Source organism: Netta rufina (assembly GCF_964035555.1).
Source record: "Netta rufina genome assembly, chromosome: 26".
Lineage (NCBI taxonomy): Eukaryota > Metazoa > Chordata > Aves > Anseriformes > Anatidae > Netta > Netta rufina.
This window is the reverse complement of record NC_140150.1, coordinates 2,198,917-2,260,311: the sequence shown is the minus strand read 5'-3', so window position 1 is coordinate 2,260,311 and position 61,395 is coordinate 2,198,917. Positions and strand designations below refer to the sequence as shown.

Genomic DNA, 61,395 nt, shown 5'->3' with positions numbered 1-61,395 from the left:
TGCACACTCAATGCTTATGTTTACAAAGAATGCTAAGGAGGACATTGTGCTACATGAAACGAAAAGAATTATGCTATTTAACAGAAACCAGCATTTTCTCTGTTTTGACAGATGTTTGCAAACAGTTATTATAAGCATCCTCATGAATCAAGAAAATAAAGCAATTTTGTTGTGTTCGTAAAAGGCAAAATTACAAAACATTGATTTATGTCAAATATAATTTTTATCTACATGATTTTATATTAGGTATAAAAATTTAAGAAAAAGACATCAATTGGAACAGCATCAGTGGCTCATTTGCTGCCCTACAATTGATAGAACCAACCCACCCATCTTCTTACTGAACCAGTAAGACATGGGTATTTCCTTATGTAAACATGCAACATGCTCTTGAGAAAATACCCATTTCGACAAAACCTTGACTTTCCTGTGACTGGAATACATATGAGAAGAATTGGATTGACTGGATACAGTAGATAACTTGGCACAAGAACAAGAAGTGAGTCATGATCACATTGGCAATATAGGCATTAAATAATTTTGTTCAGAAACTCACAATACTATCTGAGAAAGCTGTAGCAGTGCAACGTTGAGAGCAGCAGAACACCGCCTTCAAAAGGACAAGGGGACAGCAGCTTATGGAGGCATTTCATTTAAGCAATCCAAAAGGTCCTTCATGCAGCTTAGATAATTTAAGAATGAATCAAATACTTTCCACCCTCTAACCAGTTTCTGAAAAATACGACAACTTTGTGTAAAGAAACAATGCTTTTAAATGATCATTATTAGAAACTTGATTACATGTTCTAAAAAAAGTGTCAGTCAAACCCGTTTTTCAGCCACACCTGCTGTATTGGTGACTTTACATGCACTTGGTACCCTCCAAGGTCCAGGAGTTATTGGTGTTTTCTTGACTGGAGAACTATTTTCAGATTTGGAAATTCCATCATCTTTGGTTTCGTCAGGCAGCTCCATGTGTCGCTCTCCATGCTGTCTGTTCAGAATATCAGTCTCCTGTGCGTCGAGCCTTCTTTGTTTCTCCATGGAAAGCAGTGGAATATTGGAAAGGCTTGAAGTTTTGAATCTGCTGGAACTCAGTTCTCCAGAGTTTGACTTCCTCATTTTTTCCTCTTCAGATGTGTTTCTCTTAGAGTCACTGAATGGAAGGTTGCTCTCAAATGCTGCATATTTTATCTCTGGAGACCACCCTTCCTTCTTTCCGGAACTCTTCTGCTTCCCTTCTTTCCTTGTGACTCCTATTTTACCATTTCCACCTTTCAGTTGCTCAACAGTCATCTTATCACCACCAGTTAAGTCAGGATATTCTTGTAACTTGCAGAACACTTCTGTGTTTCCTTGCTTACTGAGATGCTTTTGAGGACTGGCACACCTGCCTTGATTTCCACTGGAACACTCTTTTTTGCTACTATTGTTCATCCCTATTTCTGTGAGTTTACTCTCACTCCTTCTGGAACTGTCAGGTTTATGTGAGAGATTGCCATAGCTTTTTTCAGGATCCCCCTTTCTAGGGCTGTGCAAACCTGTGTGATGGTGTCCCTCAGCTGCCCCTAACTTTTTTGGACTTGCAGATCTGTCTCTTCTGGTCCCTAATTCCAAACTACCTTTTGTGATTTCAAACCCAGGACTGGAGGGGAGATCCCATCTGTTATTTGTTCTCTGGGGAGAAGACAGAGGCTTCATCTCAAACTGGTTTTCAGTTAAAGTGCTTATCTTTTCAGGCACAGTGTTCTTTGCTTGTTCCAGTTTCTCAGACAGTTGAACTTTCATTAAAGCTTCTCCTGGTACTGGTAAATAACACACTTCAGATGGGGAAGCAGAATGTGAAGATGAAGATAATGGTGACTGTTCTTCATATATTACAGTTGATGAAGATGGATTATAACTATCCCAATCACCTGGAAGTAAACAGAGAGAGATTTGATTAATTTTTTTTAAGACTATTTTAGAAACGTGCGTGCTACGGAGGTATCAGGATGTTACGTGAAAGCTTCAATTTAAAAAAGATTCTGTAGTGGCATAATCTCAAAGTTTTATTTAGTCATTTTTCCATACTGCATTGTTCTACAACCTACAACAATTATAAGGAAGTGACTTTGGAAAAAGCTTCTGCTTATGCTGGCTGGATTTCTGTGGGACTGACATGGTCTTTTACAAGCATAATTTTAGAGGCTACGTAGCCAAATTGCAAAACAAATTCCTGGCCTACATTGGTTACAAGAAAATCAAATAAATGCTAAAATGTTTTTTTGCTAAAAGAAAATTGAAAATAATGAGAAGTTGAGGTTGTTCATAGCTTTTCACTTTACTAATAGGAAGAGATGAAACACAAGACATGCAGATTTACCAAGTCTTTAAGGAAAACCCAAGAAAAGCACTGAAAGCCCTTAATGTTGCTCAGGTTTCACGTAGGGACACAAACTGGAGGGAGCCAAACCTGAAGAAGGAAGAGAAAAAGCCCAGAACTACATACCAAAATCACAGAGTACAGCAAGCAAGAATTTAATCAGGAATGTATGATTAACAGCAAGACAAGAGGCAAAACCTTTCCCTTCTTTACAGTCACTGATCCAGTCCCAGTTGTTTAAGGTTATCTCAGGACCTGACTTTGGCAGAGGGCTGGACCAGATGGTCTCTAGAGTTCCTGCCTGACTTTCTATATCGTGTGTTTCTGCGTAAGATTTAGGAAATTTCCATGCACAAGAGGGCCGGCAGTGGTTCCAGATAGCTCTTGTGCTGTCCTCTTGGTGCACGATGAACATTATTTAGCATTGCTGAAATTATACCAAGCTTGAACAGCTGTTAGTAAGGAGAGAGAGAGAGGTGAACCTCACACTGGTTCCCTCTGTTCTAGCTTGTAAGTGCTGATTTAAGAGGACCTCAGCAGAAGTTCATCAGAACACAGAGGACTCTATTTAACTTTCACACTTAGTGACAAAGTAATTCAGTGTGAAACACAAACAAAGCCAGTCAGGAAGCCAGCAAGATGGCACAGAACAGATCTCTTGGGTCACAGATGGGCTGTTTCCATGCCATGCACTAATTCACTCTGATTTTACTGTGATGTGCAATTTGGAACAGTAAGATGTTCAGAACTATCTTCTAGCTCTCTGGAGGAAAGAAATGGAGAAACTTCTGAGCAGATTTTATCCCTTGAGCGGATGCCAGTTGCTGCCTGTAAATGACTGAACACAGCACACAATTTGGTAGTTCAAACTGCGTGTTTTAAAATTTTCAAGGGATAAACTCGTGGTTAGTTAACTATTACTGAAAAGCTCTTCATCAGAAAAAGTGACCTTATGATTTGTAAGATATTTACACAAAATGAAACCACACTTTAGATGACATACTGTGATCTGGTATCAAGCCAGTCCCTGGTCTCAGCAGCAGCAAAACTTTATTTCCTCCAGCCTGAATCAGCTCAATAGCTCGTGTGTGAGTGATTCCTTGGGTAGGTTCTCCATTGATTTCAACAATTTGGTCACCAACCTGGTAAGAAAATAACAACCAGTTCAGTTTTTATGAATCATGGCCACCATAAAATATTTTTTCATTTAGAAAGAAAAAACAGAGACAGATGCTTCTGTTTTAGCTCTTACATTAAATCCACATGAAATCAACAATAACAAAACCACTCTAGGACTGCTGATTACACAATACAACACAAAACAACACAACAAGGTGGCAGTTCAGAACTCTTCATGTCAGGTCTCCTGTTCAGCCAGCTCAATAGAAAGTCTCAGCTTACTTTAAACATCTTCCATTTATTTACAAGCAACGAGTCAGGTACAGCCATATTCCTGTGCCTATTTTCATTCTGGATCATCTTACAGAGGGATATTGACAAACCATGGAAAACCTGGCAACATGCGTCTGTATGTTTAATAAAAACCTGACTGTTACTACGGCAGAACAAGTTTCATATAAAGGAATGGATTCATTTTTCCAGGTAGGAAAGATCACCTTTATGCATTTATCAGCACTAAGGTCTTTGAGGCCAATTAGCAACTTGCATAGAAGTTGGGTGGATAATTACCTTTCACACCAACTTTGCAGGCTACCAGAACAGGCCTCAGTATCTGCACAGTGTCGTGAAACCTATTTTGCAATACACGGGTCAGCCAATGGATGTCACCAGTGTTTAAATTTAACAGTTTAAAGAAACTGGGCTTTGTTAAATAAAATGCCTCTGCCAAAGAAGGTCAGTAGCTGGTTACTCATCTGATAGGACAGGGCGCTCTGCACCATGCTACGTGCCTCACATCATGCTCAGCTGCCATTAACTGGGTGAGAAATTCCTCTCCACTGTTTTAGAGAACAGCCAGAAAAATGACAGCATTTTACAGCTGCGGGAGGGACAAAGCGAACGACACAAAACCCATGAACAATCTCACACTGGGTGAGCTCAGAGCTGCGGGGGGCACGCACCACAGCACTTCTGGCCCTGCTCCACCGCTCCCACTGCTGCCTGACCAGCTGTGGAGGGGTACAGACCGCACCCAGCATCAGCAAATACATTCACTGCTGAATAACAAAATCACTAATGTGCCTAAAACCGGTGTCCTGAGTGATGCAAGAAGTGGTGCAGACAGCAGCGTGATTTACTTACTTTCATATTGTACTAGCATTTTGCCTCCTCTTGCCACTGACACATCTGAATTAAGCAGCATTTTATTCACACAAATGCACCACCAGAAACGAATGAGGATGAAACACAAGCTAGGATTCTCCCATGCTGGTGGGACAAGCAGCTGACTCTGTTCTGAATCCACTTTTCAGATGCGATTGCACCACTGTTACACACAGCTTCAGCACAGGAATGGTGTGAGTCTGCAGATGAGCTCTGCCCTACTGTACAGTCCACTTGTCTACTAGTCAAAAGTAGGACCTCTGGGAAACAGTAAGATGCAACTTGAGCCTATTGTTCATGTAGGTTTGAATCTTGCTCTCAGCACCTTTGCCACCTATGATCACAAGGCACTCCTGTTTTACTGGCCAAAAGGTGATCAGAAACAAAAGGGTAACAAAAAAAGATGTGGATGTGGCTTTATGAGAAGAAGCATGAAACTCCAGATCCAGGTTTGTTTTTATTATTTAGATTTTTATCTGTCTGCTAGGACAGGACTCCTTTCTGGTAAGAGATGAGACTGGAAAACTCAGAAATAGGCAACAGGATGTACCTCACTGTACCAGGCTGGACTGAGGAGGAAGAAACTGTGAGCATTTGAGGAGCCTCCTATATACATACGTCCTTGGCACAGAAAGGTGCCTGGTGCCAAGAGGTAGAAGTGGGCTTTAAAAGACTGCTGAGGAAGCTCCCCATGGTCCCCCCCTCCCTTGGAATCTATTTTTGGGCTCCTTGAACGCAGCTATGTAGGCAGAGACCATCGGCTCCTGTCACACTTGTCTTCTCCCCTGGTCAAAGACAGCATGCACTAAATCTTTATCTCTGTCAGAAATTTAATTTCTGCAAAGAATTAGGGTAGTGGAAGTTAACAATACATAACATTTCAAATCCAAGTGAGAGTCAGAATAGCTCCAGCAAGTACTGAGTGTGAGCTCTCTCCTGGTAGACTACAGTCCAAAAGGAGGCAGAGACGTGTGTTAGCAGCCACGCACGGTGAACCACCAAGGGACTGCATTTCACGGTCACCCGACTCAGTTGTGTGCTCCAGACTGTGAAAGTTCAGCTCTGAACAGAAGTCACAGATCGTCATGTGCCATCAATTCTTTGCTATTGTACCTATACATTTTGTTTTTCCTATAATAATAGGGAGTGAATTTCTTACAAAAACCTAAGAATCAGCAGAGTAATTTTTGAAAAAAATATTAGACTTGTATCTTCAACTAATGCACAGAACAGCAATAGCACAACGTACACACAGAAATTCTTTACAAATTCACTGACTTGGACAGTGACTATACTTTCCGTTTTCTGTTCCACTGTGCAATTTCTTGTCTGGAGTATCCTGATTTACTGCTGCTAAGCCCAGGGACATTATTGTAACTCAGGCACATGGAGAGACAGTTCATTTTGGATGGCCAGAGTAACATTTTCTCCTTTAAAATTCTAGCACCACAGCATTTGCTATCGCTGCACAGTAGTAGCCGAAAGGACAGCTGTCCAGATGCTGTTCTGCCTGCTGGAATCCCGACCTCATGAACAAAGTTTGTTACCAGCATAGGCAAAGTAAGTATGTCAAAAGGCCGACTTCTATGCTGACAAACTGATTAGGAAAGACAAACTCACATGTACTCTCCCATCTTTGACAGCTGGTCCATCTTCAGCTAGTCGAAGGATAAATAAGCCCATGTTGTATTCCTTTCCTCCTCGAAGACTGAACCCAAACCCTCGAGGGCCTCTCTCCAATTCTACTGGGAAACAGCCAGAATTCTGTGCAGGAAGTGAGACCAGAGGGAAAAAAAAAAAGATGAGGACCTATAGGCAGACTTAAATCTTTGTTTCTCTGGAGAAATGCTTTACAAATTTCCACATTTTGAAAAGCATGCAATATACAATTTAAGATGAATTCATCCTAACTCATGTATGATTAAGTGCAATGGTTTCATTCTAAGTCTAAATATAAATAACATTTTTCTTTCTAAGTTTTTGATATGCATATAAGACTTCTTTAGAAAATGTTGCCAGAGGGTCTGTAGTAGCCTTGTTCCAAGGATTTTGTCTGAGTATTCAACTATGGCAAGTAAATAAATATAAATTATTAGCAAAGACATTATGTGAAATGCTTTAGTGCATTTTTATAAGCAAGGAAACATTTTCCTGTTCTCATTTTGAATACTCTGTGGCAATTTCACTGTAGTGGCTTGAGGAACTGGCATTTTGTGTGCCTCTGCATGGTTACCTGCACCTGCGAATGACGACTACCAATAACTGCAGCAACGCCGGCATCCGGTTGTGTCAAGTGCTTATGCTCAGGCCACGAAAGCCTGTAACTATTTGAAACTTCTTTTCCAGTTTCAACTTCTGTAGCTACCCTGCAGAAAAGTAGAAGGAAGCGGATGTCACCTTTGCATGTAAACGATCCCACCAGTCAAGCTTTTCTAGTTGCTTTCAGTTCCTTTTGCCAAATACAAAAGCTCTGTACCTGTCTGTGCTGGAAGGGTTCATCTGTGCTGATCCCAGAGGTCGGTGCTGCGGAGCTGGACTCTGTTTGGCAGAGTTTGTTCCTGATGGAGGACCACGATGTTCTAATAAATTCAAACAAAAACAAGTCAGAGATAATTTTCCAAATATAAAGCGAGGCACACGCAACGAGAGACCACAGTGACCAGCAGTGCTGTGTCTGCTGCTCTCAACTGCCTGGATCAAAATAGAAGGTTTGCATCTGAAATTTTGGGAAAAATGACCGCAGCTTTCAGAGGATGAGCTGAAAGGCAGGTCTGTGTAACAGCTGATGGGCTGCTCGTGGTGATGCTACTGCCAGAGTCCCTCAGGTTGAGCTGAGCTCACAACAGTTACCAGGTGAAGAGGATTTTCCCAGGTTTAGTGCTGTAAGCCAGGAACCGATGGCAGCTCATCAGTTCCACAGAATAAATTATGCAGAAATTTTATTCTTACTTACACTGCTTTTTCTCAGAAAAAAAATACACAATTTTAACCAAACCAACCATGAACAAAATGCTTTTAGACTGTCTGCAAGCTGATAAAGAGCAGAAGGTTAGAGCCAGTCAGATCCACAAAGCTGGTTCAGATACTCGATGCAGCAGTGATTTGTAAGGGACGAAGAACAATGCCCATTTGAGAACACATCACTTTTTAAAGGTAAGAGGAGAACGAGGATTTGCAGGGGCAATTAGGATTCACCGATGAAGGCCTGAACAACAGAGGCAAACTGTCAACTCTTTTAAGCTGCAACACAGTCTCCTGGAGGCCACCTGGAAACAAGGTTATGGAACAGTCCCAGAGCTACACTGGGGCAACCAGGTAACTGGCACGTACCAACCAGAATTGCAGTGTTCTGCTTTCTCCCAAAGGCTAAGTAAAAATTAAAGTATAACGACGCTTTAATAAAATCCTTTAAAATAATACAATTTTCTTTACCACGCAAAGTAGTGATTGTGCATTTTACAATAAAACCACTGCATTTATGAAACAAGATGTTTCAGAATACAAAATGTCTGTCACTTAAAAGAGTAATGAAGCATGGTCTATGCAAAAAGCTGCCTCTTAGCTAGAAACTTAAATGGCAAATTGTGGCCCAAGATGAACTTAGGTACTGAATTATAAACTAATAGATTTATTTTCCTTATACAGTTTAAAAAAAAATCCCAAACAGTCAAAGTGCAGTTGTTCAGTCCTCTGTTAGGTGCAACTCATTATTCATTTCTGAGTTAAAAAAAAAAAGCCCAAACCCTAGTAAAATATATAAAAGGCTCAAGCATCTTATGGAAAGGAAAACATAATGTCTATTATTAAACTGAATTCCTCTGTTATGCTAGACCTCAGAAGTCCTTCATAGGACTTGTTGGTGCTATTACTATGACGTGCCTTAAAGAGGTTTTTCTCTAGAGACAAAATGTCAACTTTTACTCCTGGTTTATACTCAGAATTTTAATTTAGAAGCACAGGCAAGAGAAATGCCATCTGTTTGTACAAATTTTCCAGTCCTCTTTCAGCCTTCTCTCTTGTGTTTCCAGCTAATACATGACAGAAGCTGACAGGCTCCTGCTTTTGTGAAAAATGTTAAAGAATGTCTTCTGGAGCATGAAGTGGAATTCGTTTATTCATATGAAAAGCAAAGACCACACATCTGTGAAAGCCAGGAGGGAGAGAGGAGTGCTACATGGTAGCATTCTCAGTGCCAGTCTCAGAGGATAGCACTGAAGATGATGCACTGGGGAACATTAAGCTCTAGGAGAGTTTATGTTTTGTGGTGCTGTACAGCTTTTGGCAAAAAAGGCATTTTCCTCTTTTGGAGCTGCGTGTTATATTCATCCTTGGTGTCATCCACCACCTTGTGAACAATCCCTGCAAAGCTCAGCTCTCTCCCTGGCACCCCAATAGGGGGAAAAGACTAAAGCCCTGACTAATTTACAACCACTCTGGCTTCTTAAGGGATTCTGCTGTATGGAGGGTTATGCTGTGAGATAAACACTGTTCTTCCAAGTAAATGAGTGAGAATTTTAAAACAATGATTTATTCCCATTTCTGTGGAACAGGTTCTGCTTCTCTCTTTCACTGTCACAAAATTCTTTCCATCTGAAATGTACAAACTTCAGCTGTTTTAAGTCCCCCACATTTTCTCATTGATTTCCTCAGTCTAGTTTTATCACTTTCCCCCCCCCCCCCCCTTAATTCTCCTCAGGCTCTTGATTTATCTCTACATTTTGGCTCCAAATATGTAATTGAGGAAAGGAGAAAAGCTAAGTTCTTATACACTGTCCAGGTAAGGTCATGCATAAATAAGGGGAAAAAAGATAATATTCAGAAAGTTTATTCTAAAGACAAAGAGCCCCTGAGAAACAGATCTAATGCAACAAACTCAAACTTCAATTGTGTTATAAACTGCCCTGGGCAACTGCTTTGAGGTATGTCCCCTCAAACTGCAATGAATTAGATTTGATAGAAATGAAAGTCTAATAGAAAAATAACAATTTGTAGAAATCTCTCTGCTTTAAACATTAACAAAAAGGGAAATTAAGTTTTTGAAATTCTGCATTACGGGCTGAGATAGCATGTTAAATATTTGCAATGAATGTGAAATTAGAGAATGATCTGTTGGCTGTATTCACATTCTGGCTTTACGTATTTATTATCTGAAAGGTGACAAAAGCCAACTTTCTGGCAAAATAATGATAGCAAGTTTAATTAAACCCACAAGCAGCAATCCAGAAAAATGCAGTGGTAAGCAGGGTTAGAAAACAGCTTTTCAGTTCAAATGATTGAATTTTACATATTTATAGTGAACTGTTTGCGTAGGAACAATACCATATTGAATGCAAAACTGCATGAGAGCTTTCATTAAAAATATCATCTCTGAAGCTGGGACTTAACAGTCACAAACATTCATTTTGCTGCTTAGATGATACAACAGTTGTGTGTGAAGAATTTGCTAGCAGCCTGGAAAACACCAGACAGGATTTCTGTGGTGGGATGGGACCATTTCTCAAGATGTATTTTTAGCAGGCAAGAACTACAGGGTGTTTCAATTGTATCCTAGGGATGCAGTACTAGTTCATTTGTGTATTTTAAGACAGCAAGAAGAAAAGACTCAGACTGCCTAAGTGAAGGGGATATAAAACGCACCCAGCTCCCGCCCTGTAGCTGGGTCCCTGCACAGCCCTTGCAGAGCTGCGCTGGATGCTCCTGACAGACCGTGTCTGGCACAAAGCTTCCTGACAACTACTGCAGCAGCAAGAGACACACGTACGGTCCCATGGGGTGAGGAGGTTTTCCTTCCCAGTGCAGTCCTTTACTCTGATGTAACTCCCCCAGAAGGGACAACTTCAATGGAAAAACACAAGCTGTGGACAGGTCGTATTTCCCTGTGAGCAGCAGGATCTCTCTCACACGAGAAACCATGAAGGAAATCCCTCGCCCCAGATCATGCTGTTATTACTTGCATCTTATGTTTCAATATAATCATCTCAGCAGCTATCTCTTTCTGCCCCACCTGTGCTGTTCTTCCAGAGCCAACAGATAAGCCTCATTCTCCTTCCTTTCATCCCCGAACACCTTCAAATGCTCCCTTGTAAGTGAATTGACTTCAGAAGTTACAAACATCAGATCTGGCTTGTGTGGTAGGCCACATTCACTCAACTCTGCTGGGCCGTGCATCCTCCTTACCTTCCTCAGCGACGACGGTCAGAGTCACCACGTGGCCCGCGTCTTTGATCAGCTGCACTATGCTGTCGTGTGAGAGCTCCACGATGGACTGCCCGTTCACGGCGGAGATGCGGTCTCCCACTTTCAGCTTCCCGCACTGATCAGCCGGGCTCCCGTCTATAACACGGCCGATCTTGTGAGGAATCACTAGGGGAGTCAAGAGCAGGCACATCAGCTTTTCCAGATCACAAATAATGCTTGCGCTGGGCAAGCATCGTACAGACCCAGAACTGCCACAGCCATCCCAGAGACTGTCCCTGCCCTACAGGCTGTCATCAAGGTGATGATTAAGAAAATAAAGAAGGATTTGCAGCAGATTCTCTGTCAAAAATGTTGTCTGTAGTAGACATATGTAATAATGCCAATTCTGTTTATAACATTTTTCTTAATATCTGACCGTCCAGAAAACACGCCCACAACCCATGGCAACTCTAACCCTGAACACAGGCATCTGTGCAGCATCCCGCACCAGAAGGTGACAGTTCACGTCTGCGCACTGCCACGGGGACCCGGCCCTACAGGGGGCATCTCCGCGCCCAAACTGCCCTCCACAGCACAGGCTGGCACCAGGCACTTCCAAAATGGGTGTTTTTAAAATTCTTGCAAAGGTAGCATCTGAGCCAAGACGGCATCACGCGCTAAATGTATGTTGGATGAATTCAGCACAATGTTAGTTAGAAACACTGTCTTCTGCCGTGTTCCTGCTGCTTTTTGTTGTACAGTAAAATGAAGTGGAAAGGCACAGGAAAGTGTCTGAGCCCCAGAAGAAGGATTCACTTTCAAGCCATCATTGTATCCATCTGCAACCACTTGAACAAGTTCCAGAGCAGCGATTTCCAATAAGGAACTAAAGGAATTGACTATGGATTTCAGGAGTTACACATTTTTCATGTCAGTTTGTGTGTAAACTCAGGGAGCTGGCTTGTATTTTGAGGGCTGACACAGACAACCCAAACGTGATGGACAAAAGGAGTGAATCTCAGGAAGAGCATCCTACTCACGATCTCATGCAAAAAATGTTCAAAATTTCTTCTTGGCACTGCTAGTGCTTAGCAGCTATGAGCACGTGGAATACAAATCACTTGATTACACAGAGCAAAACTGATCTTCTGCAGGTGGTCACTGACCTTACCATTAATCAATTTGGACTCAGAGCTTCCTAAAAGAAGCTTCCAGCTTCTCTCCCTCACTCCCGCTCACAACATGTATTTTCCTTCTAACCTTGGTTATTTTGCTGTTTATCTTTACAACTGTGCCTGAAGCTGTGTTCATATACCAGAATTGTAATACCACAGCATGCTACTTTTTCATTTTGATGTTCTAGACAAACACTATCTATTTCTAAATGTCTGACAGTAACAACTTCATTGCTTTCCTCCAAGTGCTGCAGTCTCTGCTTTCTCAGATTCCCAAAGTAATAAATTAGATAATATAAAACCAAGGTTGAAACTATACTTCCATTTAAATACCTATGAATCAATGCAATGTAGAGAATATACATCACAAACAACCCGTGTCCTGCAGACATGTCCTGGTATAAGGACCATGCTAAGACAGTCAGGCACCCGTAATGCCAGGCAGTGACAAAACCACCAGCTTATCACACTTACCACCAGGAGGAGGTTTGTTTTTTGAGGTGAGAATGACAAAGCCAAATCCTTCATTCTCCTTCCGTTGCAGACGGACATCATAGACCTCTGGGGTCTGCTGGTTTGCAAATTCTCCCCGATGTAGTCGGGGAGAACCATCCTGCGTCACGACAGGCTGTGATTCTTCCTCCTCTGGTTGCTTTTCTCCTTAGAAATAACAGATAAACAACAAATAAGGAAAAAAACAATACTGCTGCTTTATCAGGTAAAGACAACAAAGCTGTACATCTCAGTATCAGCGCTGGCAAGAGGAAGCACTGCCTGCCTTGGAAAGTATGGGACTGAGACTTGATCTTAAAAATGTGTTTTCCTTTTACTTGTATATACTCAGAATGAATGGTTGACGAACGCATTGGCAAAGCAGTACTGGTTACTAATCAGAACAGGGGACCGTATCAGGATTCCTGAGCCCTATTCCAGCTGTCGTTTACATGATCAAGCACTATTAACTCGAGGTTAAATACCCTTCCATACACTGCAGACCTGGACACTGATCTAAAACTGCAGCATTACAAGATGCTGCACTGAATCATCTCTGGTTTGAATGCACTTATCCTTGCTGCACACAGATGCCAACAGACTTCAGAATATAGCATGTAGTCCAGAAGACAGGTTGTGCTATTACTCCATTTGCATAGCATTAATGGCTGTTCTAACTACTATCTGCAAAACAGTTTGAAGAAAACAGCATTGCCATCTTAATTTTCAGTCTTATCTGTGTGAGCAGTGCCAGCCAGCGAGTGCCAAAGCATCAGCTTACTAAATCCTGCTTTTCTCCACTTACTCAGAATTGTAGCTGACACTCCTGAACCTCAGGTTGCTCAATTCTAGTGCAGTAACTGATATGTCTCAGAGCAGCTTTAGTTGTTTTGATTGCACCAAAGAAAGTGTTCCTTTAGTCACATCTACTTCGTGTGGTACACTCAGACAGACAGACAGACAAACAGACACATACCACCAAAGAAGACCTTCCTCCGGACTGTGAGCAGCACCTGACCGTTCCGTGCAGCACTGGTCATTAAGTCCAAAACTTGTTTGTGTGACTTCCCTTTAACAGGGACTCCATCGATACACATCAGTTCATCAGCAGCTCGAAGCCTGCCATCTTTTTCTGCTGCTCCCAATGGGATTATGGCTCCAATATAGATCTATCAACAGAGCACAGTCACTGGGTTTGAATGGCAGAACATCAACTCATCAGAACACGTAATGTTTGGAAACGAGGTGAATCCCGACAGAAAAGGTCTTTTGGGAATACATTTTAAAAGATTATTTGACTGTCCAATTCTAGCAAAAATACAGCCAGTGGGTGTACTTTGCACTTTTGACATAAGCATAGATTCTGTACTTATTACATATATACGACATACAGACATTATTGAAATAAAAGTCTGTTGTTCATTCCACTTTTTAGAACTTTTACTTACTTATTTAACTAAGACAAGCCCAGAGTGCCTAGGGAAGAAGCAAAAGCATTCAAAAGAACTTGAATTTATTTCTGAAAAGCTGCTCGGTCAGTTCCATGCTTCAAGTTCTTTCAGTGCACAGCTTTTGGTGATTAGATCATGAATTCAGACAGCTGCACTCCCCTTATCAATTCAGTCTAGCCTCACCTCTTAAAGTGCTACTAAATATAACCCAGATAAGAAAAACACACTATTTCATATGCTCGAATCACACGCAGGTTAAATGAAAGGTTAAGAATAATCACGGCCGGTCTGAGGTTAAGCAATGGAGAGCAGCTTGCCTGTACGCAGCGGTCATGGCATCAGCTCGGCACCAACAGCTATGGTCGTTATGGAAACAAAACACAAAAAATGCTACGAAGTGCAACAGAAGTAAAACTCTTTGGTTTTGCTCAAGAGAGGCACTGCTCTTCCCTTTCTTTAAATGCATGTTAAAAAAAAAAAAAAAAGGCTTGCACTGGATCATAGCTGTGAACAGAAAAATAAGATCTCTCTCTTCAACTATAATCAGAAAGCAATCTATGATTATCTACTCCAAAAGTTTTTTTTTCTCTTGACAGATGAAGCAACAGCCCCTGACATATGTTATTAGTCTTACTACTTCTTTGCAGAGAAGAATGTTTGCCTTTTAGGAAATTGAGGGGAGTCTCCTAAAGCCTGCCATAATGGGGTACCAGAAGGGCATTTGCCAGCCTGCCTCCAACTTTCCCATTCCTCAACAATTCCCACTCACATCCATGTGAAACTGTGCAACAGCTCTGTAGGCTGAAGCCAGGAAAACTATTACACTGATGACTTCAAACAGTAATTGAACCCTAATCACTGACCAGGTTAAAGCAACCCAGGCTCTAATGAGTATGCTTCCTCTGGAGCAAACATTAGAGCTACATTTTGATGCCACTTATGAAGCCAAACAATACGTACATCCATTTGCAGGAAGAAGCCAATTTTAATAGCTTCTGCTTCAAGGCTTTTATGCAAATTCTAAAGCACCACATTCTGTATTTTCTGAGATGAGAGGAAAAAACACAAGGCAAATATTAGCCTGAAAGAGTGCGCTGGAAAGGCCATGCTTGTATCCTCAAAATGAATTCACCAGAAACGACACAGGCTGACAAAACAAGATTTTTTTTTTTTTTTTTTTTGAAAATTTGGTGGGACTGGGGGGTGAAAACCTCATGAAAACCTCCATCCACCCTGCAGCTCTTCAGCTGTGGGCTTCTCACAGACACCCAACTGATCAGAGCCCAAGGCTACCTGCTGGAGTCCTCAGGCTGTGGTCAACGCCTTCATGGCCTCTGGGAACACACAGTGCTAGCACAAATTCCACCCAAGTGGACACTGACAAAGAAACACAAAACTGAATACACGCCACAGAGTTAGCTTGCTTTCCTAGAGCACTGTTCATGCCCTCTGGCTTTAACCAGGGCTGGATTACACCTTCCAGCTTTAACTAGATTACTGAAGAACATCTCAGTGACTGAAGATGGGACTATTCTCTTCTCTTAGGAACTGGAATTGAACTAGTTCTTAAACTCAGCATGAACCTGGTAATCTGAACGAAGTTTTGATCTTAAAAGGTAGTCACTGAACTGATGAATTTTTCCATCATTGAACTACTTAGAATGAGAGAGAAAAGTCGATGACAGAGTAGGAGTCATTCGAACAGTAACAAGGTAAGGTACCATGTAAGCAACCAGAAACAGTTTCACTTACAGGCTGGTCTGGTCCATCCCCTCCAAGCACCCGGAAACCAAAGCCCGATTCTTGCTTGCGCAGGAAAACGTCCAAATCTCTTGTGTTCGGAGCTGAGAGAAAACATTTCAAAACATGTAACGAGCTATCTTTGATTACTGAAAGATTATTCCTTTGTTGTGTATTCCAATGATTTTTATTGACAAAATGCAGTAACCAGAAGTACAGAAACCAATTTGAACAGCTAAACCTTCAGTGAAGTTCTATGTCCACAATGGAAAAAAAGGTATTCAAGAAAATGCCAAAAAAGGACAGGAAAAATTCTGTCACACTTGAGTATTTCCAAGTTGATGCTGAAATACTCACGTTTGTCCTCATATATAGTCTTGGACTTCAGGTAGACTTCTGAAGGGTCCAGTTTTGGAGAGCTCGATCTTACAGCAGTGGGTGGGAAAGGCATAGGCTGTGGAATGGGATCGTTGATAGCTTCCAAACTCCCTGAACTGTCCTGCTTATCCTTCTGAAACAGAGCCCCGCCCCCACAAAGCATGTATTAAACCAAAAGCCTGACGGAATCTGTGTGTGCAAAGACAATAACCATCACACTGAGGTGACATGCATGGCAAAACGTGGCAGTAAGGGAACAACACTGCAGGTGAGCTCAGCTTTCCCAGCACGTGAGCTCTGTACGCAGCTTGCATCTGACTAGGCTGCTCCAGGCTTCCAGATAGGTCACAGATTTCTGCCAACCACTGGGCTTAGAAACAGGGTTTGAAATGACTGATGCTCAGAAACGTGTAAACCTTGCAAGCCCCTGCCATTACCGACCCAGTGGCATGCTTGGCGGAGCAGCCAAGCCATTAGGGCAGCCCAGCAGCAGCACAAGGGCATTATAAAACCCCCAGCAGGAGGGAACACTTGAGTATCATGAGGCACAGATAAAACTGGGAATATAATTCAGTATTTACATTTTTCTCTTCTGCTGTGATAGCTGCAACACTACCATTTCCAGAGGAAAGGACACCAAGTATCCTTGTGGTTTCCCATCCTAATTTCCAGTGGATTATGCACTGAAGTAACTCTAAAAATCTATTCTGGGCTGAAACCCAGCCTAGAAAACTGGAACATGGTGGTCTGCGTGCGTCTGTGCACGTTAAACAAAAGCACGAGCAGAATAGGCTTAGATATGCCCTTTTAAGAAGAGTGGAAGAAAACCCCTTGAAGGAGTTTAGCAGTTTCACACTTCTTGTGTGTTTATCAACACAAGAACTTGCCCTTTTTAACTGAATTCATTTGCCATGTTGCTTAATGCCACTGAACATTGAGTGCTCCATGGGAAAGCTGCTCCTGCCTGTGTGCTGGAACACCATTCCCGGACTCCTCAGTATTTTTAGCATGCCTGCAGAGAGCGTGTGGACACAGGAGCCAGGCTGACAAGGCCTGCACCCTCAAGTTGCACAGATTTATGCAACGATTTACTGAATCTTCAGATCTTATTGAGTGCAACTTGTTTCAACCATAAACTTGCGTGCTCATGCTATCGCACTGCTGGGATGCGACTACGATATTTGAGCTGCACAACACAGAAAAATAAACTACGTCCACATTCTAACGGGGGTCTCCTAAACTGGAATCATTTGTTGTGTACAAGAAATATTTTTGAAGAAGCAGCTCTTTTCTTAGAGGTGTTCACTAATGGGCATTGACTAGGCTATTTCATAAGAGAAGCGCTCATGACAAAAATATGCATTATCATTCACATTACGAGGGTACTTAATTAATCCCAAGGATTCTTTACTGAACTAACGTATATTAAAGGTATTTCAATGGGTCAAACTTTACAAGAATAACAAACATCCAACTAGAAACGCAAAGCTACAGACAGACTTTCTGAAAATATGGATTCAAAGATAAGCAAGCAACTCAAGAAGGAAATACAAACCAGTTCATTTTATGTGGAGATCAAGAAATATCAAACTATCTTAAATTTCTTTTAGAAACCTTATTTCACTTTACTACAGGTAATTAGCAAGGCATAAAAAAAAAGTTTTAGATACAGTACTTTGTTTCCCCTTTAACACATACTCTGACAACATTTACCTATGGCAATGAATTTATTTTATATGTATTATCTTATTTATATGTATTTTCTTACAAGATCTTTGCTCTGTTCTTGATATTTCAGTAGTAAGAAAGAAGAAATCCATTGCATCTACCAAATAACCCCCAAAAAACTCAAAGGAGTCTGTGGAAGAACTTCTGTGCTAAGTAGATCGCATTAACAAGTTTTTTTTGCAACCAAAGAAACCTCAACATTCTTCATCAGAAAAATTTAAATACACCATTAATACTCACCACTTTTCCAGTTTTAGTAGGTGAGGGTGGACCTGAAGAAAATAAAATGTAGAAAGCAATTTCAATTCTAGGTCACCACAAGTTTAAACAGTATTAAGGCAATATAATCAGTTTCTCCTGAGCTGAAAATGATAACTGCTTATTACTCCTTTTAAACGGCAAAGTGAATGTTCAGTTGACCAAAGCCATTACTTAAGTCTCAAATTAGAACTGCCAGCTTTACAACAATGAAAAACATGTATTTCTCTTTTTGCTTGAAACTAGTAAACCAAAGCACACATCAGTTCATTGGATTATGCTAGAGACTGCATTTTTGCTTTAGCATTCCCCAGACACTTGGAAGAGCCAGCGTTTAAACATATTACCATAAATTTTTTGTTAAAAAAAAAATCCCTAGTAGCATCCTCTTACCCCAAATACTCAGGGATATAGATTAAACCTAGAACATAATGGCTTAGAGGCACAATAAACTGCTAGTTAACTTTCAACACTGGACAGGTTTTAAATATCACACTAAAAGTGGACTTTAAAAAAGCATGTAACCACATATAACTGTATATGACAACTGTAAATGTATGTATATACCTCCTCTTAAGATAAGCAGCGGCACCTCTGCTCCTACTGGAAACTGCTTCAGTACCTCCACCACCTGCAGATGTGTCAAGCTCTGCACGTTCTGATGGCAAATCTCCTTGATCACATCCCCTTTCTGAAGTCCTTGGCACCACTGGCTGTCTAAAATCATTTTTACCTTCTGCCCTGTAGGACTGTCTGCAATGGCAAACCCAAAGCCTTTAGGACCTTTGACTAGAGGAATGGTGACCAGCTCTGGCTGAGAGCCTCCTGAAGATGCAACAGAGATCCTCTGCTCGTTTGTATCCACGGGAGGGCCGTTCAGACGACCATTGACCAGCATAGGGCCCGTTTTCCCATTCTGGTCCAACACGACTGTTCCTGGCATCAAATCCTGGCTGGTCAGACAAATATCTCCTTTAGTCCCAGGCGGTCCGTTGATAATAGGTGTAGCTGTCACTATATCTACAACAGGGTCTTCATTGTCGTCAGGAAGAGGATAACCACGACACAAAGTCATGTTTACATATTGGTTGACAGGAACTAGCTGAAACATCTGGACAACATCTGCATGGGTATGGCCAAGGACACAATTTCCATTTATGTCTACAATGACATCACCTGTTAAAAAAGGAAGTTCAACAACATCAAAACCAAAGACAGAACCACCCACACCTTTCCAGTGTTCTGAGGCTCAGAAGAAAAGCCTAAGTGGACAAAATCTCAGTGCACTCTTCAAAAAATAATCGACGCTGGCTGTGCCATTACCTGTTGGCTATCTGGTGCCAAGAAGCATAAAGGATTTCCTCTTTGCATTTTTTTATGTCATCTCAGAACACAGTGTGCTAAATATATAAACTTTAATCTGCAGCAGATTAAAAAAAATGATACTGTACAGCCACAAGAAATGAAGCAATGTGCACACACATTACTGCAAGCAGATGTTCCTGCTTTAATTCATATTGTACAGCATCCTAATCTCAAACCAAAAATAAATCAGTTTTGAGGGAGTTCCTATGTTTATTTTAGGACTGGCTGAACTTAAGCTAGGATTGTGCCCACGTATATTTCATACTCTTACACTGTTGACAGGTGGGTAAGCGTGTATTTTCAAAATGAAGTGGAAGTGCATGTCAGATCCTGAAACTTTGTTTCATAATCTGCATCATGTTGATCACAAAACTTTGCATATGCAATACAATATTCCTCAGGAGTAAGCTCTCTTGCCACTTAAATGCCTGTGTTAGTAATATAGTAATTCTCCTATGCCACGAAGTGTAACAGGAATAGATATGCATCGAACATGTGTATGCACCGAAACACAGTGCTGTACTATTGTCTTAAATTTTTACTGAGGATGAAATTGAATTATGTATAAACAAAGGGAAACATCAGGGGAAAAAATAAAAAAATAAAAACAGAAAAAGGTTTTATTTCCTAAGTAAATAGTATTAAATCATTGAAAGCATAAACTCTTCTTACTTGAAGCATTTTGTCTTTTCTAGTATGCAAACCATATGCTACATTAAGCATATAAATAACTTAATTGAGCATGTAATAACAATGAAAGTGTCCAATTCTTTATGCATTGCAGGTTCTCTCATCCCTCATTCCCTCACTTGTCCACTTCTTACAGCTTTGCTTGTTCACTCCTACTGTATTTTTTTATTTTTTTTTCAATTTTTAATATCTGGTACTTTTTGGTAGTAACAAGAGACCAAGATTCAAATGCACTGTTTTTACTTTACATATGGAGAGAGAACAAAAACCATTCAGTAAATGGCTATGAAGCCCAAAGCTGACAAAACTACTGAAATCTTCAAAAGCGACCTCAAAATAGATTTGTCCCCAGAACACTGTTTTTTCACATTTCAGATACTGCTCTGCATGGATCTTTCAAAAATCTGACAACTAGTGAGGTATTCATATTCAGAGTCAGTGGACAGCACCATCCAACCTCCTGCACATCAGAAGCTGCACTCTCTAAAAGCACAAGAAACACAAGTTTAGAGAAATTGTAATTTACCTGGTGCAATTCTCCCATCTTGTGCAGCAGGTCCGTCTTTTAACACATTCTTCACCTGGAGAAACTCATCAGGCCTGTCCCCTCCGATGATTGTAAAACCAAAACCCATTGTACTTTTTTTTAGTGATGTCCGTATGAGGGCTCCTGTAAGCTGGGATGGATCTCTAGTGAAGAGAGACTTCTCTGGTCCTGTGCATGGTAAGATCCAACACAATTCACCATCAGCAATGCTGCTGTATGTTGGCATTAAATCCCCAAATGATGCTGACTACAGACATGTATAGGATGGCTAACCACAGAAAGAAGGAAGATGTTTTAATGGCTGAATACCAAACCTCTTTAAGTGATTTTTGAATTATGGAATAAAAAGACATGAAGGAAGAAGGATTAGTTTTGATAACTTCTTTTCTTTTTTTAAGGTGTCATAATGATTAATGCTTTGGTTAACTTTGGTTAATCTCCACAGCACCCTCACAGAGTAAAGCACACAAGATACTGTTGCACTCATTTCACAGCTGAGTTAAGCGAAGAGTTACAGTTTTTCAAGACTGTATTACAAATTAAAACAGAACAGAAACCAAAGCTCCTACCTGTCATTTCCAATTGTACTCTCTAACTCTTGAACGTCAAGCTCAAAGTAGACCAAAAGCATAAAAATTCAAGGAGTGGGTTACCCTGCACTTTCCAACTGGCTCTTCTAAGTCTCCATTTATTGAAAAACTGCTTACGACAACCAACTTTAGAATGATTAAAATTCTTTTAAAGCAGTGTCAGGGTCTCAGTTCGATTTTAACATCAAAAAAATCATTTCAAAAACCTTACAGATTCTGGAGGGCAAGACCACAATGGCCAGCAGAAAGACAAGGCTAATGCCTTTCTGAATTCCAAAACAGGTTGCATACAATGCTTACTTTTAGATAAAGATATTAGTGACAAAGAACATAATATTTAGTAATACCTGATTTTGAAGGGCCGACATCAGTCTGTCCTAGCTGTTTTTTTCTTTTGGCTTCTAATACCGGGTTTTCAAATTGAGTTTTCTGGTTAATATGACTGTAGACAAAAGGTAGGATCAGGAGTTCAGAAGAAAGCAGCTTGCCTATTTCACAGAAAAGACAACCACAAAAGACACCCTACAAATACTAATTTTTTTTTATATTATTTATCTCAGATTAATACCCGAGAGGAATGAATGCTGAACTATCATAATCAACATGAAAAGCATTTTTTTCTTTTCAACAACTTGATTTATTTAAAGCACAATGTAATTTTACTTCTTGCAACTATTAAATAGAGTACACATTCATTCCACTCTGCAAACTTCCAAAAGTTTGTACTAGATTAAATAGAGAAAACTTATTTCTTCTCTTGATCCCAGCTACGTGTTGCTTCCATCTACTCATAACATTTACAAAACTAGCCGTCATTGTTTTAATAGTAGATACTGGAGTAGTATAGCAGAATGGGGAAAAAAAATAAGTCTGAGCAGGACTTAAACCTCTGTGTTGCCTTTGCAAAGTCAAAAAGTGTTAGCTTGTTCTGTGAAGCTAATATTTTCAACTCTGCTAATTTTCCTATCCATGGTTAAAGAAATGGGTCATTTCCTCTGACCTGAATTAGAGCTTTTACAGCAGTTACTTACTTGTGAGGGGCCTTTGGAGACGGCAGTGAGATGTAAGTTACTCTTGCCCTTTTACATTTAACAGGTGCCACTCTTAAATCAAGTGACCCCATTTTTATTAGAGCTAAGAAAAATGACATGAGCTCATTCCCATTAATTAATTATTTTGGTTGCTACCTGCTTTCCTTCCCTGGAAGAAATACACTCCAATAAGTCAGTATGGTCACACTAAGGATCTTCAGCGCTTCAGAAATGTGCGCCATGGCCTGTTGAACTGTTTCTACTCAAGATAAACTATATATAGTGCTAAACGAGTGCTTCATTACTTTTTGCCCAATTTATGACTACATCAAATTATAACTAGCACTTACTCAACATAATATGTTCCATATTGTGGGTCTTCTATTTTTTCCCATCCATAAGGAAGTTCTACAATCAGAAAGAACAAAATTATTCATTACAGTGGAAAACTGTATCAGAGCTCTGCAAATATCAGAGCTTTTAATAAAGAGAGGACAGATTACAGGCTCATGAAAAACATTAATTATATAGAGGTAACTTTTTTCCCTTTATTTGTTTGAGGCTGGTCCTTCTGATGAAAAGATATTAGTCTCTTCCAGGGAATATGGAACCTTATACATCTCACTCTTTCTTCCACTGGATGAGGAAACTTGTATTTAACAAAATCACATCACTTTCAGCCTATAATAAACTTAAAGACAAGGTACAAATTAACTTATTTAGAGAAGAAGAAACTCCCTAAAAAAAGAAAGGGGAAGAAAAATACCTTATTTTAAAATAATGTAATTATCAATCATCAGTTTGATTTGATAGCTGTTGACTTTTCTAACTAGGCAATATAAATATGGTTGCACAGTCTCTACCCAGAAACACACAAGAAAGAACTATAAATGCCCCAGTGTCACATCTCAAGCTTGTAAAACAATGCACCTCCATTCCTCTTTAACGTTCAATTTAGGACCACCTTGCAGAAGAAATGCCATCTTTATTTATTCTATTAATGACATCAACATATTTCACTGCATTCTGACAACATTTCACTTTTGAGTCAACTCAAGTAACCTTCAGCCAGAAATGTAACAGGCATAAGTGAACCTGATTGTTCTGATGTTTACAATATAGCGCCGACACCCCCAAACCAGCCAGCGCTTGTTTAGGTCTGTCAGCATGAAATTCAGCACAGACTGCATGGCCTGCCAAGACAACGAGAGGCAGTTCTGTACTGCTGCACTTTGACTGCTGCTGCAGCTGGGGCAAACTAGCTGGTAGTGGCGAGTGCTGGGACTGCCTTAGACTTCCCTAAATTTGGGGTCTAAAATAAAAAAATACCTGTTTGGGAAAGGTACCAAAAGAAATGCGAAATAAAACTATATCTTGCAAAGATTTATTTTTTTAAAAAGCTATTATAGAGTTCAGAAAGCTCCTTTTTATGGCAAATACACAATCTGGTAAGATAGTGCCCAGCAACTGACCATTCCCGAAGAGAGGTGACAAGCAGTTAAAACAGGGGTCCCGTAATTCTGCCTTTATTGTTCTTGTTATTTTGACCATAGAAATTTAAATATTAGCATAACAGACAGAGTCAGGTAGCTAGACATTTTGAAGGATAAAATTGCTGTCTAATCTTGTTTGAGGCTGCCCTAAGTTTGAAGGTAAGAACAATTTTCCAAGCATATGACAGCGTGTTACCACTTATTAATATCAGCATCACTCCACAGGATTTGACAAAACACCCATTGGGACTATTCATTTAAATGTTGTTCACTTGGATATCCTGCATCTCTCTGTTTAAAGTGCTCTTTTTATCCTGCGGTGAGCTGCACGTATGTTTAATAAGCAGCAGTATGAGTCCATTGCTCCAGCTGGCTTGATTATGAATACATGATTGCTAGCCTGTGCAATTTAAGAAGACAGGCCATTCCGAGTCTGCCTCAGCTTTTGCAACATGTCAGGCATTTGCTGAAGACAGAGCTATTTGGTACTCTTGTTTAGTTGACTAAATTGCATGACTATGTAGGAAATGGTTGCAGGAATTGTCTGTAGGTCAATCATGAACCTGACCTGTCTTAAAGCAGCAGCATGAAGAGTTGTTCCCTTCGCTTACACATTCAAGTATTACACAACGCATGCCGTACATGTTCCTAGCAATAGGCACTATGCTGCATTTTCATTATTCATACATTCTAATACTTATGGACCTTTTCTTCCTGCCGTATTCCACTCACATAAAAGTTTCCAGTGAGATCATCAGCTTTCCAGCTTTCTCCTTAGCGATGATACTTATTGGAACAAAATATACCATTCTCTTCTCAGGAATGCAGATATATCCAGGATTCAGTCAGATCCCACTGCTCCAGGGAAAATACACTATCGTCTTTCCCAGCTTTACGTTAACTCTTATTGCCACCTCACTATGGACACTCAGTGCTATACTCTGTTTGCTCCAGAGAGTCAAGGGTCTCAGGAAGAAGCTTCTATCACAGCAGTAATGGATCTTATCCAGCTCTGATAAACTCAGACATTTATCAATCAGAGGTGACAAATGAATTCTGAATATCTCACCTCCATCTTCACAATCTTCAGGAGCTTTGGCTTTCTTACAGAGCCGAGGATCAAGCCATGTGGTTGTCTTGGTGTTGTGACTGTGGAGCAAAATGCAGCCCATTAAAAGAAGAGGATTTCCACGGACTGAAGAAATGTTGTTTTTCTTTAACTTTTAAATATTTACTACCTTGGGCAAACTATAGTCTTTAGACAATTTAGCCTTTATTTATGCCTCAGCCCCATCGTAAAATGCTAAACAGAAAAGACAACAATACTGCTCAGAGGTACTAGCACACTGGAGATCTCCAGGACAGATGTGAAACATTAGAGCTACGAACACCATCCCCTGCCCCTAAAAGCTCATTTGGGAACGTCAACTATTTCGACCTGCAAGGAGAAAACATTTTTAGCCTACTCTTATGCTTAATGCTCAGTTAGGGGTTTGTTTCTTTCGCCTCAGAATTCATAAATTTCACACGTGAACTATTTTCCTATCCAGATCTTTAATCTGTGCTGCTTATCTTTTTAAGCAGGCATTCCAAGCCAAGGAACAACACCAAAGAATAAACAAATCCACAGATTTCAGAGAAATTCGTCATATTAAAAGTTTGTACGGTGTTACATCTTACCTAGCAATACCCACCCAGCTCTGCACTTTGTGAGATGCATAGCTCATATTACAAACACACTGACTACGCATGTGGAATTGTAAGACTTTTCTGCGAGATGGCAATCATACCAAATATGTAGTGCAATATCAGTACGGAATAAAACAGCAGAAACATTCAAAATTCCATACAGAAATATAAGGAATAAGAATAGAAGAAGAGAGGTGTAAGAGCAGGAGGCAGCTTCCCAGACCAGCTCCTCAGCATGTCTCTCACAATGGCACAGTAACTTCTCGGCGCTGTCGGGCTACTCACTCGATGAAGTAGATCATGCCAGTGTCGGTGTAGGCCATCTCCCAGTTCTTGGGCAGAGGTTCCAGGGTCTCATCCCTTGACAAGTAATTTCTGAAGTCCATGGAGCTGCTTGTCTGGTTGTAACTGGGAACAGGTTTCATCCAGTCAGAGGAATCTGAATGTTTTTCTTTGTTTTCTGCAGTTGTTCAGGGAAAGTGTTACTATTTGTCAGATGCTTATGGTGTTTCTCACTAAGCACCACCCTCTTAATCTGGCTACGAGAGAATGTCAAATACATTCCTGGATGCGATGAGCATTTTTCCACTTTTTTTTAGCTATGAACTTTGAAAAGCTGACATGAAAACACTGAACTCCGTTCTGCCCCTGCCAAACAGAATTAACCTTGTATTATTCGTCTGAACCTAGGCTGAAAAACATCAACGCTGGCAGAAATCCAAGTTCACTACTTTGTTTCCCTTCCCACGGTGTTTGTAATGCCACTGAAAATAAATAAATAAAAATCCTACTAATATTCCTCAAAGCACCAAAACTGAAGTGCGGAAGAGACCCAAACTGCCAATAAAATAAACACAACCCTCCTGCAATCCACGAGAAGAAAAAGCTCCCCAAAATCCCTGTAGAAAACTCTTAACTGCAAGCCTCGGCCCTGCATTCAGAGGTTATGCTCGTTGTTCTCAGCTACACGACCGTGTCCATGAGTTTCACATAACCACCAGCCAGGCCAGCAGGCCTCTCTGTGCTGTGGTGCTGCCAGCCCTAAAGCTCGCAAGGCTCGGTCAGGTGCGCTCAGTGTAAGTCCTACACACACGCAAATGCAGCGCGACAGCTTCTCTCCACCATCACTTCTTCCCCCTCGAGATGAGTAACTGTGACAGCAGGAGGAAAAGGGTGTCCTGCCAGTCTCTGAAACATCCCACCGGACACTGGTCCAGCCTCAGCGTGCTTCGCTTTACTTCCCTCCACAAACACCCCCGTAGGCAGTTTCAGGTTGTGTGACAGTTCCCTTAACCAGAATAATACGAAAATTTTACAGTATGAGTTAGTGTTGCCCCTTAAACTAACTGCTTCACTAAAATCTCCTGCATGCAGTAAGATTACTGAAATGAAATGATCAAATTTACAGGGTATGGATTATATTCTGCAAAGGGATTCTGTCGTACGGATAAATTTTTCCTTCCCTGTTGTAACTGGCCACTACCCAGCACTACATGTTCTCTACTGAGCAGTGCATTTTATGATGCAATTGCACATCTGGCTGAGAGAACAGCTGTTTCTTTTTAAAATCTAATTTCAAAGGAGAGTAAAAACACCCGTCTGAGTAGAAAACCACCTTCAAACTTAACCAAAGCTAAGGAAGCACTTCAAGCAAGCATGAATGCTATCTGTGTACTTCTTATTCATTCATGAAACACTTCAGGGAATTTTTCCCTTTGTAACCAACCTATCCCTCCGCTGCCATTAACTGCTTCCTTTTCCTCCTCTTCCTCCTCTTCAGGGAGAGAACTGTCCATCCTTTGCATTTTGCTGACTGATGTGGTTCTTTTCCTCTGTGATTCAGTATCAAAGTCATTGTCAAAAAGAACTTGATCCACTGGATCGGGCTGAAAGGGGCTGGGCTCTGCTGGAGGCTTCGGAGTACCATAAAAATTACCTGACAATGAGACAGAAATCAGGATAATGAAGGCACTGATACTTGCTGAAAGTACTGGCAATTGTAGTGAACGTTTTATTGCCCATGTAATGTGTCTGGTGTCATGCCTTAACTGTAACTTCCTAAGGAAGACATCAGCATCATCAAAAACCAATCATTACTCAAAAACTACTTATTCCTACAATGTGGTTTTGCTCATGATTACATTGTACATCAGAGAACAAGATGTTTAATTCAAAATTTCTATCCCACCACAGGTTTTCAAAGTACATGAACGATTTGTTATTTTGCATGGAATTCACTAATGCTCCAGAAAGAGACTTGGGGAACAGTCTTAGAGAAGTAGAGCACTGAAGGTCAATTGCTCTTACTTTGTATACTGATTAAGTGACTAATAGAGTAGTGTACATTAATAGAAACATGCTGAAGTCAAAAAGCAAAACAGTATGTGCAGAAACATAAAATACAAATAATTGATTTTTAAACTACAGTTCTACATTTTTCTACAGACCATATACATGCTGTTAATACAGCTCCATCTAAAAATGATTTGTAGTTAAGAAAAATAAACTGATTTTTTTTCTTCAGTATTTTCTTTCGAAACACAAAGATTGAGAATCATCTGTAGTTTTCTGGAAAAGAATTTCAGCAACTGACCTCTCTCCTGACTGCTCATATGATTTTTATTAGGGAACTGAGCAAACAGCAAGAGAGCGGCCCAGAATTCCTGCTGGGTTAACATTTGGTGGCTGGATTTTGATTTGACTGTATTAAAAAAAAAAAAAAAAAAAAAAAGAAACCCAGATAAAGGGGAACTCAGGAAAAAAAAAAAAAAAGTACCAGTTTACCCTAAATTTGCTTAGAAGATTTCCCCAGACCAGGCAATGTTATTTGACAGCATGCAGCATGAGATACATAAAACGAGGAGGTACAGAGCCTTTCACACAGTTTTCTACTTCAGACATTTGTATTTTTTGTTTGTTGACACATCAATCAAATTAATTCAAGTGCTATTATAACCACCACCTACCAGAGAAGTCCTCTAGAAGCATGCTTACAGCTATTTGTATTGTATGTCAAAATCAGGCAGCTTTATAATTTGGTAAGCTCTGTTTAGCATCAATGAATGCTGCACACGCTCAGCATTTCTGAAAATTTAGTTGATTTCAAGTACAACTACATATCTGAAAAAACCTTAAGCCAGCTCGTATTTCAGGATTTATAAACTTACATTAAAAAAAAAAGCAATGCCGTTTCTTCTGTTTAAAGTGTCAAGAGGTAAATTGTTCCATAGTAAAAAGCAGCAGAACACAGGCAGTCGTTACTTGACACACATCTGCAACAGGGGAACGCTCTATAGCAGTGCAAGGCTTCCGAGCCAAACTTGTCCCTCCTCCCTCTTACTGTAAGCAAAGATGGGTTGTGGGGCCAGCACCCCCACCCCCACAATACAGCATTGTGAGGAACCTTAAAGTTATCTCTGGCTGCTATCTAACACTTTAAAACAAAACAAAGCAAAGCAAAAGCCCATCACATGATGGCAGTTCCAGAACTCTGGATAATTGCTTCCTGATGGTTCAGTCCCCATTACATTTAAACCAACTTTGCTACAGATTTGGACAACAGAGTCTAGTGCTGAACAGTTTTTCACTGCAAAATCCTTTCTTCCTGTGTATCAAGATTTCTCCTGCCTCCTGTCCTTTTGATGCATGCCTCTGAGAAGAATGTCTCTGCTGTCAAAGGTTAAAAAAATTTGTCTATGAATTCCTTTATGACAAAATTCTACTAAGTATAGGCAAATATTTTCAGAACACTTCCTCAAAAACGCAACATGGAAAATAATCCGATCACAGAAGACTGGTCAGCAGGACCAGTTGTGATGCAGTAGCAAAAACAACAAAGAGCCCAGAGAGAGTTTCAAAACAAGACCTAGAGTCCTCTCTCAGGTATTCCAATATTGCCTCTCTCCTGCTCTGAGAACCATCAAAGTGGGCAGGAAAAAGTGGCACCTCCTGTGTGTGGGGAGCTGTGCTTAGACCAAGATTTTGGATAAGAGCACTGGATATTTGTTCCTGTTCCAACAATCATCATCAACATACCATCATACGTTCCACTTTCTAGCAAGGCTCCACTTTCTTCAAGTGCTTTGAACTGCTCAACAGGAATAAAATTATAGTCTACCCCAGGGACCTCCCCATCTCTGGGAGCCCTTGTAGTGCCTGGAAGGACAGAGAAAACACACTTGTAAGATACGTAAAATCCTTCATGTTTACCAAATGCAGGAAAAAAAAAGCAGGATAAAGTGGCAATTACAATTTTGTCTTATGCTCAGTGAACTGAAAACTTATGCTGTAGATGCTGACAGTGACCCGGGCCAGGCAACAGCAGCCTGGGGTTGGAGGTAGCTGTTTCACACCTGTGGCATTTTAATGCAGTGTTAGGGGTGTTTCATCTTCCCACTGTCTCCTGACCACCTGTACCCATTCGGTAATTTTTGATGAGGTCAGTGTGACTAAGCATACTTGATTACTGGGCCACCAAATCCATAACTGGGCACAAGAACTATTTTTTAACCTTACAGTTGAGAGGACAATTCATCTGTATTCCAAACCCTGGCAACAGGTAAGTTTTTTCAAAATAATCAGTAAATTGTTGTATTAATGCAGAAGTTCTCAAAGTTTTTATGTCTATAATTAAGGGACACACATAGTTATAACAGCTTAATTAAAGCTCTCCTGGTAAGGAATTTAATTTCATCACAACTTTAAGATATGAAGCTATTCTATCTAGCAAGGTCTTTTAACAAAGTTCCTGTTGAAAGGTAAAACTACAAACCAGATTGAGAAAGAAGACATTTAAATCTCTCGAATTATGCGATGGTTAGCACAAACAGATCAAATGAGGCTGACCTTTACATACTTACAAGGGATGGTTCTCAAGTAGAGGTTGTCTCTGATCACTTGCTGGAGCTTATGGTCTATTGAGCCCTTCTGGAACTGAAGGCTCAAGTAGTGACGCAAGTCTTTGTTGATGACTTTTCCTTAAAATTTTAAAAAAGAAAAAATAAAATAATAATAATAACAACTTGTAACTATTAAGCCAAAATTGCCAACAACGACATTTCACTACCATAAATATGTCAAAAAAAAAAAAAAAAAAAGAAAAAACAACCCAAGGCTTGCTGCTGCTTCTAAATGCACCAACTTCAATGGAAAACATATTACTAAATAAGCCCGATTCTCAGCTGGCGTAAATCAGGCACAGTGATTTTAAGCATAGCTGAGTGACAACCACCCAAGCCCAGCATCTCCTAAACAAGACGGTGCCAATATTCTGGAAGTGTTTTGAAATAAAAAAAGTATTAAAATGCAAAATCTATTAGCAAAATTAAAACTCTCTACAGATAGAAAACTGCTCCAAAACATACACAGAGATAATACTTTCCATTCAATTTACTGCTATTGTTTAGACACCTGAACTCAATATTTTGTCACACGGGAGCCTACATTCTTGGTATTACAAAAAGAAAATATTTTCTTTTTAAAAGCACTGCATGACAGAAGATTTTTTTACAATTATTCCTTTGCAATACTTCTGTCAGGTATCATTAGCAAATCTGTCATATCGCTAGATAGCCATGGCCCCTTTAGCACACAAATAACTGAGCTCTTGTGTTACTGCTTCATCCTTCTGACAGAAGGGTACAAAACAATCTTTTGTACCCTGTCATCTTCCCAGAAAGCACATTAAATAGGGTTCAGTGACCCTGATAAATTTAAGTTACGTACTATAACAGAACACTCAGGGCTTCAGGGAAAAAGGCTTTTAGCTTTTGTCTTTAAGAACCGATATAGGAGATGGCCGGTAGCATGCCTATGCTGGTACATCTCAATGGGAACAAAAATTGGATTGGTCCATACTTATTTTAAGTCAGCAACAGGTGATGAAACTTAAGAAAACTGCCATATGAGTGATTCTAAAAGGGCCTCTGAAGTCTGCTGAGATCCAGCTGCTGAAGAAAACCACTTCAAAGTGCCAAAGAGAAGGGAATGGGGCATCAGACACACACCAGTCCTAACACAAAGCTCATCTGCACTTTAAAACCAAGGTTGTTGTCCTGATACTAAACGTCAATCTGATGTGTGCGCTGCACAAAAATCCCTTCCGCTACTACCAACCATATTTTTCCAAACCACGTCATCACTGCAGCGAGGTTCATTGCAGATTTTCATTTTGCAAGTCTGTACCTCCCTTCTCCATACGTAATAGATCAGTAACTCTATGCATCAGCTACTAGTACCAGCATTGTTGGGTTTGTTTGTTGCATTTAAAAATAGAAGCAACCCCCCAAAACTTAAGCAGTTTTAAGTCTTTAACAGCTTAACAACATAAGGTGGAGCGTGGAGAAGAGAATGTGGTGATCTGTCTAGAAGTACAAATGACACACCAAAGAATACAGTGGGTATGACAAAATTTATGGGGCTGAACTTCAAACAAAATGCTGAAAAATGTGATAAGAACAGATTATTCTTAACACAATCTTGTTCAGAATTTAAGATTTTTTAAAAAGCTAAAATTCATTCTGCAACATCATCAAGAACTAGTTAGAAAATATAGGTAACGTGGGGAAATCTAAAGTATTCACACATCCTGACATTTAAGGAAACACCTTGCCTGAAGTACTGAAAACCGATTTCCAAACAATCCTGTGTTGAAAACAACCTTCAGAAGGGAAACCATGCCAGATTTCCTACCAGCCTTCTCCTTGCAGAGGTCTGCCATAAAATGGCCCAAACCAGAAAGCAACCGAGAAACCCAAAGCCCCCAGAGGAATGAGCAGAAAGCCCACCGCACCCACACCTCCCGCAGCACACGGAGCCCTCAGCTCTAAGGTCTCTTTCTCACCCTCGTTTAATTCTGTCATTTATCTGAAAACTACATTCAGAAACACAAAAAGCATTCTACAGTATTAAGAAGACCCCACAGCATAATCCTCACAGCTTGCCAGGAGTAAAACAAATGATAAATAATTACCGCTAATGGGGACGGAGGGAGCAGCATAACCCTCTGTGCCCTGCTCCCCCCCAGCCAGGAGACCCGCCGTAAAGCGGTGCTCCCCTGGGTTATGCGCTCTCTGCTGTTAGGGCAGCAAGCCCTGAGCTGAATTCCCCGTTTTGCCATCACGAGCCTTTCTTTACAAAGCTTTGGGTTTGCTTCCTGCAGCATAATGAGCAAAACATGTCATGGAAAATGAAAACAAATGGTGTAATCTCCAGCAAGAAAAATATTTTCCATTTGTTACCACAAATCTCTTCATTGTTTGTAGACAAGATGGTTTCTCAACATTAAAAAATGTTTTACCACTGAAGCGGTCCATCCATCTCCCTGCCAAAGCTAGATCTATAGCACTGCACTTGAACACACAAGCACATTTCACTCAGGCAGATCAATACGCGCGTATTTCACTCCGGCAGATGGATCTGGTTGTTAGCCATGTTCAGAGTGCTGCACGGAGGGAAAACTTGGCAAGAGGTAAAATTCTGAAATGGACGTAGACTTGCAGAGGCTTTATTCACTGATCTCCCCCTCATCGTGTTTTAAAATTTAAGAGCTCATAAGCCCTTTTCAATAAATACAACTCAGTCCCAAAAAAGGAAAACCAAAGCTGTCTGTACGGATATGCTGGCATTACGGGGTTAATCTTAACACTAAAAACCTCGCACATCAGACTGTATTCTGAGAGCAGGAAGACTAAGCTGAAGATTGAAAGCACTGCCGGAGGAAAATAGGAGAAAGTCAAACAACACACTAAGCAGCGAGAAAATGATGGGAGGTCACGTGGAGAACCGTATGCATTAGGAAGCAGAAAAATAAAGTAACAGCGAGGATGCTTTAGGCAACCTCTAGGGCTTGTTCTTATGTAAAAGCCAGTTATTTCCTCCTTCTGGAGTTTAACATGCTGCTTTACATCGTTTCACACGAGCTTCTCGGAAGACCTCACGTATCAGACCCTGAAATGACCTAATAAATGCAAGGCTGCTGCTTGTTGTGCTGCTGAGCTGTCTCTTTTGGACGACACATGAAACACAGCGGCCAGTCGAGAGGAATAACATACTTTATACCGTTTGGCTCTCTAAGATGAACAGGCACAAGCCTCTTGCTTTCAGATTTAATTTAAATTAACCACAAGGGACCTGTTTACGTGAGGATATACACACTGCAGTTCAGCAAGGAAAACTAAGCTCCTATGAAGGACAAAAAGAGGCCTGAGTAGCACGGCAGCAAAATAACACACTGCGAAGCACAGACGCAAGCATGAGTGAGAGAAACAGAGAGGAGAAGGGCTTCCATTTCGCTTGTCTCCTCACGAACTGCACAAGTGAACGCCGCTGTGGCTGCTGACCCGAGCAGGGCTATCCACAGAGCGCTGCCCAGAGCCAACCTGCCACGGCAGCGATGAAGTGTACGGGGTACAAACAAACGTGTACCAAAACGGTGCTGCTAATGCCATACAGAGAGGTGTGGTTCTGAACTACCAACGCTGGCAAACAGCTGAGGTGAAAGTTTTAATGGGCGGGTAATTTCTAAGCATTCAGTCCGTGAGGGTTTTATGTCGCTGCCCAGTGAGGAGCGGCGGCAAAATAACTTCACAAGCGTTTCTGAACGGTGCTGCTAACCCACAGAACACCTGATGTGTGCTCACACAAGGCACTTTGAAGGCCTCGTGGAAACGCCGTGCTTCCTTTCAAAACCCACCAGCAACCATAAAGGCAAATTTCCGTGGCTGCAGCTCGTTCCAGGTACGCCATGTCCCCTTCAGGTCGCAAAGCCCCCAGTGGGTGAAGGGCCAGGGGGGGTGCTGGAGGTGCGCGGGTGGCCAGTGGCACCGCTAAATCCCCTCAGCCCCCCCCGCTCCCCGGATTAACCTCCCGCAGCAGCGCCTGAGAGGGTTTTGGGGGCATTAAAGAATGAAAAAGGCGCGGATTAGATGCAGCTACAGGATTATTTTGCCTTGTGGTGGGCACAAAGCGTGGGAGGAAGCAGAACCAGGCCTCACTCCGCCCCGGCAGCCCCGCCACAGCCCCACAGGGAACACCGAGGGGCAGCAGGAGGCTACACGGCCCTGCGCAAAGGCAGCCCCCTGCAACAGGAGTTGTCGGGCTGATCAAGTGGAAAACTTACTATTTAATTAAATCTAGGACATTATTATATAAAGCAAGATTAATTGATCTTTGACTCGAGTATGCAAAAGTCATTTAAAGACACTTGCAGGTACACAAAGCAGGTATGTCGCTCTAAGACACCAAAGTTATCATTAGTGTGCAAGACCTTAAATTTATGATACTCCTCGGCAACTACTCACAGCTGATAATCCAGCATGAGTTACAGATCCAAATACATGCACGTTAACTGCATACAATAAGTTCTTCCTAAAAGCACGAAGAAGAATCACAGCATTCACAGAACAAGCAAAACAAAAGACAAAAAAGCTCAGCAGTAACAGCAGCTTTAGTACTCGCCTCACAAGGCTGCCTACCTAGCAAACATTCTGCTGCGTTCTCAGCACAACATGTAGGAGGTTCAAATTACTTCAATTAAAGATGAAAAAGACGGCAAAATTTTGAGAATGTCTGACCTACTTAGCAGGTGCAGCTCAGCTAAGATTGCGGGGCAGAAATACAGATAGAGTGCTGTGTAGAAATCGGCTTTTCCTTCATGGAAAAAGAGGAGGCAGCAGTCCTGGGATCACCACAGAGCACACCTCCACCAAGGACTTCCCGTCCCTCATCAGGGCAGTTCAAACCAGACACACGGAGCAGAGGTTTGGACACTGCCTGTCACAAAGAGAGGAGCTCAGTAGAAAAATTCAGGTTGATAAGAAGGTCGAGGTGGTGACCGAATCTAGGACAGCAATCAGTCCGGAACAGATATCCTGGTCCAGATATGGGCTGATCTCCAATCGAAGCAATTTCTGCTTATTCACTAGGTAACAACAACTTCTTAAAAGAGCAATCAGCTGCTGCATTATTTTGTAGGGGACAACGAGAATGAAAATCACTGGGTTCAGTAGACAAAACTTAATAAGCACCTATATGCTACCCAGCAATTACAGGCCGCTTTGGAGTTAGGCTGCTGCAGGACATTCAGAAGACTAAAAGCAGATAATCACCTCAGGAATGTGCCATGTGCGCTTCTGCTTGTTTGCCTTTTAATGAGACTCAAACAGCGGTAGGTCCACACTGCTCTGCTCGGAAAGTCTAAATTAATCACGTCTTTTGATTGCCAGATCTGACATCAGAAACTGTCAGCCACTTACTGATGTTGAGCATTCAGCTGAGATTCTCCAAACGGCCACAGTGGGCATGCTTTTTGGCTGAGATATCATAAGGGCATCTTGATTTGCTGTATCACTTCGGTTACGGGTACTGACATTTAGGTTAGGTAGTGACATTTGTCCTAAAACAGAAATCTGTCAAAAGACGTAAGTTTTCCTCTGCACAATGAACAGAACAGACAAGGTAAAGAATGGAACTTCATTTTCTAGAATGAGAGAAGAGAGATGTGGGAGAAGAACCAAATACATAAAAAGCATATATATATATATACATATATTTAATAAGAAGTGCAAATGATATATTTACAAACACAAAACTACAACAAAACTTAGATTATTAAAGGCCATGAAAAAAAGAGAAAAAATATATTGTAATCTGTTCTGGCCATACTAACAGACTTTTCACCTTCTCCCTCAACACGAGTCTTTCTGGAGATTTAGACTGGGAGCAGACATAGAGGAGACATCAAGAGCTGAGCTCTCCTGAAATTACTGCCGCTGCTATCAGCAGAGGGAGAATCAGAGAAAGATTTGGGAAAGTTGTTGGATAGGAAAAGGAAAAGCATCGCTAAAAATGATCTAAGGAGTGATCAACACATGCCTTTGCTGAACATTGCCTTAAGATCTTCAGTGAATGTGGTGACTGATTCAGGGAGACTTGACCATCATGACATACACTGTGTTGTAGTGCTTCCTTGAAATCTTACAGTGGTGGAAACATTCCACCCAATATACGAGTCCAGTGCTGGTAAACCTATGCAAGAATAATTTGACTTTGTGTTTACTTATGAACTTTTTCATTAAAAGCATTTTAACTTCTGAAGATAACTAAAATATAGTTTGAAGGGTACATCCCTAAACGATCTTTAATAAATACAAAAAGCATTGGCAAATAATGCTTGGTTTCTTCAGAAACAACACGCAGAGCTGAAAAGGACAAGTGAAGAAATGTGAACAGCAGGAGCCTGTATTCTATCCTTCCGTTTTTTATTTTTGGCAGTATAGGAACAGCAAAATCAACTGTAACAGAAGCCTCTAGATAGTGAATGTCTGTGGCTGGGATCCTCATGTACCATGAGAAAAATCCTTTGTTTAGTGCAGAAGGAAGAAGAAAGAAAATACTGGCAGAACATAATGGCGTTTACAGGGATTCTTTCAGTGCCATTTGGTTGGTATATGAAAATAACACTTGTTACCCAACTAACAATTGCCTCAGTTTGCAAATAGATGTGTCATAGTTGACAATCTTGGAAAGAAGGAATAAGGACCCAGCATTCTGAATCCAAAAGGTTTTTCACAGATGAAAGAAGCATCTGCTACCATCTACCAAGTGCATCCTCCAGCTCCAGACAGGACAAAGTCCATGGTGGGAGAGACTCCTCTGCCCCTGCCCACAGCCCAAGCAGCAGCTCCTGTCTAACCACAAACAGCAAGAAATACAGCTTTTCCTTAAACCACCTGAAGGTAAAAGCATTTGCCTCACATTCCAGAACACGTACCAAACAAATACAGCATCAGTAAGGCTCGAGTTAAAAGCCTTGCACTGCAGGGGCCCTGGTGGCAGAGCACCAGTGGAGCAGCTCCCTCCGACCTGCTCAGGTGCTGCCAGCAGCTCTTGCAGCAGTATAACGCAGCCTGACGGTGATGTGTGCCAACAGAAAACTGCAGAAGAAGTTGTAAATTAAGTCCAGCTGTATTTGGAAACATGTAGGTAGGAAATCAACACACAAATGCACTACCAGACTCAAAACCTAAACATTTTGCAATACACTAATATAATTACATGACTCGCCTTCATCACAGCCCAGCACAGTTTTGTCAAGAGGCATTCATCTCTTCATGAAAGTAAAGTATAGACAGTGGGGTTAACATGAAACATGCATTTTGAAAAAAATTAGAGATGATGAGACATGCTGGTAAACTGGTGGACAGCACATTCAATTCATTATTTTTCAGCGAATGCTATTTTTTCTTTTGCATATCTCATTAAATCTACAGACATTCTCAGCCTGTGCATGGTTCCTGTGAATGACAGCAGGCATCATTTTAAGTTTGTTCTACGTGATGCACTGGTAGCAGAAGCATAGCCTGATACATCGTCTGCCTACAGCCTTAAGGATTTTTAAAACGAAAATCCTTTGAGTGAAGAACTTCAAACTTGCAGATGCCAGCTTCAAATATAATATTATCAGATATAATTATAGTAATACATTGCACACACATAAAAATCCATTAACGATGGAAATAGAGTCAGGAGAATTACAAATGGGTAGGCTTTTCTCTGATAATGCCAAGTATTTTAGCGTAGCTATTATTAAATAGGAGAATGGCAAAGCACAAAGAACTGTACAGCTGTTTCTGATATAAGATCAGAAACTGAAGGAGATATGAGTAGAACTCAAATGATTTAAAATAATGAATGGGTTTCAAATAAAATGCAAACATAACCATTTCCTTCAACTTAACAGCGGGGAAGAAAAATGCAAAAGAACTTTCCACAAGAGAACAGTTTGACCTTTTACATAATATATGGAGACTTTCTTCTCTCTTTGATTTAGTATTTTCTTTAAAAAAAGAAAAAAAAAACAACTCTGAACAGATCAACAATCTTTCACCTATTTATAAAGATTTGCTATATTTTGAATACATATTTTAATTTTCTATTTTTCTCAAGATGCTTCCCACACTTTACTGGGAGGCAGCATATAGCACACGTAATTCGTGGGGAAGATAGAGCGTTTTACAACTTTCTGAAACAACCACAATTCAAGAGAATTTGCTTTCAATTACTGCAGGGTAGTACCTAAAAGCAAAGGCATACATCTCTCCTACTGCTCCCAGCTCTCAGAACAGTATTCTGTGTTTTGATACTATAAGATGGTTGGGGGGGAAAAAGTCAGTGGAAGAGTTTCTGTGCGGAAAGTCGCCCTTGAGATACTGCTGTTTATACACCAGATTAAGCCGTACTTGCAGGTCAGCAGGGAAAAACCATGATTCTCTCTGGCTACTACTGGAGCTGCCCTTTCCCTTCGCCTCCAGCACTGCTCTACTTGTTCCTGTCCTCATTTTTAGCAGTCCCCACAGCACTTCATCTGCTGAAATGGCACACGATTTCCATCCATGATTTCCATCTCAAATAAGATGCATTCGCGCTGATGACAGAAAACAAGAATCCAGATAAAGTCCCTCTGCCACTGCTGGTTTGAAACAAAGACAAGGACTTACACAGGTATCTAGAAAGCTCAGTGAACACAGCTCGAGAGCTTGAAACACCTCACAAAACAAAACTTAGATTCGCAAGATCTAACTATGCTCCTGTAAGACAGAAATGCAAAGCGTGAGAGTCAGCAGGTTTCTGACTTCTCCACAGGAGATGAACACAGGGCACAATTAACAGGACAGAATGGGATGCGCTGGGAGGATCGGACTGGTGATGAAGCCTGCACGGTGACACCACACAGGGCTGAAGGGAATTAAAGGAGAGCGCTACAGAAGTCTGATGGGACAAAACAACAACTACAGTTGGTAATACACAAACTCGTTCAAAAATTTTATAATACTGGGTTGCTCTAATAATAGCACTGACTACTTTATTAAGGCTTCCTAATCACATACTCAATCTCTTGCTGAGGTTTAATCAGTGCACAAATGACTACACCTACAGAGGCTGGTTGGCAGGAGCAGTATCTGTCGCTGCTCCTCTTCTACTGGGAGCTACAAAATCAGAATCCTCTGTTAGAGGTTATAACAATACATTAACAAATATAAAAAGAAAAATAAAATAACACCCCCATACGCAAAGACAAGCACCCAGGCAGCAGAAGTGAATTTCCTCAGGATAGCTATGGCTTGTTTTTCCCAATTTATAAACAATCTGCCACTCCTTTCCTTAAATTCCCAATGTGTGTGGTTTTAGCATAGTCACACTAGAGAAAATGATTTCTTGAGACTGCAAGGAAACAATTTGCTCTGGAAAGCAGAGTTACCATACACAACTGAACAGAACGTTGTCGCAAAACTGTTTTAATACCACTGCTGCCCTTTGACAACCTGCAGCTGCCGTGTAAATTTAAAGTTACCAAGCACTTAATGAGTGGAGTTTAAATAGCCCACCCTAACAAAGGATCCCAAACAGGGCACTTTTACAGGTTAACCCATTGCAGTGCTGGGCAACAGCTGTCTGCCCTGGTGTTTGCCCTACGTGAGCGTCACGTTTCACATGCAGACATACGTGTAACATACCATATCTTATTGCTTAAGCAGCGTGAAGTTCTATAGAATGACACATTTCAGTCATATCCCCAAAAGAAAAATGTCCTTGCAGCTGCTCTGTGTTACACAAGCGATTTAATCTGTTTGGGACTTGGCATTATTTTCCCAGCAGAAGGGTACATGTTTGCATGCCAAGACCTTTTTTTTTTTTCCTTTTTTTTTTTTTTTCTCTTCCCAGCGTGCTCTGATTAGAACTTATTCAAATAATACGCACACTTATTTTTAGCCTGCTTTTCATAAGAAGCAAGACGTGCAATTATCCTGTGCATAATTTCTAGGCCCACTAACCTATTTCAGTCTGGAGATTGGCAGAGCGGCGTTTGACAGCGACACCGTATTTCTGTTCTGAAGCACAGCAAACCTTTCGGGGTCTCACCACCACAGCCAGCAGCAGCTCGCCACCCGTCCGGCCGCGCAGAGGGCGAGCTCCCTCCGGGGACACCAGCCCCATCCCCAAACTCAGGCTAGAGGTTTGCTCTCTTACCACAAAAAAAAACTATTCGCGAACAGTTCAGCTTTGCACGCTGGGAGCAGATCGGCCACAAAAAATGAAGAATCACCATGAACCACAGGCATAACCGGCATTTTTCTGCCTCTCAGCTTCCTCTCCCTACTGTTTCCAATTGTCCCATCGCTGACCTTTGTGGAGCAGAGCCATTTACACAATTCATTTACTTTTGAAAAGACAGGGATAGCAGCTACCTTATTTTCCTTATTTTACCTTATTTTCCATCTGCTACACTTGCTCTTCTTCACTTTTAAAATGATAAAGCCCATTTCAAGCTATGTGTACCCAAACCCCAGGCCAGGGGGCAGTGACTGCAAGGCCCCCCAAGCGCAGGAGGGGCAGGGTCTGCCTGCCACGCACCCGCCACAACAGCAAGCAACAGAGCTGCAGCGCGGCTGATGGGAGAGAAGTAGAGCTTCTCAGACAGGCTTTTCAAGGAATTCAGGAAATCCCAGCATCTCAAAGCACAGGCTGTGACATTCCCTAAGGATAGCTGCTGCTACGCCAGAGAGAGGCAGTGCAGCAATAAATTCAAGCTCCAGAGGACAGCGCGGTGCCTCCCTGCGCTCCCAAGGACTCCCAGGAATTTAAAAATATCAGCGTTAGGTCCTAGGGCAGCACTCCTCTGCATCAAATGAACAAACGTGCTGTGGTCACAGCCGTATTGACCACAGACATCTTCAAGTTGAATTGGAAAACCAACAGCAACAACAACACCCCCCACAAAAAGCTGCCTTTGTCTAACGCTCAGCAAAACCCCTTTAACTCCAGATGTGCACTGGCCATGACTAACGCGAATGCCTGACACACACACATTGCACGTTTCTCTCAATTTTGGAACTGAGAGAAGCGTTATTCAGTCTGCCACAGTAACTAAGGATCGGGGTACACCAGCGTGTGCTGTAACTCTTGGTAAGAAGCGATGAGCATCCACCAAAGCAGAGTCCCTACAACCGCCCGGACTGAGCATACGGAAAGCCAACGCGGGAGTGAAGGCTGCAAAGTGTTTCTTATAGATGTCCTCTTTTACATAAGCCTGGTTGGAAGGAAACAGGTTTGTGTTCCTCACAGATTGTTCAACACATTTCTCAGCAAAAACAAGCTGGTTAGAGGAAAGTATAAACGCTGACATTTTAAAGTTCTGGCATAAACAGCACTGCAACTTTTAGATTGCCTAAGTCATACCAATTTCATAAAAATAAAATAAGAAAAAGACTTCCTCTCAAAACACAACCTACAAAGCAGCATTTAGTGTCAACTGTGGTTAAGTCAAACCCGTGAGGAATCCAAAACGACAATTTTTTTTCCCCAGAATGCCTCTGCAAATGTACTGAGCATCCACTATGTAGCTTTACTGTAAGTGTACCCAAATCACACAGTGTTCCTAACAGTAACCTACAAGTAAGAAAAAAACCCTTACAAGACCTACCAGCATCTTTCAAACTACTTCCAATTTGGGAAGTAAGGCAATTCTCTCTTTCACCTGTATGCAGACATCAGCCACAAACACTTTCTGTCCATTTTTTGGCAATACCTCTACGGGGGAAGCTGCAGCCGCAGAGCCCGGAGGCAGCCCAGGGCCCGCGCCCATTAGGGTCTGCTCTGGTTCAAACCTCGGCCCCAGAGCTACCACAGCAACCCATCACCCTCACGAATCTCAACAGCTTCATTCATTGAACTAGAATTTGTTCTAACTTAATTTTGAACACTGTCTGCAAGGAAAATTGTGTTTATGATCTTAATGGCATGTTGTCAAAGTAATCGTGTAAGGAAAGAACATTTCTCTCTGTGTTGATCCTTGTGCAATATTGAAAATGAAAGGAATTTATCTTATCCCTCACACGGCATATCCTATTATCTCATCACTATTCATTTACTACGATTTATTTTCAGTTATGGCACCAAGGATTTTCAATTAAATAAGAAATACTGCTTCCTCTGGAAAGAGCATGCAAGCAAAGCTAAATGCCAGCAGAGGACCTGCACAGCTTTTGGGATTCCATTGCTTTCCAGCAAAGTCCAAACAAGACAAGTGGCCTAGTCACTGAAATTGCTAACAAACGTAGCAGGTGATACAGCCCTACTCCTCCTGCTACCTTCACTGCTGGAGAGGCGAGGCAGATGCCTGGGGTCAGCTCCTGCTGTGAGCACCCACTGCCAGCATCGCACTGTGGTGAGCTCAAAGGGACCCCGCACATCACCCAGGCTGGCCCCCAGCCCAAGCAGGGTCCCTCAGAGCAATCAATTCAATTTAAATCTGCACCTACGGAAGCTTCCAGGGGGACTGTGCACAGGACTTCAAGTGCAACACGCTCGGTATGTCTGATGCACAAAACACTCTGAAAACGTGGGTTAATTCCTTCATTTAACTTTGAAATCTAAAGCACTCTCCTCCCATAATCTATTTGCATGAAAACACATCTAAAGATCAAGCAGATTGCCAAAACAGCTATTGTGGAATCTCATTTGTTCCTCAGCACTGCTGGACAGTAACTAGAAGGCATCTGCAATAGCAGAAGCCAAACACAAGCTAACAAGGACCAACAGTACTGTGCTGTCACCGCTTGATTTCTGTGCTTCCGCAGGGAGAAAAAGTACATTCTATGTAATGACCCATTAATCCCACAAACCACACAGCACGCTAATTATGACATTTCAAAATACATTAAAAAATTAGAAAATGCATGTTTATTCTACACCAGGAATTTGAAGTTCTCTTCCAAAGTTATTCCGATGAAATGCTCCAATTTAGCAGTATCTTAGCCTGGCATGTCTGGGGAAATGCCGACACTATAAACCATACCCTCTGACCAATGCAAACAAAAGGCTCTCTCCTTTTCCTAGAGAGAAATGTAATTCAGAATTAACATTCAGAGATCTTTGTAAATATTTCTTCAACCTAATAAATTCCTTCATACCCAACTGCTAAAAAGCAGTGTTACAGTTTCTAAAGTTGCTTAAAAGCCACTTATAAGCTTGCTATAAATTTGCTCTTCAGACTGTTGTAAGCTGTGATGAGTAACCCATGAGAAAAACAGGTGCAGGGGGTAAAACTGGAAGGGTGGCGACATTCACAGAGCAGCACAAACTAAATCATTTCTCTAATGAGCAATAAAAAGGCACTGCGGAAAAAAATATTGCAGAGGACAGAGTTCTGTACCTGCAGCCACAGCTCTGCTATATATATAGCCAGAAGGTCGGACCGGTCTTTATCTTCCTCCTTCACACACGCTCACCCGTGTAACAGTGGCAACACGGACTTCAGCTCCAACTTCACCAGTTAACTTCAGGTGGCTGCCTGTCTTTTTGTCAGTTCCTGCGTTTGCTGGCGTTGACTAAACATCTTTACTGAACAGCAAGTAAAAACTCTACAGTACTTATTTTCCCTTATTCAGTCACTCTGCCGTTCAGATGAGGACTCACCTCGTGCTTAGGAAATGGAAATGTTGCATTCTGCTCCCAAAGGGTTACGGACTCAAAGTCAGCTCAACTGACCTTGGTGTGACTTACCCACAGCAGTCAGCTCCTCCGTAACACAGATGGTTGAACTGATGCTGCCAGTGTTTTAAGCTCAGAAAGTGCTTTTAATTTTTTTTATTATTATTATTATTATTTCCTCATGCTGTGTTTACTGTTTTACATATGCCTCTGACTGCCAAGGAATTGTTAACTAATCACCATGAGATTCATTTTGTTAATGCACAGCTGGGTACTTGGTCATGCAACATCTGCTTCTCAGCATTTCTGCTTTCCTTATCTAGCTGTAGTCAGTAAGAAAGCAGCCTCAACAGAGCATGCGGAAGCTGAAAGTGGTAAATGAGTTTATTAACAAATGGTGATTAATATTGGAACCCTCAGACTACTAATGATTGTGTGATCTCTCTCACATTCTCTCTCAAATCTCTCCTTCGCAGACTGAAAGGACTAACTCGAGCAGCCAGGCAGCAGGTAAGAGACATTCTCATCACCCCCTCCCGAGGCATTTATTTGAGGTTACTTCAGCGTTGGAGGAGAGCATGAGGCAGAATCGTGCCACCTGCCCTCCCAACAACAGCCTCACCTTCCCAAGCAGCCTCGGCCGGACGGCAGTGCCAGGACAGGACGCCTCGGTGCAGCTCCTGCTGCAGGGTGGCAGCGGCTCCTCTCCAACACCCTATTATCTACTAGATCATCAGTGATCAACTTTCACCAGTTGATTGCAGTTTAATTTTTGCCTCCAGAAGTTCTACACATGGTAGATGTCCTGAACAAAATAGCAATGCTTGTACAGCCTATGCGACAGGAAGGGTCATTCAGTTACAATCATAAAAGTTTCAGTTTGGGAGCGCTTAGCTCTTGGATTGTGGTGCATTCAGCTCGGGAAGCTTGCCAATCATCGTCTTCATGCAGCTGTCTCCAAAGGCTGGACTCATTTATATCTGCTTAAAGAGCTCACTAAATTCAAGACTGACATAGAAATGGAATTCTCATAAGAAAGCACTTCAAATAACAAGACAGCTTTGAAGGCAAAGCCAAATCTAATTTCTGTTCTCAATTCACAATCAATCAGAAGGCAGCTATGTACGCACACCCCGATAGGAAAACCAAAACTGACAGCACAGTAGTTTTTTTCCTGTATTTATTGCATCATTTGCTTTTCTGTCACCCTTGTCTGACCATATAGATTCTGGAGTAATCTCTCTGAAATGCTTTACTATTACCAGAGCACAGTCTTTCACAGAGCAGATATTTCTGTTACCCACAATAAATACTTATTAAAATGCTTCCTTATTCAGAGCCCGTACGTGGTACTCTCAGATTTACTTGCACTGTTTTCCCAAGACAAATGAACTCAAGATTAAAATAAAATTCCATAGCCTGAACTCCATGCCTTGCTGATCTCTCCCTCCTGTCAAGAAGAGACCGTGTTAAATGCAGCCTCTTCAGTTGTACAACCCCTCCAGACCACGACCTTAGCACTCAGATGTTGCTCTGGAGCCGCCAGTCAAACAGCGCGGCAGAAGTGGGATTTTGAGTTTGGTCTTGAAATGAACAGGGTCAAAAGAGCACTTCCACCTTTATTGGAAGTGCCAAACAGGAGGAACTGCCGTAACTTTCCAGCTTTAGGTGACCTTCAGTACCAAATTTGCATTTCAATCTATCTAATACCTGTTTAAGGCAGCCAGAAGGGACACAACCACAAAGCATTAGAAGCCGCACCTAGTAGGGGAAAACAAACCAAATCCACCAGCTGAGATCACCTGCACGTGTCCATTTTATTTGGCTGTAGAATTAATTTGATGCATGAAAACAAACACTTAATGCAGGCCTACAAGTTTAAAAGCCATCGACCTGGGCAGTTACGGCAAAGACCTGGAACAACCTTCAGGCAAGCTCAGCAGGACTGGCTTTGGGCACAGAAACCACAGCACTGAAATGGCAACAGCTTTACCTTAGGCATTTTGCGAGACTAAGCAACACCCCAGTAAATGCCCCAGCAAACACCCTACCTTCCTTCTCCTAACAATTTTCTCTTCCTTCCTAATTTTACTCATCGTATCGATTCATGATCAGGGAGCAGTTGCCTGAATTCTAAATTCCTCAGGTAAGATCCAAATTTTTGTCAAAGACTGCCTTAAAAAACAAAACAACAACAAAAACACAAACACTTCCTCATTATTTTGTTAATTCTACATCTTTTATATATTCCTTTTTTTTGCTATGAAATGCTGAATATTAATTTTCCACTTTCTCTTCATAAACTCTTTTGCAGAGTTTCTTGATTCTGTGTTGGATTTTTTTTTATTGTGTTGGTCTTAAAATCTCTCTTAAAACGTCAGGTCCCATACTGTGGGTATACTTCACTAAATTTCAGTTTAAAAAATTTTGAGCTACTAAAAACCAGCCAGCCTTTAAAACTACTTTCCCATTTTCCCATAATGATTAATTCTGGAAATAGGAAAACTCATCTCTCTCTGTTTTTAAACAAACTTTAAGCAGTTTTCTTATGTTTAAGTAATAACTGTAAATACTGAACAGCACAGAAGGTACAATGCATGAACAGGCATAGTTTGCCTTTGCTGTTTCCTTAACATCCAACATCTCTAAAACCCTGCAAACCAGAAAGAGCAATGGACCTCTTAACAACATAGTTCAATTAAGAAAAAAAACAGACGTGTTTGCCAAAAGGCAACAAATAACGATTTCAGAACAAAACGTATGCCCCCTGAAGGTGATTCAACAAAGCAGAAATTGATTTAAGGCTTTTTTTTTTTTTTTTTCCCTTCATTTCACCCAGTGCAAGAAGAAAAACACAGAAAGAACTTCCTCGGGTAAAAACCTTTTTACCGTTCCTACAGGATGACATTCCACATTATGTATCAGAGACTGATGACTGAATGGAAGAATATTCCATTTTAGTAAACTCTTAGCTTGAAAGAAAAATATGCAGTAATATGCAGTATAATATTAAACCATACAGTCCCCTGCAATTACTCACTATTTTGATGAACATTAAGTGTCCTACCCTAATGAATTCATTTAAGTACTAGTAGCATCTCCTAATGGGCGTTAATTAAACTTTTTCAGCACCTCTACCTTCACTAGAGAAAAGTAATTACTCATTGCTGTCCTACAGAGAGGGAAATAAAAGCCACAGGATTAGGTATTTTTACACTGAGTAAGTAGGGCAGACAGGAAGGGCTGCAGTTCAGAGGCAAGTTGCTATACGTAATTTCACTACACGAGCAATACTTCAGGTCTTGTACTGAGAAAAAGTTTTCCTGCTGCCCTTAAGAGAGCCACAAAGTAGGGTTTGAAAGCACATAGGTCTGTCAAGGACATAACTCCATCAGAACATCACATAAACCAGTTGGCCACCATCTCAGCTTTCTGATGAAGTTTAACCACAAGTCAGGTAGACACATCAAGCTTTCATACCTATTGATGAATACATTTTAAAAGTATTTATAAATATAGCATATTAATACTTCTACAGTAAGTGATTTAAAAAACAAACAAACAAAAACACATACATGAGTAGCAGCTGTCAGATCTTGAATAATGGACCAGAATCATTTTTATTTATTCATACAAAACTGCATTACACAACAGGGACTAGCTTTCAGTCTGAAATATAATCACAGCAATTTTGTCTTCAAGCTTAGGTCATTTGTAATTTTTGTCATACACCAAACACATTGCATTAAAGCTCACATTACAAACACTGTCTTCCGAAAACATGGCAAATTTGAAGCACAGTCAGGGTAACGCATATTTCAAAATATTACTCAGCAATGGAGTGACACAGCTTTTTAGGCATGGGCACTTCCACCTGATGGTGCCCACAGCACCAAGCTGTTCCCACAAACACAGCTCTCCCAGCATCAAAGCATTTACAATCTAATCTCACTGCAAAGAAGATTAGCGAAATTACTGAGCAGTAATAGTTCCAGCAACAGAGGTAAAAATACTTCACTGGCACTTTTGGTCAGCTGATTTCTGAGGAATTCTTTAGACCAATAAAGGACAAAACAAGCCATTAAACATCATTCCCCCGGATTAATACGGGACTCTGCTTCCCTCTTACATAACGGGATTTTGAAATTCCTCTGATGTACATGCATTAGGAGGAAATCATCTCTGCAGACCTAAAACTTTAGGGCTTAGTTATTTCCTGATAGTTCTGTGGTTTTAGAGGAAATAAACTGAACGTTAATCCTCTTGGATTTAATGAGTAGTACCAGCAAACTCTGCTTCTGCCTATTAGCAAACCTTCAGCCTGGGAGAAGGTCACTGTAAACTTGGCCTATAACCAAAACAAAGTTGCATCTACTGGCAATGAAATCTTAAAGATAGGGGGGAGGCTTACGTGGTTTGGGTGTTCTTGTTCTTTATTTGAGCAAAAACTGTGTCAAAATTATTTAAAAATTCACCTATGTCTAGACTTTTTCATGCAGATCGCTTAGCACAGTAGGAAAATACCTCATCAGCACGCTGACTTACACTGAGCTCAAATTATTTGTCAATGGTTTTATACGTATATATTTATTTATTTAATAATAATTTCAGAAAAAGAAATAACTTACATAAATGCATCTCTGAATTCAGCTGCAGGATGAGGCTGGGAGGCCAGCAGCTGTGCCAAACAGAATAAACCAGCCCCCATTCCTCCTTCGATTGTATTTATGTTGCAACCTTCCACTAAGTCTTGCGGGAAAAATGAAAATTTATACAGAAGCAGGGACTTTTGCTTTTTATTTTGATCTGTTTTTAAGAGTGATTTTCCTGCTTAATGCTCACTGAAGTTTTACTCTTGACACCACCCACCTCCTATGCACTTCTTCCTTTCAGAATGCAAAGCGGATGGGGAAGACACTATACAAATGACTTTTTCTGAAGACTGACTACAAGTAGAGCAACTATTTAAGATAAAGAATGCCTTTTAAAGAGGCTTTCTGTACTGAAGTAGACAGGGAACCAGCTAGTCATCTAAAGATTAGCTACACTTCATTTTGCTATCTTTAACTTTTGTTAAAAACATTATGCAAAACAAAAGCTCAAAGTTGCTCATCGGTTGCCTTGCCTATTTCTTTTTAACTTTTACTGCTAGTCTTAACCACTACAAGAAGTCCATTTTCCAGGATCTTACACAAATAATTTATGTGAATCAGATTATTTTTTTTCCTTAGGATATCAAGAAGCAGAACTGGTTTAATTATCTGTTTTCTTCCAGTAGCCTGATTTCAGGAGTTAAGAGAATGTTGCAGATCCCCTAAGACCAATTTAATTGCAGATCCAAATACCTTGGGACATGTTTTAAACTCTGCTGGGACCACGTTGGTCAGTCACTAGCGGCTGCACCGCTCTCCACTACAGATGCTCGGCAGGAAGGGTTCTCAGCTCACAGCCACTGCAGACTGAGACTCCCTGAGTGACTCCTCTAGTGCTCATGAAACATTTCAGTAAAGCAAACAGACCGAAAAGGGGCTTAACTTTGCTATACAAGACTTGGTGACCCTAGAAAATAATGAAGAACCCACAGAGATCAAGAAGTTGAAAGTTGCTGCTCTAGAGCAAACACGCTTTCCACCCTAAGATTATTTCCACTAACAACTTAATTTGATAAACTACATCACCATATCAAGCCGTAATTAAGCAGCTACTTCAGATGGAATTTTTCTTCTCATCTGTTCTTTCATCATCAACATGAAAGAAGATTTTTTTTTACAAACATGTTTCTTCTGGCCAAGCACAAAACTGCTGCATATTTTACTGGGCGCCGCTCCCATCTCCACGCGGGGAATCTGCTGGCACGGCAGCGCCGCATCCGACCTGAGCGCTCCCGGCTGCAGCTGAGCAGGGGCTTGGGGTGATGCTCTTCACCCCAGCACAAGCACTTTGCAGCATTTCCACCCCGCCTGCCCTCCGCACACAGCACTTGTGCATGCAGCCCTGGGTTGAGTCACAACAGCCACCGCAGGCCCCAGTGCAAGCACCCTGATTACACCCACAGAACGTGCAAACGCTGATCAACCTTTTAAATGGCAGGCAGAGGAGTCCTGGCAAACTGGGCTGCATCAAATCACTTGCTATGCCCCCTCCTGCATACTAAAGCAGTCCTTAATATAAGGGACACAATTTGAATCCCAAAATGTAATTAACACTGAAATTCTCTCAGAACACAACTGTGAAATGATCCAAGTCCAAGGGAAATGCAATTCTCCCTGAACGCTTTGTTAAAATTCCTCTGACAATGGCACTGGGGACATTTCAGTAGAAACTCAGCTCTAAATCTGTTCTTCCATATTTCTACCTTCAGAGCCTGATACACAGGCAATACTACCAAGTAACTACAGTTGCTTTTCAGAGCAATTTTTAGCAGATGACTGCAGAGATCTCCTGCCTTACACCTTAAAATCCAAAAGGGCCCTTGGTGTTCTTCATAGCTCATGGATAGGGGCAGATGTTGCATACCTTAAACTGAATTTGCTTACCAGAAAGTAAACAACACTGGATCATACCAAGCATCCATTTTTATTTCCATGACACGAGATCTTTATTCAAATTTGCACTACAAAGAAGTGAAATGTCTAGTGGCCAGGCTTAAAAATGCACGTGGGTTGTTCGCTGGGTGGGCGAGGGGATCATGGCTGTTCTTTCAAGTGACTTCAATGTTTAGTCTATGATGCATCTTAAATCACGAACTTCTAGAAGTGTTTTTATGTAAACGCATAATAGCCTGCAGACAGCTACTGAGTGCTGCAAACCTACAAGCCAAGAATAGAGGATGGATTAAATGTCACTCAAGATTCATATTTTCCAGATGCAATAACATGCATTCGGTTAAATGATCAGTTAAGAAGACTAGCTTATTAAAAACAACAACATTTTCAATTTCTTATTCTTTATGTCCTGGTAGTAAACCTGATAAATCAACCTCAGAAACAGGCCAGGCTCCACCAGGGTTTACCCTCTCTGCCACAGAACCGGCCACAGGGTCGGGGTGGCTGCCAGAATTCGGGTTCATGGCTCCTGCAGCAGCACCAAGGATGAGGAACAGGCCGGGAGGTGAGCGCCTGGGGCCTGCTGCAGCCCCAGGGCCCTGCTCCTGAGGGGCCTGTGCTCAGGCTGCCCTCGGCCCTGAGCGGACTCCGAAGGCCCCGCCAACAAAACCAGGGCAGAAGGGTATCACATCCCCGCCTCAGCCAGGAAACCTCAGTCAGGCATGTGAATGCTGGGGGCTGCGGTGGTTTCTGGGTGACTCTGAGCGAAATTTCTGTGATCCAAGCCCAAGACTTGGGGAACAGGTTTGAGAACATCCCGCAGCAGCAGCCAGGCTCCGCCGCTCTCTGCACTTCAAGAACTTCACCCAGGCACAGACGTGTCCGTATGTGTGGGGATTCCGCAAGTTGCTACAGCTCCCACTTGGCTGACAAAACGCAGAAGTTGTAAATAACAGTGCATGGGAGGGAAGCGTTCCCAAGTCTTCACTTTGAAGAGTAAGCAAAGCAGGAGATGTACAGGAATCATAAGAAAAACGCTAAACATCTGTGCCTTTCTGTACAGAGCCCTAAATTAGCACGTACAAGTCAGCAAAGCCATAAACGTTACAAGGCTTAGCCAAAGTTCAAACAATTACTGAATCTCGGTGAACCCTACTTCAGTGGCTGCTCTAGGCACACTAACACCTGTAAAGGCATTTCCTGTTATCACCAGTTCCCTGCTGTCACCTCCTCCCACTTGCGTTGCGAGAGGAGCACCAAACCCCGAGCCCAGCTCTTCTACACAGCATGACCCCATTCCCCGCATCTGTTTCCTTCATGCTCTGTTTCCACCCTTCTCTGTCTCATGGCACAGGGCTTCTTCCACCCAGCCGGCCAGAAATGATAATTCGTTATCATGCAGGTAGAAATAACATTTATAGACAGCCATACCAAAACAACAACAAAAAAAAGGATAATTCTGATATTTATATAGCATTCAAAATCCATAAGATGTCAGCTGTTAGTCTGATTGTATTTATTACCAAAAGCCGGTAATGAAACAGCACTGAAGTAGAACACAAAAATCAATATTCAATAAAAATCAATATGCCATGATCCGACAGACAAAGAATTCAAGTTTTACTTTTTTAATACAGATAACTGAAGAGAGATAGCTATCCAGAGCTTAAAAGGAATTAACTCGTTACTTACATACTGTAAGTTATTTTCATGAGATGAATCAACTTATATGAGCTAGACTACTATTCAGCAACTGAGGAGCGACACAGGATTGATAATAAACACACTGGTGATTTTCAATTTGAGGAAGTTACATTCAATTAAAAGCAAGCAATAATTCACGAAAAATTACAAGCTCATGCAACATACATATTGAAAAATAGCTTCAAGCAAGCATTTTTGACAGCTCACTTGGAGAGAGCCCAGTGCTGTATCTAAAAGCCTTGGTGTGCTTTGCAAATGAAATTACATTTCCACATAAGATCATTACTTTAATACATTGCATTAGTATATGACAAAAGCACGGGGACATAAGTTTGAACAAAGGATTGCTATGATTTTATTTCATCTTGAAAGCTGCACCTGAACTAAATCACCCAAATTTGCATCAAATAGCACTGATGCAAATTAGCATGGCTTGTACAGAGGTTTTAACAGCTAGTGTGGAAAAATCAAACTCCAGCGTCCCCGTACTCGCAGCACCCACAGCAGCAACCCCTTTCCTCCCTCGGTGCCTTGACAACAGTCTCCTTGATACCACGCAGACAAGCACCCTTGCTGGGTGACTCCCCTTTCCCCCAGAAGAATACGCTCTTGATTTTAAGACTGATGAGCTTGGAAGCCAGCCCAACGCATTCAGCTACTGCTGGCATGTCACCTGGGGGCTGGTCCCATTCCCACCACGACCCCAAAGCGGAGTAATTCAGTACAGACTCTACTAGCCATCAACAACAGAGAAGGTGAATTACAGAGAATTCTGGTTTCGAAGACTGGTATAGCAGATCAGTACAAATCTGCAGTCTTCCCACTGCATTTCCTCTCACCTTCTGTTCAGCTGAACTAAATCAGGAATTTACTCTCAAATACAAAGAGCTCATATTTTTCTTAATCTAAATCCAGTCCTCTCAGGAATACCATTGCCTTAAAGAAGAAAACTGTTCCCATTCAGGGAACAATATGCAATTTAACCCACAGTCCATGAACATTAGAAGATATTTCTTAAAAGGAAGCATCTCAAATTAAAAACAAGAACCAGAAGAATGAATTCAGAAGACTTTAAAGCAGAGCAACAATCAAAACTAGAGTAATTTTTTCAGCTGTCAATTTGAATGCATAATCCTTTTTATATTTGTAAGATACTTTTAAGAACAATATCTTGAAGCAGATGTTACAATAATAAAGGAGCATCGTGCAGAGCAAGTTAAACAAGCACAGCTTGTTTATTTTGGGAAAATTCTAAAATGACAGTTTTGTTCTGAAGTGCCTTCTAAAAGTAAAAAAAAAAAAAAAAAAAAAAAACTTTGAAAAAATTAAGGAAATTGAATCTTCTAAGACAATAAAAAGAATAAAGAGACAGCCATTTTCTACAACTGACTAGCATTTCATTAAAGCCAGCCAAGAATTCAAGGGCAATACTTAGACAAGAACTATGAAGAAATCTGTGGTTGAAATCACAGCTTCTAATGAAGATTCATGTTTTGTTTAATTCTTGGTTTCATTCACATAGAAAATAAAGTCTCCTGCTATTGTAGAATAGTGGCAACAGACAGTTTCAAGGATTTTAAACAAGTTAGTTCTGTGCCAATGTGTAAACCTAGGCTGCTTCCTTTTTTTTTTTTTTAAAAGGGAAAAAACCCTCTCCTTATTGCAACCAATAAATATATATGCAAAAACTTCAATCAAAGTTGTCTACCTGAGTAAGAAAATTTTCCTTCCAGGAATAACTGGAATACAAGTGCTCAATTGTTCAGTCCTAGTGAAATTCCCATGCCCCACAAGGAGGAGACAGGGACACTGTGGTGGCAGCTTTGAAGCTCACAAACAGGGAGAGCAGACGCTGCGCTACCGGCTCCTCCGCCAGCTCAAGGTAAAGGCTGGTCTTACTCTGTGCTGTTCTGCCAGGTCTCTCCTGAGAGACATCAGCGAACAAACAGGGAACAGAATGGCTCTCCTGAAGGGAACAAAAAAGTACAAATTAAAACCATGGTGTTAAGCAGCACAGTAGCAAAAGCCACATGAGGCCTCGTTATCATTTGAAACTAACGTGCTAAGAAAGAATAGAATAATTAGAGCCAGTGAAATCACAGCGCTTATTGCAGTGAGATTTAAACAAGTATGTGGAAGGGAACGGCAGCATGTTCTATGCCAAGAATAACATGTTTATATAAAGATGAATAGGAGAAACAAGACTACAAATTGCATACACATACTAATGCTAATACCAATCCCTTGGCAAGCGCTTGATGGTCCTCTGCATCCACGCACCTGAGATGCAAACTAAGAGCTTGTAGTGCAAGGTGGCTCTCCCAAACTGCTACGCGATGCACCATCGCTATTGCCAATGCTGGACAAAAGTGACAGGGCCCAGCTGAAAGAGTTTCTCACTCAGGTTTCTTTTTAAAGATAGCACATGTCTTCTGCCCACTTCCACTAATCTAAGATACCCTACACATCTGTTATAGGAAACAACATGTACATTTGTTTGTTTTGCCTTTTTTTTTTTTTTTTAACCTCCAAGTGTGGTAAAATGAATCAACCTTTTCTTTTTTTAACGGGTCACTCTCTCACACGCCCTCGAACAGGAAGGACTGTTTTTCAGACCAACACCCACAAGTCCTCCACCCGGTGTGCGCGAAGAGCGAAGGACCCGAACCGACTTCCTCATCCCCCCAGTAGCACAGTAACACACTGGTCTGGTTAATCACCGAGCTGGCCTGCTGCCAGCTCTCAGAGAAACACAGAATTAGGGTAATGCCTTTCCTCAGAGAGGCAAAATTATCCTAGTGTGTATTCTGATCTCTGTTTTAACACGGCACATTTAGAATTCATCAGATTTTGTGAAAACAGCCTCTCAGTGCTGTGTGCGCTCCTCTCTGCCTTAATTGCCAAACATGCAAATGTTTACCCCCACACAGAGGCTCAGCGCCTACCTCAAGCACAAAAGAAAATGTAAATCAATCTTACGTACTCAGCTGCAAGCATTATGTCTGAAGCATCCTGGTCTGAGCTACCGCAGTCATCTCACGCCTCCGGCTTCAGGGGAAGGACCCCACGCACAACCGGCCTCTGATCGCTCCCATCGCTCCTTCTGGTAACGGGCACTTCACAGGTTAATTACTACACAATTTCACCGTCACGTGAGAAAACGCATCTTACTGTTTTCTGGTAAATCTGTAGTAGACTTTGATCCAGAGAGCATTTCGGTAAGCTAAGGCCTTGATATCCTCAAGATTGCTACATCTTGAGAACGTTACATGATTTAGTGAAAGATACTGGCACGAAAGCCAAAATAGCTCGGTACCACGAACTTTAGAGTCCTGCACCCACCCGTCGGTCACCTCACTTTCTGTACGAGTGCATCGCAAGCCAGGGGGAAGCAACAGACCTGAAGCCGCAGCAGACATCGAGAGGCTGCGGCTGGCCGAGTGCACGCAGCAGCAACGCGCCCCTGTGCTGCACCAGGGGCAAGGGACTGAAAAAGATCCCGTGAATGTGAACGGGGAGGTTGTCTGAATGCCCCATCTGGTAAAACAAAAAATAAATAAATATATATATATATCCTAACCTGAACTGAACTTACTGCATGCCTGAGAATCCCCAGCGGAGGTCACTGATAATTGCCCCCGCTGCAGAACAAGTTTTAATCACAGCTGAAGTTGTGACAGTCGGCTATGAAATAAACACAGAGGAAATCAAGGTTTAGTGGTTTCAGGAGCACTGAGACTTTAAAAAAAAAAAACAGAAGATAGTCTGAAGGGAACTTTTAATCGTTTGGAAGCTCACTGCATTTCTTGATTACAGACCGGGTTAGTCACAACAGAGCTGATATACATTCAACAATAAGCCAGGGACAAAACTCCACGGTTTGGAAGTGGAAGAGCAGCGTGACTCTGCCTGCTTCTTCCCAGATGCTAGTTATATGAAACCATAATAATTGCCACAGAGTAGCTTTATGCATCGAAGCTCCTTCGTTTGGAAGGAAAGCACATTCCTTCCTACATAGTATCTGGCAACCCAGGCTCCAGAAGGAGGAACTTGCAGATAATCAGCAATGCTTGCTGCTTTACCACGTTAAGTCTGCAACCTACTTCTGATGCTGCAGCACGCTGCTCTGAAGAAAATACGCATTCAGAGTGAGAGTGTTAAGCATTTTAGCGAGTAAGCTCAGCTTCACGTACAAATATTTTTCAGGCTGAATGTGACTGTCACACGCAACCAGTCGGTACGTTTACAGGATGAGCTGAGCAGGCCGAAGGATGATGGACTGACTGCAAGCAAAATGCTTCGGTTTTTCCTTAATGGGAATAAAAGAATCAGAAACAGCGCCAGCTACTTACAAGGCTAATGCAAGTACTAATCCAAGTGACATTGGGCAGGGAAGGTCCTTGAGCCACCTGGCAGCCATCGTTGGGATGCACATAAGCAGGTGATTAGCTTGAAACCAGCATTTAACAAGTGTGGCTAAAATACAGATGCGCTCATTACGATGAGGCTGCTCATGTTAGCACGCACACAGGACGAGGAGCCCTACTGCTCCGTACGGCCGGCTCTCCTCAGCTGATCGAGATGACGAACGACACAAAAATAACAGCAGGGTTATGATCTCAAGCACCAAGCAGCACGAAGCAATGCCTAACTTTCATTTGGACAACTCCGATCCCAGCATCGGTCCAGGAACACTGGCAGAAAACCCGAGAGCAGCCTTCCTGCAGGCCTCACCGCACGGCTCCTGCTGCCGAGGGGCTCCCAGCGCCTGCGGACCCGGTCCGGAGGTGGCCGTGACCCCAGCACCGAGCCCTGCTCAGCCGCACGCCGCTCTTGTTCTGCTTCACGAGGAAGAACGGAGTGAGAGGGAAGGAGGAACTTCATCAGCAAAATGGTCCTTCGTTTGTGATGTGCAGTTAACAGATGGCGTTCAATTTAGCATTCGTATCTTTCAAGTGTCTTATCAAACAAGACTAAACAGCATCTTGAAATTTCCATTTTAAATTTTCTATGAGATTGCTAGAAGTATCACAGACGGATTTTACTGCTGTCAACTAAAGCTGTTGCTGCCTTCAACGAAGGATGCTCAAAATAAAGCACACGTCCAGCCTCCTGACGTGCTGCCAGAGGCCACTGGGACACCCGCACCAGATTTCACCGAGAAGACGGAGCCAGCTCTCAAACACTGAGAGCCAAGGCCTCACACTCTCCAAGACCAAGTATGAGGAGACCAATTCCTCCCTGCCAGGCGGGAGGCAGCAGAACACAGCATGGCCCTGATGATGCAGAAGTCGCCCAGAAGCAGCGCGCTGCCTGCCAGAGGCTCTCCCAGTCTGGCAGCACATTCAAAAGACAACATTTGGGGCTGGAGAGCAACACGGGGCTTTAAGAAGTGGGGCAGCTTGGACCTCTGAGCATCCAGCCATCCCACAAGCACCACACGCCACCACCTCCGCAGCCCCTACCCCTCAGGCACCACCATTGGGGTCAGCCAGCCTGGAGCACCCCGGGTCGCTGTGGGAAGAAGGGGAGCCACAGCCAGAGTCGTGGTGCTTCTCTGAGAACGCCGTGCCAACAGCTCTCGTCACACGTACCCTAATTGGAGTATTTCCACCGAGTGCTACTGTGGCAATTGAAAAAATAAAAAGCAACAAGAAAAATAGTCTGCTTTAAAATACCGCATTTAAGGACACTGAGTCTAACACCGAAAACGCCTGCCAAAATCATCTGATGTGGTAAATAAGCTTGCAATATGCTCTAGTATGGAAAAACTGCTGGATCTGAAGCATGAATTTGATTTGTTCCAAAAGTTACATAAAATCAGCATAGAAATGCTACTTCTCTTTACACAACTCGCCCAGTGTTTAGTTCACAAGCCCAGAATGACTACACTTAGTAACACCGGGCTGTGCAAGACACCAGCAGCACTTTCCTTCTGCTGAGAAAACCGCTCCTACCTTTTAACCAATTCGTAATCCCCAGGAGAATTCTGCTCTTACCTTCCAGCAGCAACACGGGCACGCAACAACTCCGTGTGTGCCCCACTCAGGGGCTGCTGACACCCCACCGAAAGCCTGCCCGAAAACCCAGCTGCACCAACTCACGGCACTGCACAGCAGGAGCCCAGCACCACTGTCTGGTGGGCACCACGCTCCTCGCCTTCTATCCCCCTGCTCCACAATCGATTTAAGGAACAGAACCCGCACTGCTTTTTAGTGCCTCACCTTTATAGATCCTACACCTACACCAGAGCATCATCTGGCTCTGGCAAGTGTCTGCTCTTCATTGCATGCATTTATTTCAAATCTTTTCTGCCAGTTTTAACTTGAAAGTTTGAGACATCTCTCTGTTACGGAAAGTCCCAGTACGGGAATATCCCATTTCCCTCCAGAGTAACCACACAAGAATTTCGTTTGATATTCTTAGTACGGTTTCATCTGCCATTAACTTTTTTAAAAAGAGATTTGTTATTGTCTCGTCTTTAACAATGTGTTCCTTGATTTATTTATTCTTTTATTTGAATTTAACTTGCAGCAGTTTGTTCTTTTCTAGTTTCCTCATTCAGATGGGGTTTCCAGTTTTTGAAGGCAGGCATCTTGGAGCCAGCAGCCTTCTGTAGCTGCTTTAAGGTGTTGCAGGTTTCATTTTTTTTAACAGGTGATACACATCGGGACTAAGTAAGTGCTTAATCTCCGTAGCAATGATAACTTTTAATTAGTGGTCAAAGGAGGAAACTCTGATTTAAGATACGCGTTACCTAGAGTCAAAGAGCAACCTGGGTGTTATGAAAGAAGCACAGAGCAGGTGGTAAACAGAGAGCCTGTAAAAGCAGCGTTTTGGATTTCAGTCCCTGACAGGCTGTTACCGGCTGGGATTCAGACAGGCACAGCTTTAAGAGAGCTTCTGCACAACGCACCGAGCTCACACCTGGATCGCGACCAGCAAAGCTGCAGCTCCGGAGCTCGTTCGCTGTGAATCATTAACGCGTGTGGTCGCGGGCACCGGGGAGTGCCGGGCACCAACCTGACGCCCGGCACCTGCTGGCCCTCATTACCCGCAGCGATAACCCCGACCCAGGGGGGGGGCACAGCCCAGGGGCTCCTCCTCAGCCCCTCACTCCCAGCCGGGGCCGAGGGCGCTCGGGGGCCGCGGACGGGGCCCGATCCCGGTCCCACCGCGCTCCGGGAGGCGCCGCCCCCGCGACCCCGGCCCCGGCCGCGCCCCGCCCGGTGCCGGCCCCGGGGGGTCGCGGGAAGCTCCGGGGGGCTCCGAGAGGCCTCGGGACCCCCCCCCCGTCCCCCCCGGACCCCCAACCCCAAGGCCCCACCCAATCTCCGCGCTCACCCCGGGGCCCCCCCAGCCCTCTCAGGGCCCAACCCCAGCTCCGGAGGGAGCCTCCCCCCCCCCCCCAGCGGGGCAAGGACGCGGGGCCGCGGCCCCGGCCCCAACCCCGAGCGCGCTCCCCGGGCCTGCCCGCGGCCTGGCTCACCTGGGCGCACGGTCTTGAGGCGCACGGGCTCCCTGAAGTGCCGGATGACGGCCAGCGCGTCGCGGTGCGTCAGGCCGCTGACGGGGGTGCCGTTCACCTCCAGCAGCACGTCGCCAGGAGCCGGCGCTTTACCGGAGAGCAACGCGGGGCCCGGCCCGCCCTCGGAGCCCGGCGGTAGGCGCCCCGCCAGGTAGGGGAACTCGCCGCGTTCGGCGCCGCCGCGCAGCAGCTCGGGGTCGGGGCCCGCCGCGCCGCCCCAGGACACGACGCACTCCTGCACCTTGCTCAGCCAGTGCCGCTTCTTCCGCAGCGTTTTGGACATGCCGCACCCCGGCCCCCGTCGCCGCCGCCGCCGCCCGCTCCGGCCGCGGCTGCCGCCCGACTGCCGCGCGGCCCCGCCCCACCCCCGGCCCCACCCCTCGAGAGGCCACGCCCCCTTTGGTAAGCCCCGCCCCCCTCCGCGAAGCCCCGCCCCGCCGCTTGGTGTAGCCGAGGGGCGGGGCTTTACGTCACGGGCAGCGCGGAGCGAGCCCCGCCCCCCCCCCCGCCCGCAGCGCTGAGGGGCCTGAGGGGAGGTGTCCCCTCAGCAGGGCCTGTGCGCACCCAGCTCCAGCCTCTGCCACAATTTTTATCCTTTATCCTTTATCCTTTTCTCACATGGCACCTTAGGAAAGGCGTTGTCTGGCCACCTACAAGGACCCTCACAGCGTTTTTCCCTCACAGCGTTTTTATTTCACATTACAGTTCATCGTTCATCCTGCTGTACGCTCCCTCAGGGTTCAGGGATGCTGCCCCCGAGCTGTGCTTTGGGGTTTCTGCCTCGCTGCTTCCTCCCCACTGTCCCGCTTCCCCTCCATGAACTCCTGGAAATGGAGCAGTGCCAAACCTGCAAACATTAACCCTCCCCGAGTCCTATGCTGACGTAGTCGCATGTGCATATATCTGTGTGCATCAGGATACACCCCGTACATGTGAAAGCAAACAGTTAATTTACCATTAAGCACATGAAGGCTTTTATATTCTCACTTCTGACTTCCAATTTAATTGCTAACTGAGACACGTTGCAATATGTTAACAAACCTCATTAGCCACACACACACACACACACAAAACTGGCTGGCCTTACCTCCTTGTGTCCCTACCAGGAAATTAAACCCAACCAGGCATTTTCGAAACTGAAAACATGATGGGGATGTACAGAGCAGAGCAATCAGACTGGCATTTTGAGGATTTGTGTCAGTCTGCCACCTTTGAAGGAATCTGCCATGGAAAATATACCGGGAATGAGTTCCTAGACAGAAACTAATACCTCAGTGAAATCCAAAGTAATTTAATGAGTCTGAATCGCTTAAACAGAAGGCTTTATTTACTTCATAGGTATCAGCAAAGACAGCTCCAAAAATCTGTGCTAAGATCAGTGCTCTCAAACCCACTTCCATTATAGCCCTTCATTTTATGCTTTGTGCCCGTGGCATTTGCCTTTCTGAATTCAGCTCTACTTCTGTCGCTAACAAACTTCAAAACGTGAGCAAACTGCTCAGAGAACTGACTGACAATTTTAATTCTCATTTATGCCACGTGACGATGAGTACATTTGTCCTGCCTTCCTTCTCCCCTCTAATTACTGCAGCTCACAGACGTGTGAGGCATCTGCACCGCCTCGCAGTGATCAGAAGGAGCGGGCTGTGCGCCGCCAGCCCCAGCCTCCTGCGCTGT

The 61,395-nt window shown here is 42.5% G+C and overlaps 1 protein-coding gene across 3 annotated transcripts; it reads right to left on the bottom strand.

Moving 5' to 3' along the window:
* Positions 1–821: 821 nt before the first annotated feature.
* MAGI3 (membrane associated guanylate kinase, WW and PDZ domain containing 3) lies at positions 822–60,004 on the bottom strand. 3 transcript variants are annotated; one of them, XM_084301983.1, is made up of 22 exons: positions 59,680–60,004; positions 30,312–30,428; positions 29,488–29,607; positions 27,179–27,388; positions 25,738–25,912; positions 24,833–24,912; positions 22,621–22,678; positions 21,587–21,681; positions 20,629–20,817; positions 18,615–19,223; positions 18,030–18,061; positions 16,041–16,194; positions 15,696–15,787; positions 13,469–13,661; positions 12,475–12,660; positions 10,826–11,011; positions 7,125–7,227; positions 6,882–7,014; positions 6,269–6,412; positions 3,369–3,507; positions 2,366–2,455; positions 1,783–1,916 (listed from the first exon to the last, which is right to left on the bottom strand). In XM_084301983.1, the coding sequence occupies exons 1-21, from the start codon at positions 59,999–60,001 to the stop codon at positions 2,406–2,408; spliced, it is 3,387 nt and encodes a 1,128-aa protein (XP_084158109.1). In that variant the 5' UTR covers positions 60,002–60,004; the 3' UTR covers positions 1,783–1,916; positions 2,366–2,405. The 3 variants fall into 3 exon arrangements, with proteins under 3 accessions (XP_084158111.1, XP_084158109.1, XP_084158110.1); XM_084301984.1 differs by having other exon boundaries at positions 16,041–16,191; XM_084301985.1 differs by lacking the exon at positions 2,366–2,455 and having other exon boundaries at positions 822–1,916.
* Positions 60,005–61,395: the final 1,391 nt, after the last annotated feature.

Coding starts and splice junctions, on each gene's coding strand:
- MAGI3 (XM_084301985.1), bottom strand. CDS start 60,001: ATGTCCAAAACGCTGCGGAAGAAGCGGCACTGGCTGAGCAAGGTGCAG. Junction 30,429..59,679: donor CCTCAAGACCGTGCGCCCAG/GTGAGCCAGGCC, acceptor TAAAATTTTAAG/GAAAAGTCATCAACAAAGAC. Junction 7,015..7,124: donor AACCCTTCCAGCACAGACAG/GTACAGAGCTTT, acceptor ACTTTTCTGCAG/GGTAGCTACAGAAGTTGAAA.